This window comes from Ochotona princeps, chromosome 27 (genome assembly GCF_030435755.1).
Source record: "Ochotona princeps isolate mOchPri1 chromosome 27, mOchPri1.hap1, whole genome shotgun sequence".
NCBI classification, from domain to species: domain Eukaryota; kingdom Metazoa; phylum Chordata; class Mammalia; order Lagomorpha; family Ochotonidae; genus Ochotona; species Ochotona princeps.
The window spans coordinates 6,262,005-6,314,615 of NC_080858.1; the positions used below are offsets into that span (position 1 = coordinate 6,262,005).

Below are 52,611 nucleotides of genomic sequence, written 5' to 3' on the forward strand. Positions count from 1 at the left end.
TTATTGCAGACCTTCCTAATTATGACATTCTCAGCTACTGAACTGATTTTATTCTACATTCTATTTGAAGCCATCCTTATTCCCACACTTATTATTACTCGCTGGGGTAATCAAATGGAACGACTAAACGCAGGAACCTATTTTTTATTTGATACCTTAGCAGGATCCCTCCCCCTCCTAGTAGCTCCACTTTATATTCGTAACACCACAGGAACACTAAATTTCCTAATTATTCAAATATTATCCTGCCCCCTAACCAACTCATAATCTAATTCCCTCCTATGACTAGCCTGCATAATACTATTCCAAGTAAAAAATACCCCTATATGGATTACACCTATGTCTCCCCAAATCCCACGTCGAAGCCCGCATTGCAAGCTCCATAGTCCTAGCAGCAATCCTACTAACACTAGGTGGATATGGGATAATACACTTAACCCTCATCCTAAACCCAGCAACAGAGTACATAGCCTACCCCTTTCTCCTCTTATCACTATGAGCAATGATCATAACAAGCTCTATCTGCTTACGACAGACACCCCTGAAGTCCCTACTTGCATACTCATCTGTCCGCCTATACCACTTGTAATCGTTCCAATTCTAATCCAAAGCCCATGAAGCTTTATAGGGGCCACAGATAATAACTGCCCACAGCCTCACTTCATCTATACTATTCTGTCTGGCCAATACTAACTACGAGCGCATTCACAGCTGAACAATAATTCTAGCCCGAAGTCTACAAACTATCCTCCCCCTTATAGCCACATGATGACTATCAGCAAGCCTAGTCAACTTAGCCCTGCCCTCCTCAATTAATCTAATTGGAGAACTATTTGTAATTATCTTATCATTCTCTTGGTCTAACTTTACAATTATCTTAGCGGGAATTAATTACTGCCCTTTTTACTCTTTGCATACTCTCCACTACCCAACAAGGAAAACTTACGTATCACATCAACAACATAACCCCATCCTTCACACGCGAACACTCCCTATTAGGAGTCTACCTAGTCCCCCTCATTCATCTATCAGTCAACCGTAAAATCATTCTCAGCATTCCATACCGTAGATATAGTTTAAACAAAACACTAGATTGTGAGTCTAGTAATAGATGTTAATAGCCTCTTATCTACCGAGAAAGTATATGAGAACTGCTAACTCCTGCCATCATATGTAATAATATGGCTTTCTTAGCTTTTAAAGGATGGTAGTTATCCATTAGTCTTAGGAGCCAAAACAGTGGTGTACATCCAAATAAAAGCAATTGACCTACTCTCAGCTTTATCCACCTTGACTATTTTTATCCTCACTGTACCTATCCTAATTTACCACCCTTTACTTTCACTCTAACTTCCCTATATATGTAAAAAACTTAGTCTCACTTGCCTTTGCAATCAGCTTAATCCCAACAATTATATTTCTACACACAAATCAAGAAATAAGACTATCAAACTGACACCGATTAACCTTTAATACTATTAAACTTTCCATTAGCCTAAACTTAGACTTCTTCTCCATATTCTTCATCCCACTTGCACTATTCGTTACATGGTCCATTATAGAGTTTTCTCTATGATATGTACACTCAGACCCTAATATTAACCGCTTCTTTAAATACCTCCTTATATTCTTAACTACTATAATAATTCTAGTAACAGCTAACAACTTATTCCAACTTTTCCTTGGCTAAGAAGGAGTAGGTATCATATCGTTTCTCTTAATTGGCTGATGGTATAGATGCACAGACGCCAACACCGCGGCCCTACAAGCAATCTTCTATAATCGAATCGGTGACATTGGCTTCATTTTATCTATAGCATGATTCCTTATTCACATAAACACATGAGAAGTTCAACAAATTTTCACACTAGGACAAGATAGCCTAACCCACTCGCTCTTAGGCCTAATCCTAGCAGCTGCAGGAAAATCAGCACAATTTGGCCTCCACCCGTGATTACCAGCAGCAATGGAGGGCCCAACTCCTGTATCAGCCCTACTATGCTCCAGCACCATAGTAGTCGCCGGGGTATTCCTATTAATTCCATTTTACCCGATCATGGAGTCTAACAAACTAGCTCAATCTCTAATTCTATGCTCAGGGGCCGTAACCACCCTATTTATAGCCTTATGTGCCCTAACCCAAATTGATATTAAGAAAATTATCGCATTCTCTACCTCAAGCCAACTAGGTTTAATAATAGTAACAATTGGGATTAATCAACCCCACCTTGCTTTTCTCCATATCTGTACCCACGCATTTTTCAAAGCTATGCTGTTCATGTGCTCTGGATCAATTATTCACAGCCTCAATGATGAGCAAGACATTAAAAAAATAAGTGGCCTATTTAAAACCATACCATCCACATCATCAGCACTAACAATCGGCAGCGTGGCCCTAACAGGCATGCCCTTCCTAACAGGATTTTACTCAAAAGACCTAATTATTGAAGCAGCTAACATGTCGTATACAAACGCCTGGGACCTATTATTAACGCTTATCACCACCTCCCTGACAGCCATCTACAGCCCTCAAGTAATCGTCTTCGCCCTACTTAATCAACCTCACTCCCCACTTGTAATTATTATTTATGAAAATAGCTCCCCCTTATTAAATTCCATTAGACACCTTGCCTTAGGAAGCATCTTCGCAGGCTTTCTTATTTCAAACAATATTCAACCCTTCCCAGTACCCCAAATAACCATACCACTCTGATCATTACCATTCTAGACTTCTTCCTAGCAATAGAACTCACACTCAACCTAAAACTAAACCCCGCTCCAAAACATTTTACTTCTCTAACCTACTCGGCTTCTTTCCCACAACTGTACATCGCCTAATTCCTTATATCAGCTAATTATTCAGCCTTAACACTGCAACCACTACCCTAGACATAACATGAACAATCCCCAAAACAATTGCTAACATCCAAGTAAACATATCCTCCCTAATCTCAACGCAAAAGGGACTAATCAAACTCTACTCCCTAGCATTCTTGATCTCAATTACACTAGCCATCTTCATTCTAATTTAAAACCCCCGTGTAATTTCAATTACAACAAAAATACTAACAACATTCAACCCGCCAACAATTTTAATCACCCACCACTGCTGTATAAAGCAGCTACTCCCATTGAATCCTCTCGAATATAACCACACTCCTCACCCCCAAATACACCTAAACTCTCAGAACCCTTTAACTCAAACCCAGAACCAACAACCCCGTCTCCTATAAGCAAGCCTACTAAGACTAACTCCATCACCAAACCTACAGCCAATGCCCCTAAGACTGCCACATTCGATCCCCAAGACTCATGGTATTCCTCTGTAGCCATTGCAGTAGTATATCCAAATACCACCAACATACCCCCTAAATAAACCAGAAACATTATCAGTCCTAAAAATGATGCCCCATAACTTAAAATAATCCCACAACCCCCACTTACAATTAAGCTCAAGTCCCCATAAATAGGTGACGGCTTAGATGAAAACCCCACAAAACCTGCAACAAATACTATACTTAATAATAACACATAGTATGTCATAATTTTTGCATGGACTTTGACCGTGACTAGTGACATGAAAAATCACCATTGTAGTTCAACTACAAAAACTTAATGACCAACATCCGAAAAACTCACCCTTAATAAAAATTGTAAATCATTCCCTCATTGATCTTCCAGCCCCTTCAAACATTTCTGCGTGATGCAACTTTGGTTCATCACTAGGTCTGTGCCTAGGTATCCAAATTATCACCGGCCTATTCCCAGCTGTATACTACACATCAGATACATTAACCGCATTTTCATCAGTTACCCATATCTGCCGAGACATAACCTATGGCTGAATTATCTGATACCTACATGCCAATGGCGCATCCATATTCTTTATCTGCCTGCCCTCCACAAAGGCCAGGGTATGCTTCCTGCACCTACTCAGAAACATGAAACATTGGCATTCTATTATTATTCGCAGTTATGGCAACTGCTGTTACAGATAGCGTTTTACCAGGAGGCCAAATATCATTTTGAAGAGCAACTGTAATTACCAACCTCCTACGTGTAACCCCCTACATCGGCACTGACCTTGTGCAATGCATCTGAGGAGGTTCTCCGTTGACAAAGCCACCCTAACCCGATTCTTCACCTTCCACTTTATTCTCCCACCCATCATCGCCGCCTTACTAATAGTCCACTTACTATTTCTTCATGAAACAGGCACAAACAACCCTGCAGCCATTATCTCAGACGCAGACAAAATCCCCTTCCATCCCTACTATGCAATCAAAGATGCCCTCGGCTTCCTACTCCTCATCCCTCTCCTCACCCTACTTGTATTCTCCCCAGACCTCTTAGGAGACCCCGACAACTACACCCCTGCTAACCCTCTTAACACACCACCCCACATGAAACCAGAGTGATATTTCCTATTTCCTTACGCCATCCTCTGGTCTATTCCCAATAAACTCGGGGGTGTACTAGCCCTTGTCCTGTCAATTGCAACCCTAGCTGTCATAGCCTTCCTTCACACATCAAAACAACGCAGTGTAATATTCCGACCAGTTACCCAAATCCTGTTCTGAATGCTCGTGGAAGATCTACTCACACTCACATGAATCGGAGGACACCCAGTTGAGCACTCATTTATTATTATCGGTCAGTTAGGATCATTCCTCTATTTCCAATTAATCCTAGTTCTCATGCCAATCTGCATTTAATTGAGAATAAACTACTCAAATGAACGTCCTTGTAGTATAATAATTACCCTGGTCTTGTAAACCACAGATGAGCGTAACTCTTCCCGGGACAGCAAAGAGGGGAACTAAAGTCCCACCATCAGCACCCAAAGCTGGAATTCTTCTTAACTACTCTCAGTAACCCAAAATTCACACAAACCAGAGGCACACATGTGTGCCTCTATGTACTTCGTCCATTACTGCATGTCCACATTAGTAATGGTACAGCACATATAATCCATAACACTACATAGTACATATATGTTTAATTGTACATTAAATTCTTATCCCCATTCATATCTAGTACATCTCATTATTAATCGGACATAGGACATTACCTCTTAAACAACTAACCATCCTCCGTGAAACCAGCAACTCGCCCAATTCGGATCCCTCTGCTTGCTCTGCGCCCATACCACTTGGGGGTCGCTACACTGAAATGATGACTGACACCTGGCTCATACTTCAGGGCCAAAACATCTAAAATCGCCCACACGTTCCCCTTAAATATGACATCTCGATGGACTTATGACTAATCAGCCCATGCTCACACATAACTGTGCTGTCTGGCATTTGGGATCTTTATTTTGAGGGGTATGCTTGGACTTAGAATGGCCATGGTCGGCCATAAATCAGAACTAACATCATAGCCGAGCACCTCGATGTACCTCCTCCACCCTTGTACTTATGAGCTCAGACATTCGTTCCATGTACCCTAGGACATTACAAGTTAGCACTTCAATATTCATTTGCATCTCTCACCATGCCTAAGCTAGTACAGACATTCGAATTAATGGTTACAGGACATTATTATTTAACACCACACACATCCGTGCGTACACGTGTACGGGTACTTCATTACTATAATCCCAATTATCTCAACAAACCCCACTTACCCCACCCATCTAAGTTACGCTAATAAATTCCTATTAACTCATACGAACACCTATATAAGCTTAATGTCTTGCCAAACCCCCAAAACAGATTTATACAATATTAGTAACTCAGGGTATAAAACTAAATCAACTATCATTAAGACTAACACCAATTCTAGCCCAACCCTCAATTAACAACAATGCAAATTACTGCAAAATTGTACCAAAAATTAGGCTAAGTGAACTAAGATTTTTAATTTTTATTTTATGGTTATGAATTGGTCCCCACAATACTGACATACCACTCAAAAAATCATTTCTCTTTTGGCGGTCTAGGCCCCGCCACCCCTCATTTAATTAGGTTATAGGCTAGAAACAATTCTAGCCAGACCCTCAATTAACACCATGTTTCATGTGTAGAAAGCAAGTTGGCCTTACAGGGTTCGACTGTCAATGTGGAAATTTGTTCTGTGGACTTCATTGTTACTCTGACAAGCACTTACGATTACAAAGCAGAAGCTGAGGTGAAAATCAGGAAAGAGAATCCAGTTGTTGTGGCTGAGAAACTTCAGAGAATGTAGAATAACTTGAGAGGACACAAAAAGTTTGTTTTCATTTTAATATATCGTAGGAAAACATTAAAGAACAGATGCATGGCCGTTTTTCAAAAAAAAAAAAAAAGGCAAGGTTAAGCTTAGCTCCTCCTGGCGGTGCGGTCACAACCCACTTTCCCAGCGGCTGGAGTTTTTCTCTCCTATGGGGGGGGGTTGTGTGTGTGTGTGTGTGTATGTGTGTGTGTCCATGAGGGCCACAGGCCTCCTCTTGCCACAACCTCAGTGACATGAGCGTCCAGCGTGGCCTGCCATGCCATCTCCGGGCAGAGGCTCATGAGGACTCCTTTCCCTTCCTCAAGACCTCCTAGGAAACACTTGAGGGGTCAGGCATCCCTGTCGTGTGCATTTGAAGCAGGAAATATGCCCCGAAGCCCCCTGCCAGACGCTGCTGCCCTCGCGTTCACCAGGCAATGCTTTAGCCTCCTCCAGGGGCATCCTGGATTCAAGACACTTTGTCCTGCAGGCCACCTGTGGAACATCGGCTGCCAATGATGTGCCACCTGCCACAAGACACCCCAACAGCTGACGTCTGTTCTCCACAGAGGTCCTTCTCACCAGGACAGGTATAGTAGCAACATGCCTGGATCCCTCCTTTGTGCCTGCCGCTCTCACAGCACGGAACAGCATATGTTGTGCAAGCCACGGGGGCAGGCACCTTCACCAGCCAGGAGAAGGAGTTGGTGAAGAAATCAGCATGGGTGGGGGGCTGGCGGTGTGGCCTAGCAGCTTAAGTCCTTGCCTTGAACGCGCCTCGGGATCCCATATGGGCACTGGTTCTAATCCCGGTAGCTCCACTTCCCATCCAGCTCCCTGCCTGTGGCCTGGGAAAGCAGTCGAGGACGGCCCAAAGCTTTGGGACTCTGCACCCGTGTGGGAGACCCAGAAGAGGTTCCTGGTTCCTGGTTCCTGGTTCCCGGCTTTGGATCGGTGCAGCACCAGCCGTTGCAGTCACGTGGGAGTGAATCATCAGACAGAATATCTTCCTACCTGTCTCTCCTCCTTTCTGTATATCTTTCTAATAAAAATAAATAAATCTAAAAAACAAAAAGAAGAAACCAGCATGGGGTGGCATAGGGTGGTGCAGGGTGGTGTCCCAGTGGGTCAAGCCACAGCCTGCCACGTGGATGCCCTGTATGGTGCTGCTTCAAATCCTGCCTGCTTTCCCTGCAGTCCAGCTCCCTGGCAATACTCCTAAGAGATCAGCAGAGAATGGTCCAGGGCCCCTGTGCCCCTGTGCCCCTGTGGGAGATCTGGAGGAAGTGCCTGGTTCCCGGGCTTGTCCTGAGCCAGCCACAGCTGGCTCTCGTGGTGGTCCTTGCAGAAGTGAGCCAGCAGATGCAAGAAACGTTGCTGTGTCTCCCCCTCTGTTCCTCTGTGTTTCAAAGCAATAGGACAGAGGGAGACAGGCAGGCAGGAAGAGACAGAAAGCTGCCAGCCTCCTGGGAGGGAGTGTGCTGTGGGCTGTGTGCTGTGCTGTGGCTCCAGACTGCTTTTTCCTGCCAATGCAGACCCCGAGGGCGTGTAGGGCTTCCATCATGGAACTCCTGTGCAACCTCTACAGGAGAGTCCTTGAGAAGCACCCCTCTCTGGCCCAGGGTGCTTCCCTTGATTTGGCAGGAGAGCCTGGAGGGGCATCCTGCACTGAGTCCTGGTGGCCACGATAGGGTGTGTGAAGCTGCCCTTTCTACCCCTGGTCAGCTCAGGCCTTCTGATCACTACACAGAAGAGCCTGAGCCATCCTAGGGTCAGGCAGAGGTCCTGGATAGTGTTCCTGCGCATGTCATCAGAAGATCAGGGATCCAAGGCTGAAAGTCCTCACAATAAGGCCCAAGAGGGGGTGGAGCACCCTTGGGGCCTTGCATCAGCCTGGGCCTCTGTGCTAGGAAGTGACATGGTGCCTTTGTCAACAAGGTACCATGTCAGGGCACCCAAAGAACCCTGGGAGATCGAGTCCCACAACAGGATACCCACAGTACTCTGGGAGCTGGAATCCCACGTCAGGGCACCCACAGGCCCTCTGGGAGCTGGAGTCCCACGTCAGCATACCCAAAGCCCTCTGGGAGCTGGAGTCCCACGTCAGCATACCCAAAGCCCTCTGGGAGCTGGAGTCCCACGTCAGCATACCCAAAGCCCTCTGGGAGCTGGAGTCCCACATCAGCATTCCCACATGCCCTCTGGGAGCTAGAGTCTCAGGTCAGCATATCCACACGCCTTCTGGGAGCTGGAGTCCCACGTCAGGGCACCCACAGGTTCTTCAGGAGCTGCAGTCCCACGTCAGCGTACCACAGGCTCTCTGGGAGGTGGACTTGCACATCAGCCGACTAGCATTGAACTTTGGCAGATAAGGTCCCGAGGAACCTTACCACCACCCCCATTCCTCACAGAGCACCCTGAGATGCAGGCCCTGGGCATTCGTTAGCAAATGCAGAGGTTCCGATGGACTGCGGAGAGGGCTTCATCTATTTTGGCATGTCTGGGGTGGCGGTTAGGGAGACACACCACTCGGCACTCCTCTGCCTAGCTGGGTGGTGGCTGGGCATGTGGACTCATAAGCCAGGAGCAGGTGGATGGGCAAATAGGCACCAGAGGTCACCAGCCATCTAGCATAGGAAGTCCAAGGCCTTAGTTGCTATGAGAGCACTCTAGAACATGCAGTACTGCTGCCCAGCAGTATCACGGTGGCCAGGGAGCCACCAAAGCCTGGACAAGGGAGGGCTTTCAGGGCCTGTGCTCCCTGTAGCACAGGCCTGGACCCTTGGACAGTTTCCCTGCAGCCCTTCCTGCATTCTGCCCCAAACCCTTCTTTTGGGGATGCTTCTTTGGGGACATGCCCCCCCGCATCTCAGGCCTCTGCTCAGACACCCCTCGCCCCTTCCCCTCTTGCCCCTGCCTTGGCCATGCACCCCAGTCCCTCCTGCAGGCCCTCACAGGTGCCCGGCATAGCCATGCCCGCTCACTGCTTGATCTCAAGTTGCCCTGATAGGTAACACTCACCTGCTCACATGTTTTTTGCTGGTCTCTGGCAACAGGTCTATTACCCTCCTCCTGCTTTTCAGCAGAAGCCCTGTCCTTCCTTGTGCATGTCTTCAGGCTCCAGGGCATCTCTTGTGGCTTCTCATCAGCTTTCACAGGACACTTTCCCACCTGGTCGCTTGACAGCTCAAGCCCTCATGCATGGATGTGGCCTCCCCACAATGGACTGCTTACTTGCTCCTCCTGGTGGTGCTGTCACGACCTGCTCTCCCAGGTGCTGGAGTCTGTCCCTGCCCTCCTGCCTGCCCGCCCACTGTCTTTATCTCCTATTGGGCCTGTGTGTGTGTGTGTGTGTGTGTGTGTGTGTGTCCATGAGGGGACACAGATCTCCTCTTGCCACAACCTCAGTGACATGGGTGTCCAGCATGGCCTCCCATGCCTCTCCAGGCAGGGACTCACAAGGACCCCTTTCCCTTCCTCAGGGCCTCCTAGGAAACACTTGAGGGGTCAGGCATCCCTGTCGTGTGCATTTGAAGTCCCCAGCCAGATGCCGCTGCCCTCTCGTTCACCAGGCAATGCTTTAGCCTCCTCCAGGGGCATCCTGGATTCGAGACTCTTTCTCCTGCAGGCCACCTGTGGACCATCGGCTGCCAATGATGTGCCACCTGCCACAAGACACCCCAACAGCTGACGTCTGTTCTCCACAGAGGTCCTCCTCACCAGAACAGGTACAGTAGCAACATGCCTGGATCCCTCTCACAGCACGGAAGAGCATATGTTGTGCAAGTCAGGGGGGCAGGCACCTTCACCAGCCTGGTGAAGGAGCTGGTGAAGAAATCAGCACAGAGGGGTGGGGGTGGTGGGGAGGTGCAGGGTGGTGTCCCAGTGGGTCAAGCCGCAGTCTGCCACGTGGATGCCCTGTATGGTGCTGCTTCAAATCCTGCCTGCTTCCCCTGCAGTCCAGCTCCCTGGCAATACTCCTGGGAGAGCAGCAGAGAATGGTCCAGGGCCCCTGTGCCCTTGTGCCCCTGTGGGAGATCTGGAGGAAGTGCCTGGTTCCCGGGCTTGTCCTGGCCCAGCCACAGCTGGCTCTCGTGGTGGTCCTTGCAGAAGTGAGCCAGCAGATGCAAGAAACGTTGCTGTCTCTCCCTCTCTGTTCCTCTGTGTTTCAAAGCAAAAGGACAGAGGGAGGCAGACAGGAAGTCAGGAAGAGACAGAAAGCTGCCAGCCTCCTGGGAGGGAGTGTGCTGTGGGCTGTGTGCTGTGCTGTGGCTCCAGACTGCTTTTTCCTGCCAATACAGACCCCGAGGGCGTGTGTAGGGCTTCCATCATGGAACTCCTGTGCAACCTCTACAGGAGAGTCCTTGAGAAGCACCCCTCTCTGGCCCAGGGTGCTTCCCTTGATTTGGCAGGAGAGCCTGGAGGAGCATCCTGCACTGAATCCTGGTGGCCACGAGAGGGTGTGTGAAGCTGAAAGTCCTCACAATAAGGCCCAAGAGGGGGTGGAGCACCCTTGGGGTCTTGCACCAGCCCGGGCCTCTGTGCTAGGAAGTGACAAGGTACCACATCAGGGCACCCAAAGAACCCTGGGAGATAGAATCCCACGTCAGCATACTCACCGGCACTCTGGGAGGTGGAGTCCCATGTCACGACACCCACAGGTACTCTGGGAACTGGAGACAAGGCTAGGGTTAGTGTTAGGTTTAGGGTTAGAGCAAGGCAAGGGAAGTCTAGGGCAAGTCTAAGCAAGGCTAGGACAAGGCTAGGGCAAGAGGAGGAAAGGAAGAAAAAAAAACTGTGTAACAGAAAGCACTGAACCCTGTAACCTGGACAACTAGTGTCTCCCTGATCCCAGGTACTCCTGGACCCAGAAAAAAGGCTGAGGAGGCAATACTGTGTTTGCAGGCCACACTGTATTCACAGCACAGGGTCACAGGGAGTAATGACGGAGAGCCATGCGCACGGCATTGGAACCTGGGACTGAATCTCCCTGGAGGGCGTGGCACGAGACACACCACACAAAGAATCAGGCACTGAATTGGATCAGTAAAATCGATTGGTAGACTTACACTTAACACAGCTTAAAAACAGCCCTAAAATGATGTTCTTGTTTTCATTGTCATTTCTTCCATCCCTTATGGGTCATGCAGTAGTGTCAATTTCTCCAAGGTTTTTTTATTTATTTATTTTTGGTCACATCAGTGATCCATTGGTAGGTTGTGTAGCATGTTGTTTAACTTCACATTGATGAAAATTTTGTTGGCCTCCCTGCTGTGCACTGTGTTATCTGGCCCTCTATTTAAAGGGATGTATAATAACAGTGTAGTGGAGACTGATGTGTCCAGATGTGGAGACATAGTGCAGTATGTCTATGCACCCAGACCAAAAGTGGACTCCCAGTGAAACAGCTGAAAATATCCTGACACTAGGATGCTGGACTCTCCGACACCGTCCATGCCTACAATGTTACGAGACACATCAATGACAGCATAATGCATTTATGACTGTTCATGTAATACTAGAGGGGTAATCAATGGGCCGGGGGGGTTAGATAGGACTGGAGAAGGAGGATGGGAAATCCCAGCGTCTATGGAATTGGTTCATAAAATAATAGTAGTAATAATTATAATAAGCTATAATGTTTTATTATATATCATCATACATAATTATATCTGATTATATATAATTATATTATGTCTAATATAATTATATAATTAATAATAATAATATATTATTATTATTAACAGTCCTTAGGAGAAAATTTTGCTCATCAAAGTTACCATGACCAAAGAGCAAAAGAAGAAACACACGAAGAATGAATAAGGTTACTGACAGCTCCCCTGCAAAGGAGCAAAAGCCTTTGTCAACTTCAGTTAACTGAGGAAGACGTGTAGACCTGTAGGAACTGCTGGGTAAAGATGGTTAAAAAATACTTAAAGTTTCTTAAAACCAACAAGAAACACATATAGGAGTTCAAGGAACATGTTACAAAGGAAACAGCAATGTTGAAGCAAAATCAAGTAAACTATTAGAAACTAAGTACACAATGCAGCAAATTAAAAACAAAGTAGAAAGTTTCAATAAAAGAATGAGTGAGGAAGAAGAAAACACCTTAGAATCGGAGGACACATTTTGCAATAACTTTGAAACAATAAAAAACCGAAAAGGAACTGAGTCAAGCTAAAAAAATAATCTTGAAAAAGTTGACGGGCACCATTAAAAAGCCAAATCTAACAGTTACGGGAGTGCCTGAAGGTGTGAAGAGAAGTTGGGTTCAAAATACATTCAGTGAAATAATAAATTAGAACTTCCTCAATATGGAGAAAGTTTGGGAAACTAAAGGAAGTCCACACAACTCCCAATAGAGTTGACCCAAAATGATCCTCACCACATGTCATAATCAAGTTCTCATCAATAGAACATAATGAAAACATATTGAAATATGCATGTGAAAAAATTGGATAACTCATTAGCCCCAATGATACTCACAGCTGACCTCTCAGAGAAAATTCTAGGCCAGAAGAGAATAGAGTGACATATTCCAGATCCTAAAGGGAAAAACTGTCAGCCAGAATATCTTACCCAGCACAGCTTTCCTTTCTTTTTGAAAATGAAAGAAAATCTTTCCACAGCCAAGAACAGTGCAGAAAATTCGCCTCTACTATGTCCACCCTGCAAACACTGCTTAAAAATGTCCTACTAAGGCCCAGCGGCGTGGCCTAGCAGCTAAAGTCCTCGCCTTGAGCACGCCGGGATCCCATATGGGCGCCGGTTCTAATCCCGCAGCTCCACTTCCCATCCAGCTCCCTGCTTGTGGCCTGGGAAAGCAGTTGAGGATGGTCCAATGCATTGGGACCCTGCACCCGCGTGGGAGACCTGGAAGAGGTTCCAGGTTCCCGGCTTCGGATCGGCGCGCATCGGCCCGTTGCGGCTCACTTGGGGAGTGAATCATCGGACGGAAGATCTTCCTCTCTGTCTCTCCTCCTCTCTGTATATCTGGCTGTAATAAGATGAATAAATCTTTAAAAAAAAATGTCCTACTGACAGACAAAAGGAATAGCACCAACCAAACCCAAAGGCAAATGTGAGCAACATCCCATTAAAACAGTAACTCCCTGCTAAAATGCCAGGACCAAATTACTTCCTATCTGTAGTAATGCTACATGTAAATGACTTACACTCAATCAAATGTAACAGATTAACAGATTGTACCAAAACCAAAACCCATTCATCTGTGACCTACAAGAGACGCACTCACCAACAAAGATCAGTGGAAACTGAAAGTGAAAGGATGGAAAACAATATTCCAAGCTAATGGTAAGGAAAAACAAGTGGGTATAGACATTCTTACGTCAGATGGTACAGACTTTAGCATGAAAAACAATTGAAAGACATGAAGGCCACTACCTCAGGATCAAGCGATCCAGTCACCAAGAAAAAAATCACCAAAACAAACATATACACACCAAATGCCAGGGCACCTAGCTATGTGAAACTAATATTAATGGATTTATCGAGAGCATGACTCCTGTACAATGATAGTGAGAAATTTAAAACCATGGACAGACTGACGACACTAAAACTCAGCAAGAAACAACAGAGTTCACCTAAATACTATAGCAAATAGACTTAATCACTACTTACAAAACTCTTCATCCTACAGAAAATACACTTTTATTTCATCAGTACATGTAACTTTCTCCAAGATGAATTCCATTATAGGCCATGAAACAAGCCTCAGTAAATTTTAAACAGTTGAAAATTTTACCATGCATCTGCCCAGATAACCATGAAATGAAACTAAAGACCAACAAGTCAAAATACTCCAAAAGATATTCAGACACATGGAGACTGAATAATATGCTGCTAAATGAACAGTGAAACTGAAAGTGAATAAACCAAAGGGGATAAATAAATTTATAGAATAAATCAAAGGGGAATTTTATAAAATGCTTGAAATAAATGAGGGCACCAACGTAACAGATTGAAACCAATGGGACAAGAGCAAAGCAATGTTAACAAGAAAGTTCATTTCATTGACATTTTGTGTCAATGAAAATAAAAGAATGAGTGAGGAAGAAGAAAACACCTTAGAATCGGAAGACACATTTTGCAATAACTTTGAAACAATAAAAAACCGGAAAATGAATTAATACAAGAGATTAGAAAAGTACCAAGTAAATGAGCTAACCATTCATCTGAAGGTACTGGAAAAACAACAACAAAGTAATCACAAAATTAGCATGAAACAAGAAATAAGAGAGACCAAAACAACAATACGTAAAATCAATGAATCAAAGACCTGGTTCTTAACAGACTAGACTCCCCACTAGCTCAATTAATTAAAAAAAGGAGGGAGAAGATATAAGACAAAGAAAATACAACAGTGGAACCTTGGACATATATAAAATAATCAGGAACTATACAAGCAACTATACACCAACAATTCAGAAGACTTAGAAGAAAAGCATACATTTTTAGATACATACATTCTACCAAAATTGAACCATAAGGGAATTAATAATCTAAATAAATAATCTAATTAATAAACTCAAGGACTGCAATTGAATCGATAATTAAATCTCTCAAGACCAAAAAAGCTCTGGCCCAGATAGCTTAACTACTGCATTATACCAAAGATTTCTCAAACTTACCCCAATCCCCCACAAGCTATTCCAAACAGTAGAAAGGGAGGCAATCCTTCCAGAAGCCATTATCACCTGAATAGCAAAGCCAGATAGAGACACAACAGGAAAAGAGAACTATAGACAGATATCCTCAACAAGATACTAGCCAACAGGATCCAACAATACACCAGACAGATCATTCACCCAGATCAGGTGGGATTTATCCATGTCATGCAGGGGTAGTTTAATATAAGCAAATAGTTTAGCATATGCAAATCAATAAGTGTAATACAATAATCAATAATCAATAAACTGGAAAAAAACACATGACCTTCTCAATAGACATGGAGATGGTATTTCATAAAATCCAACACCACTTCATGGTAAAAACCCTAAGCAACAGACACAGAAGGAACATTCCACAGCACAACCAAAGCAATTTACAAAAAAACCAATGCCAGCATCATACTGAATGAAAAAAGACAAGAAGCTTTTCCACGAAGATCTGAAATTACACAATGCCGTCCTCTTTCAACACTGGTATTCAATATACTATTGGAAGTATTTGCCAGAGCTATTAGACAAAAAAAAAATATTAAAGGAATTCAAAGCTCAAATGAGGAATTAAAAAGTATCCCTGCTTGCAGATGATATAATTCTCTATAAGAGCTAAAAGACTACATCAAGAGACTATTGGAACTCCTAAGAGAATTTGGCAGTGTAGTAAGATGCAAAATTACCTGAACATAAATCAATGGCACTAGCATACACAAGTAACTCCGTGACTGAGAAAGATCTTGTAAGTGACCTGAAAAGTGATGTGCCATATGACCCTAAGCTATCTCACTTTTGGGCATATATCCAAAGGAAATGGAATCTGCTTATGAAGAAGTGACATGTAATTCTGTGTTTACAGCAGCACAATCTATAATAGCAACGGCATGGAAACAACGCAGATGCCTGTCAAAAGAGGAGTGGATACAGAAACTGGTGCATCTGCTCTATGTAATACCACTCTCACCGTTAGAATGAATGAACTTCTACCATTCGCAATCAAGGGTCCCAACTGGAAACTATTATGCTCAGTGAAATAAGCCAATCCGAAAAGGATAAGTATCTATCATGTTCTCTCTGATAAGGCAACCTTCATGCAAAATACAAAATCAACAAATACAGAGGGAAATACGCAAATGCATATGTTTCTCTGGAAGATCTGCACAACGGAGGTAAGTATACAGTCAAGCAGAGATGCAATGCTGTATGCGTCTCTACTTCTGAATCAAAGATGGACTCCCAAGCAAACTGTTAAATATGTATTGACAATAGGCTGCTGCACTTTATACCGTTCTCTACACCTACAATGTCAGGACACACTTAAATAGAAGGATGATGGACTTGTGACTGCTCTTGAGGGAGTAAACTATTATTACGGCACAAAAAGAGCATAACTATATTCCCCATTTTATATGGTTATACCTTCCTTCCCTCATTAATGACCTTCCTTTTTTTTTTCATTTTTACAATCACAGATGTTCAACTTATAATCATAAGCTTGACCTTCCACTAAATAAAGAATTCAACACCATAAAAAATAAACTGATGGGGCTCAGTGGCGTGGCCTAGTGGCTAAGGTCCTCGCCTTGATCCCATATGGCCGCTGGTTCTGATCCCAGCAGCTCCGCTTCCTCTCTAACTCTCCTGTCAGTATATCTGACTTTGTAATAAAAATAAAATAAATCTTTAAAATAAATAAATAATAAACTGATGGAAGATAGCTTCACATGAAAGAAAAAAAAATAGACTCAAAACAAGACGGAGGACCCAGCGCAACAGCATAGTGGCTAAAGTCCTCCCCTTGCACATACCAGGATCCCATATGCACGCTGGTTCTAATCCCGGCAGCCCTGCTTCCCATCCAACTCCCTGCTTGTGGCCTGGGAAGGCAGTTAGGGACGGCCCTAAGCCTTGGAGCCGTGCAACCGCTTGGGAGCCTGCAATAAGCTCCAGGCTCCTGGGTTCAGATTGGCTCAGCTGCAGCCGTTGCGGCCACTTGTGGAGTGAACCACAGAATGGAAGATCTTCTTCTCTGTCTCTCCTCCTCTCTATTTATCTGCCTTTCCAATAAAAATAAATTTAAAAAAGCAAGAAGAAAAAGGAGATATTACAATTGATAGAGAAATATAAAGAATCATTAAGGATTATGAAACACAAAAGTATGCCAATAATTTGAAAACCTAGAAGAAAAGAATAAATTTCTGGACACAACAACTTACCAGGGAAATGCTGAACAGGTCAATCATGATGAATGGAACTGAACAATTAGAGGTCTTCAACAAAGCAAACTAAGGACCAGATGACCTGGCGACACATTTCTACCAGACTTTAGAAAGAAAAAAATTAGATTATAGCCAAAAAATTCAAAGCTGGGAACCTTTATAACCCCATTCTGTACATCAACATTACTGCAACATTAAAACAAGACAAAGACACCAAAGCCACAAAGAAACTAAAATCCAAGCACACTATAGAGCAATCTCCCTGTTGAACAGGTTCAGGTATCCTCAACAAGGCACCAGCAAATAAAAGCCAACAGAACATCCAAGGTAAACAACTGTCCTGGTGCCAGGAGGTGAGGCAGAGGCAGGAGTGGAACCTGCCCATTCAATACGGGGCCTAAGTATGTAAACCAGCATCTCCACAGAGGCCAATGCCTTCCCCAAAGTTCTAGAAGAGCAGATAATTCTCCAAGAAAACATGTGATAACATAACTACATTTTATACGGCTCTATCTTTAATACCAATGCTCAATTCTTAGAAAAATCTTAGAAATAATTATGAGATCAAGCCTCTGCCTTGAGGGTTTGTACAGCACTCATATCCTGGACAGAAAGTAACTACCACCTGCCTGTCACCCCAAACTCACTGACGCCCACTTTTCCACTGTCAAAAGTCCCCAGAAGACGCTGCCAACAATAAAAGGATGGAGAAGCAAGCAAGCAAGCAACCAAGGACTGAGAGCTGTACTAAATCAGACTGCATGTCTCAACCCCACATTCAAGCTGTACTATTCCTTACCCTTAACCTCTTTGCAAAGAAAACCTAAAAAAGAAAGAAAAAAAAAAAGCTTGCTTTGTAAAATACCGCTGAAAGGAGAGGCTTGTGATTGAGATAACCATCTCTATCTGCCCCCTCAGACTTCATCTTCCAGGTGTCCAGAGAGAACCGCCTCCGTTAGGGGGAGTTTCTACACAGATGTAAATTCTCTTCACTAAAGACAGGTTTCAAAATGATTAAACCCAGACAGCTGCCCAGCACAGCCTGTCTCCTCCATGCAGTTACTGTGCTCAGGCTGGAGGCCATTACGGAGCAAGCTAACCGCTCCTTCCAAGCTGGACTAGCTGACCTTAGGTTGTGTTCAAAGTTTACAACGAATCAAGGCACAAAGGTGGCTGGCCAAGCAGGCCTCACCGGTTGAACAGCTCGACTTTCAAGATTTCTCCACTTTTGTCCTTTAAAAGCTTCTGTGACTTTTAACAGATATCTCCTATCATGTCTGTCATTTTTAAGCCTTCCTTTTCCAGTGTACCTCACAAATCCACTATTTTATTCAAACTAAGATTTTCTCATTGTGAGTACTGCATTTCCCAATTTTTCCACATCCTTAAGAAATGCAGCATCTGAATGCTTCTCCTTGACATTGCTGACTTTGAGTCACAGCGCTCTACACTCAACTTGCCTGCCCAAGGCAGCCACCACAAGCTCCCAAAGGTCAGATGCCCTCTCGTAGCCCAAAGTGACCCTTGGTAAACACCAAGGTCTGCTAGCATACAGTAATCCTGCTGGCCCGCACCACATAGGGCTCCAGGCACTCTGGAGTACCCGAGGGCGCTCTCCCGGAGCCACCCCTGTTCCTACTGAACCAAGTTCGGTGTTTACCTAGCCTTCCCTCCAGGCCCCATCTGGCTTCTGTCTGGACAAAAAAAACAGTCAACCTCAGGAAGCCCAAAGCACAAAACTGTGGGAGGAACAGCTCACAAGCACCAGAAAGAACTAGAAAACAGTGAGCACAACCAGTCCAACATTACCAAGCAGTCCAACAAGTACCGGCATTTCCTTACCTGAAGATGGTGCCGGGTGGGGAAGGCAGGAAAGGGCTGTCAAGGGCACTTCAGTTTCCTTACTGCTGACTACTGTAGAATGAAGGAAATTCCTTTAGACGGACAAAGCAATTAATCCTTAGAACTTACCAGAACAACAACAATGACAAAAAGTAGTACTTACTAGAACAAGCTAAAATATAAACGGCTTGTGAACGAGGAAGCTACAAGAACCTTGAACAACTCCGACCAACGTGATCTCACAGCTTTTACAGAAACCCAGCAGTGAAGCCCAGCAAACAATTCCACTGGCTACAGCCTAGTCAATCAGTCAATTGGTTTCAGCTTAACCATTCAGCTGAATCAGTTAATTGGTTTCCAGGCATTCTAAAGCCAAGCTCTAAGGTTGGGATGAACTTCCGTGCTTGTTTGGTCTCTTGGGCACCGTGCAGCGCTCAGTCAGGGGCCATGGCCTTCCACAGGGGTTCACTTACCACCATTTTACAGATAAGGAAATGTGGACGCAAAGAGAACGTACACGATGCTAGGCCAAACACACATGAGGCTGCTGAGCTGTGACTGTAACCCGCAGCATCCACGAGCTCACCACTGCACTGAGCGCCTCAGATGCGTGAAGGAAGTAGTAACGCTGCTTTTGATGGTCGTGTATTTATGTGGGAGAGAGGAGAAGGAAGTGCGTGTAGGAAAGAGATTTCCCTTGGAGTGGGCAACATCCATGGCTGGACCACGTTTAAGCAAGCACTCTATCAGGGTCTCTGACAGGGTTAGCAGGGACCCTGCTACCTGAGCCATTACGGGCTTCTTCCCAATTGTGCGCGTCAACAGCAAGCCAGCGTCTGGGCAGAGCCGGGATTGGAACCCAGGCTGACCCACTGCGTGTTGAACTTGGTGTCCTCCACTACACCAAGTACCCACCCCAGGATGGGGGATTGTAACTCGGTTTAACTGGACAGCCATGGACATCTGGAAATGAAGTTACATCAGTGAAAACTCGATCTGCCCTCATTTTGGAGGACAGTTTCAATTTAATAATTTTTAATTATTAATATCACTAGCAGGGTTTTCCTGTCTTTTCCAGATTTTGTGTGAGATGCCCAATGTCACACAGCTGCCACATATTACCTACCCCTTAAGTCTTATTCCTTTTTAAACTGGTTATTACAAAATGAAATCATGAGGAAATTGGAAGGTAGAGAATACATTGAAATACAGTGCTGACTGTATAAGCATCAGTCACAACTATACTTTTGTCAGACTTTTATGGTCAATAATAGTTTCACTCTCAATGTTTGTAAAGTTTGATCACAGATGGGGGTCATGGTGGGCTTACTCTCCAGCAACTCTGAGATCCCAGCCCTTCTGCCCACCTCCTACGCTAAGGATGCAACGAGAAAAGATGAAGTATTCCTGCTCTTTGTCAGCTTCTAAAGGGATAGTGTGTACTGGCAAAGCGAGGTGGGAAAAACAGAAGCCTGGATGATGTTGACAAGTTCCATTAGTCTAAACAACAAGGCAATTGTGATGAAAAGGACACCTAACAAAAGATTCCAAGGAAGCTAGCGTCGAAGATGTGAGTTCTGAGGGGGGAAGTGGAGGACAAAGGAACTGGTAAGAAGGGACCAGTGTGACCAGGGTGGGGAGGAGGGACCTGGGGGGCGTCATGGCATGACAAGTGAGTGGGGCAGGTGAGAACCTGGGAGACCCAGAGTGAGCAGTGGGGTGCAGGTGAGAACTGGGGGGACAAGGTGGGGTAGCTGAGAACCTGGGAGAAACCAAGCCCCGCAAGTGTAGGAATCTTGACTTGAGTTCCAGAGAAACACAGTGTTAGACGCGCTTTCTTACGGATGAGTGTCCTGGAAGACTACAGAAACATTCGATAACTATGGCAACCGTTACTTATGCCTGGAAAAGGAAGTTTCGAGGTTCTAGTCGGGAGCGTGTGACCCTCACCGTCAGTGACACGCTGCCGGGGGCTCGAGGCTGGCCGGGGGGCTCCCGGGTCCCCACGAGGAGGATTCGGCTCCTCTCTGATCTGAAGGGCTCAGCGTGGACACGCCCCTTTGCCACTGACCACGCCCCGCAGGATGGGGACTGCCAGCCCTCCAGAAGCCACGGGGATCTCGCGAGAACTCTCCTCGGGCTCCCTTCTGACGTTTCCAGAGGTGATAGTAGCTCTTGGTTCTCGCGATAGTTCTGGCAACACCGGAGTCCGGCGACCCGGGCTTGTGTGAAATATGGCGATCGGCTGGGACCGTAGCACAAGGTAAAAGCCCGGAGCCGCCGCTGGGTGCGGATCCCGCGGTTGTCCCAGGACGGCGGCGGGGACGCGGAGCCGGAGGCTGAGCGCCTGGTATGCACCGAGCGTCCGCATCTCAGGGCTCCCCCACCCCCGAGGGAGGCGCCCTGGGCATCCCCTGGCCGGGGGCGTTGCTGGCAGGACCCTGGGCAGCGCTGCTCGTGTCCACTCCGCCTCGCTGGCCGCTGGCCTGACACGCGAAGGCGTGGCGGGGAGTCCTCCGGGGGTGCGGGGGCAGCAGCTGGGAGCCCTGGCTTCCCCAGGTCCCCCTGATCGGGGGTCGGACTTGGCTCAGCTAACGCTCTCTAGGAAAGAAGAAGGGCTCGGCCTGGCTCCGAGTTGGACTTTGTGACTTGGGGAGCGGTCCATCGGGGCAGGGTGCTGGCCGCCGGACCCGGGTGTTCCTGGGCCTGGACGAAAACTTTGGTGTTTAGGAGTCCCCGTGAGGTGTTAACGGTGTTGCGAGGCTGGGCTTTTAGAAACAGTGGGAGATACAATTAAAAACAACCATAGTTCATGCTTAAAGTTGTAATCAAGTGTTTCAGCCCCTTAGCCTGAAACGTTGAGCTCTTACCTATGCAAGCTTTGGAAAGGTGGGTCTGATTTGTTCTGTAAGGATTTATGATTCTTTAAGAAATTGACTTATCGGTCTTCCGGTTCTCTTAGAGGAAAAACACGAGGCCGTTCCAGGGCTAGGAAGAGTGGGGGGAGTTTTGTTCCTTTTGATGGTAAACTTTATTTCAAAACCGAGACGTATTATGACTCCTGTGGAACATAGCAAGTAAAACCTATGACGTGAGAAAGAGTTGTCAGAGGAAGTCAGGTGCTGTCCGCAACAGTCACAAAGATGTAACGAACCTTACCACATCTCCTCTCTGAGTGTTAGTGACTTGACTCAAGAAAAATGGAGAAGGTGATCTGCGGTAGAAGTTACTTTGCGGCGATGCGTACCTTCTGCGAACCCTGCGGAACAGTTTCCGTGTGTTTACGCTGACTCTTTGAATAGCATAGTGACTAAATACTTTCACCTTTTCCATGCCTTAGTGTCTTCGTTTGTAAAATGAGAAAAGCGATAATTCTGTAATCCCCACCCCAGGGCCCTCCGTGCGGTTCACACATGCCCCAGCAAGGCACACACTTGGAGCAGTGTCTCGCACCAGGGCTGCCTTTTAGCTCCATTTCCTTTTTTCAAAAATTTTCATTTTCCAATTTTTGTGTTTCCAAAAGTTGCTTCGGTGCTCAGTCAGAATATAAACTGGAGAAAATACACTTAAAAATCACTTTGGTCTGACCTCATTGCGTTGAAACCTTGCTTGGCGCATATGAACATTCTTAAATTCCATCTTCCAGTTGCTTGCTTTCTTAAGCTGCTGTCTTAATTTCCAAGACCCGCACTCCTTGCCCTTTTTGTCCATTCGGTCATTTGTCAGCTTGAGCTCCTTTTCCGATGTCCATTCTGTTGAACGTGTATTGCCTGTTTGCTTCATTTTTTCCCCACGTGTTTCTTATGTTTCTGCTGAGTAGCTACTGCACAGGACTCTTCTCGAGGGAGGACACGCTTTCCTTTGCCGGGCCTCAAACTGTGGTCAGGAACTTCCAGGTGGCTGGTATCCACACTCAGTTTATTTCATCCCTGCTCTACGAGCTGCTCCATTTTCCTTTAAGAGATCAGCAACTGGGCCCGGCTACGTGGCCTAGCAGCTAAAGCCCTTGCCTTGAACACGCTAGGGTCCTAATGGGCGCTGGTTCTAATCCCGGCAGCCCCACTTGCCATCCAGCTCCCTGCTTGTGGCCTGGGAAAGCAGTCAAGGACGGCCCAAAACCTTGGGACCCTGCACCCGTGTGGGAGACCTGAAGGCCTCGGGCTCCTGGCTTCTGATAGACTCTACTCCTGCTGATGTGGCCACTTTGGGTGTGAATCATCGGATGGAAGATATTTCTTTCTGTCTCTCCTTCTCTCTGTATGTCTGACTGTCAAATAAAAATAAATCTTTTTTTAAAAAGAGATTATCAACTGCATCTCAAATATCCTGTGAATCTTTGTATTTCTTCAGAGAATTAGCAACTTTTATGCCTGACTTTTATCTTGATTAAAAGCTATGAGATGGACACCTGTGTTATGGCACAATGGGCAACTTAGTACTTGCAAATACCTGAATCCCATATTGAAATGTTGACTCAGGCAAGTCCTGGTTACGCTGCTTCCCTTGCAGCTCCCTGCTCAGGGCCCTGGGAGGCAGTGGTATATGAACCTATGCTGGCCATGTGGGAAACCAAGATGGATTTCCTGGCTTTGTCCTGGCCCAACTCTGTGGCCATCACTGGGGAGTCACTGTTTCTCTCTTTTGAAAAACATAAAGCTTTTTTTTTTTTTAAAGATTTTATTGTTATTGGAAAGCCGGATATACAGAGAGGAGGAGAGACAGAGAGGAAGATCTTCCATCCGATGTTTCACTCCCCAAGTGAGCCGCAACGGGCTGCTATGCACCAATCCCATGCCGGGACCAGGAACCTCTTCCGGGTCTCCCACACGGGTGCAGGGTCCCAAAGCTTTGGGCCGTCCTCGACTGCTTTCCCAGGCCACAAGCAGGGAGCTGGATGGGAAGTGGAGCTGCCGGGATTAGAACCGGCCTTAGCATCTCATTTGGACACCAGTTGGAGTTCTGGCCTCTCTGCTTCTGAAGTGGCTACTTGGGAGAGCATTGCCGGGAGACTCTGTCTCCTGCGGGAGCCCCATCCGCTCTGCCCTGAGCGCAGGGGTTCAGGTGTGTGGGTGTCTCCGCTGCTTCTCCCAAGCCATTACCTGAGAGGCCTCCGAGGTGGAGTGGTAAGGGCTTGCAGTGGTGGAAGCTTAAACTACTTGGCAGCCCAGTTGAGGTGCCAGCATTGCAAGTAGCAGCTTTACCCACTATGCCATAATGCCAGCCCCTGTAATTTTTTTTAAAGATTTATTTATTTTAAGTGGAAAGGTAGATTTACAGAGAGGAAAGACAGAGAAAGATCTTCTGTCTGTTGGTGCACTCCCCAAGCGGCCACAGAAGCCAAAGCTGAGCTAATCTGAAACCGAGAGCCAGAAGCTTGTGGGTTCCCCACGCAGGTGTATGCTCCCTAGGCTTTGGGCCGTCCTTGGCTGCTTTTCAGGCCACAAGCAGGGAGCTAGGTGGAAAGTGGAACAGCCGCGTCAGGAACCAGCACCCAGGTGTGATTCCTGCACTTGCTGGGTAACAGTTTAGCCACTGAGCCATCACTTTGGGCCCAACCCCTGTATTTTAATACAATATAATTATTTTTACACAGGTTATGTTGGGCCTTGGTGTGGTAGCCTAGCAGCGGGAGTCCTCATCTTTCATGAGCCAGGATCCCATATGGGTTCTAATCCCGGCGGCCCCGCTTCCCATCCAACTCCTTGGTTGTGGCCTGGGAAAGCAGTCGAGGACAGCCCAAAGTGTTGGGACCCTGCACCCGTGTGGAAGACGCAGCAGAGGCTCCTGACTCCTGGCTACAGATAAGCTCAGCTCCCATTGCGGCTGCTTGGAGAGTGAATCATTGGACATAGGATCTTCCTCTCTGTATACCTGACTTTCCAATAAAAATAAATAAATCTTTCTCTAAAAATGGGTATGTTGTAGCTTTACTTTTTACTTTGAAGTTTCGAATATTTGCTTTGTTTCTCTCTGATTATTATTAAATACTACCATTAGTTTCCTGAGCCTGCCATACCAAGCCACCATAGCCTGGAAGGTGTTGAAATAATTGAAATTGGTCTGCAGGCTCATGTCCAAGCACAAGCATGTTGGCAGAGTTCTGGACCCTCTGCAGGCTCTAGCAGGGAATGGCTTACCCTCTGTAATGTCTCAGGAGATGCTTGCCCCTGTGTGTGGCTCCCTCTCTTGAGCAACAGCCTTTAGAAAGCCCTCTTTTTAAGCAACATACTGACTTTAGTTTTACCCCAAACCAGTGAAGTTTATGGAATTTCATCTGTAAAGTCCTAAATATTTCCAATAAACCTCATTCACAGTTAGGAGGAGATCTGGCTTTCTAGTGTTTGAGGGGACAGGGCATAGATCATAGCACAGTGTGGCCGCATGCATGAACCAGTCCAGTGTTTCTTATATTGCCAACTACATGTTAAAAGTAGAGTTTAACTCATAAATTTGAGTCACAAGACATAAAGTTTGTTGCTATTTTTGGTGGAAGAAGTAATTCAACTAAACTGCCTGGATATAAAGTTTCATGCATTCTGGATTTTAATTTGTGCAAACCATCTGGTGTTCTCATTATATTCAGCTCAGTACAGCGGTGACGTGCAGGCTGTATGGGAGTACTTACATGGAGTGTTAGTAAGGGCCATCTGTGTTGCAGTGTGGAAGAAGTGCTTCTTACACAGATTTTCACAGTATTGTTTTAGTAGTAACTGTCATCAGTGACTCTTTGGAATTTCTTTTTCTTCTTTTTTTTAATACATGGCCGAGCTTACATCGAGGAAAGCAGCTGTGGCACAGCAGGTTGTGACGGTATGAATAGTAGCACCAACAAGTGGGCGGAGGAGTGCAGTGGTTCCTAAAGTTTTGAACTTCATGGATCAGTATGAAAAAGATACCTGCAGGAGAAGAAGGGGAGAAAAATGAGGAAAGGGGCAGGCTCGGATGCTGAAATACACCTACAGTTTTGATGTTGGCTACATAACGGCATCCAAAAGTAGACCCCGTTCTTTTTGGAAAGGAATTTTATGTAAAGGACACGTTAACTCACATAAAGAAAGGAGGTAATCCCAAATAAAGGACATATCATGCAATTGAGGAAGTGTAGCTTTTAAAAGTGTCTTTCTTTCCTCTCCGTCCCTCCCCAACCCATTTAGTTAGGGGCTGTCCCATGATATTCAGTTGAGTACAGAGGGCAAACAGGTGGCCCTGTGGTTGAGATGTGTGGGAGTGCCTTAGCAAGCACCCAGCTCCAACTCCTGACCCCTGCTGCCTGCTGATGCAGACCCTGGGAGGCGGCAGCAGTGACCTCAATGGTTGGATCTCAGCCGGGCACATGGAGACTGGGTTGTGTTCCAGACTCCCCACATGGGGATGTTTGTGGAGGTGTTCTGTTTCTCAGCCTTTGAAATAAATAACACCACAAATTAAATTGACATTGATTTCTTGCAAGCATTGATCTTTTACAAGACATATTAAATTTGAGAAACGAACAGATCATTCTCAGCTGCAGAGTCACTCTCTAAATAAAGTTCAATTCACTGCTTCCAGTGAAGTGGCCGGGACTCCAGTCGGAGCGAGCGCCGTCGCCTGCTGCCTCCCCACGTGTTCAGAAAGCTGAAAACAGGAGTACGGCAAAGATTGGAAACCAGACACTTGAAATAGGTCCCGGGTGTGTCAGAAGCATCTGATTTTACACCCACGTTAGACCTAGGGTGTTTCTACGTGCTTTCTTGAAAACGACTCACCAAGCTGGAGAGAATGGCAAACAGACCGTGAAGCAGGTGGCAGAGAAGAGTGCAAGGGCGTGAGAACATCCTTGAGAAAAGATGCCAACAGCTGTCTTAGCACGTTGAGGAGCTTCATGGGCAGGGCCCTGCACTCAGAAAACATGAAAAGCTGGAACGGTTCCAGGGATGAGGCCAGGCGAAGCCTGACTTTGCTGCCTTGTGGGTTTGTAGGATAGGCTTGCCTAGAATTAACACGGAGGTCACTGCGACAGAAGAATTTAAACGCTTATGTAGCAAATGGCTTTGGGTGAGGGGCTTTGAATGAATGCCGTCGGATCATGAATTCTGAAGGACTGCAGTGAAATGTGGAAGAAGTGAAACCCTGGTGATCCTGTGCCGAAGTATTTCAGGAAGGTGTAGATCTGTCTAGATGCTGGTGGAGGATGGCAACAAGTATCGAGTGAGCCGCTGCTCACTGCGGGTGCAGCAGACCGAGCCAAGCTGCCTGGGATTCGCTCCAACTTCCGCCACCTGCCTTGTGTCACTGCAACAGTTATTTATTTTGTGCCTCATTTCCTCCTCTATAAAGTGGAAAATTGTCTGTGCTTCAAAATCAGAGCATTAAAAGTTAATTTGTATGAAGTATGAACTTGCGCTACAGTTCTGTGTATATATGTATGTGTTCACTGTTACTTGGAGAGGGAATAGATTTTAATAGGACAAAGAAGTCGGGCAATATGATCAGACATGATCCTATTTTATCCTGAAACTCTGAGCAATATGAACATTGGAAGGGAACTGAAACAGGAACAGGTACGCTTGCTTTCAGAGAAGCTGTGCTTTTGGATAAATTCTTCATGTCAAAGCAGTGACTTCACAGAGTCACACAGCAAGTACTAGAGGTGCAATGGATTTCTGGGAGGTAAAATGGTTCTGCTCTTAAAGGCAGGAGGTGGGAGGAACAGCAGAGTGATGGTCAAGGAAAACGGAGAAGGAGGGAGGAAATGAGAGGGGGGGTAGTTGCCTAGTGATGTATTTGGGTTGCACATGTAGGGGGTCAATACTATCCTTATGTGTTGCTTAAAGTATTTATAAAGCTTATTATAAAAATATCGCCAGTTCTGGAAGTTGAATTCGCTCTTTGTTCATGAACTCAACAATGTTTGCTCTTGAATACTTGCTATGCCAGGCATTAGGGATGCACAGATCAAGTTAGACAAGGTGCCTGTCTTAACTCTGCAGTGGAGCAAGCCGAAAATGGTGAGGGGGGGAGGACAGTGAACAGTCAGATAAAGCTTTGATGTTTTAAGAACCCAGATTTTGAGAGCACAAGTGAAAGGCAGGTAGACTGGGATTGAAAAACAGAAGGGAGAAAGGGGAGAAAGAATATTTCTGAGAGGGAAACATATTCGAGGTGATGTGATTTGGACTTAGACTACTAGAGAACTGGGTTTGGAGAGAGGTTAAGCAGGACTGGTTTTTTGATGGAGTGCAGACTTAGTGCGGCCTCGCTATTCAGAGTGTAAGGAATGCCATGAGAGTGCACGCTGCTGAAGGCAGTGACATCAGGGTTGAGGGAGCAGAGGTTGCAGAAACAATGTGAGTACATGATGTGGCATTGAGACCAGGATCCTGGAAGCAGTGCAGGAGAGATTGGTGTTTGGATCAGGAGCGCCAGTGAGGAACTTACTGATGGACTCAAACAGGAGATGACAGATTTTTAAGGAAATCGAGGAAGAGTTTAAGGTTGTAAAGCATGTTTCTGGTCTGTAAATTTGAGTGCATAGTGTTAATAACCAAGATTAGGGTGTAGCACAAAGAATAGTTTTGATAGGCTGAAATAGTCTACTTTTAGGGCTTGTCGAGTCTATCCACGGAATGTCCAAATGAAAAGCTTAAAAGCAAGCTAGGGCAGATGCATATGTTTGCAGAAGCATTTGGCAAGAATCAATGTTCAAATAAAACTTGAAGGATAGGGGATCACTTCAGGGAAAGGGTAGATTTGGGAAGAGCTCCTAGAGCAGAAACAGTGAAATATTTACTGAAAATTAGGCAAGAGATTCTTAAAAATCCAGTACAAATCAGGACTGTGATACCATTGGCACTAAGTGAGAAGTGATCCTGCTTTCTCCATGATGAAATAGCCACGGAGCAGGAGCCGTTGGATTTAGCGCTGAGGTTATTAATGAGTTTCTGAGCATCAAGGAAGCTGTGTACATGATAGGCAGAATCGTATCTGCAGATCACTTTGAAACCATGGAGTCAGCCAGAGAGGCTGCATGTTGTAATAGCTGTGAAATCAGGCTGTTGACAGGTTCAGCTCTGCTTCAGAGCAGTGACTCCCTGGTGGACTGATTAGCAGGTCCCTGGCCAGGGCCGCCCCTGCACAGGACTGTGGTCAGCACCAGGTTTCGTTCCTCTGATGCTTCCAACCTCCCTGCCTTTTCCATGGCGAGCCTGTCCAGTAGATTTTGGACTAATGATCTGTGTGCTTTCTTACAATCTGTTCCCTGTAGGGATTTCTGCTGTTGCGTGTTTGCTTTATTAACACACTTTTGTTTTGGGGAATTCTTCATAGTATCATCTCCAGTCTTATGAGTTCGTTTTGCGGAAATATACACCTATTGGAGAATTTCATCACCATCTGTTGTTTTTATATGTTTTAAATGTTATTATGAGACTGATAAAAGTCAAAATAGCTATAGATTTCTAAAATATTTTATTATAAAACATATAATTATGGAATTAAAATTACATTGGAACACTGTTAAAATCCTGTGATCTACTTTTCCAGCATTAAAAGTCTCATTTTTTCTTGAAATTATTTCCCCATTTCTCATAAAATTTAGCTCCTAAAGGTTTCTGATCTTAACAGATCATGAATTTTTAAGTTATGCATGAAATATTTTCTTTCATAAGATTTTCAGTAGTTAGATTAAGACCTGTTAAATTACCATGTGTTTGGTTTTTTTCTTTCAGTATTTAAAAAAGAAGTGAGAACTATCCAAGGAAGCTAATGTTTGTTCATAATCCAAATTGTTGCCTTAGGATACATTTCTCAAGAAGAATTTACATAGTCAAAAGGAGAGGCGTGAATATTTATGTTCTTGTTAGCAATATATGAGTATGCTATTGTACTTTATTACCGTTATTGGATATATATACATATATATATATATTCATACACTATTTCCTAATGTAATAGGAGATAGTTATTTCTAAATGTAATTTGTGTTTCAATATTGTGAATATGATTGAGTTGCTTTTCCCTTTTCTGTGGCTCTTTCGTGTTGGTGTGTGTAAGCTGCCGGTCACTGGTGGCTTTTGCTAGCATGCGGGGGGAGGAATGGTAAGAGCAAGTCTTAGATTTTTTTTTCCCCCTTCAAGGAGAGTTGAGAATGAGAAGTTGTTTAAGGACATTTATCTTAAGATAAAAGAAACCCTTGACCTGTTTAGGGGATTGATCTATTCCTAACCTGTTTCTTAGCATGACTTTATGAAAGAAAAGGAAGGTGTTTCTGAAGATGAGGCGCCTGAATCGAAAGAAAACCTTAAGTTTGGTCAAGGAGTTGGATGCCTTTCCCAAGGTTCCTGACAGCTATGTGGAGACCTCAGCCAGCGGGGGCACAGGTGAGCCCAGCTCTGGGGGGCCTCCTTGGGGCAGTGCAGCTCTGAGGGGCCGAGCCAGCCCCGCAGAGGAGCCAGGGAGGAGCTCAGCGGGAAGTGGCAGAGGGACCCTGGCACTGCGCTGTGTTCGCCTGTCACGCAGTGTTCTTGTTTTGCTTTAATTTTCTGTAATATTCAAACTGGAGCCACTGTGCTTTTAGCATTATTTATTAAGATGTCAGTGAACAAATTGTCTTATTGCCTCAGGGCTCTTCGGTTGTATAAACTGACGTAACTTTTGTCGTACCACTCATTCAGCATGTAGATGGGGGTGATACATTTAGGAGATTTCAAAACACTGTTACGGAGTTTATTAAATTATTCAATCTGCTGGCACCAAGTTTGCTCTGGCTTCTTAAGATCCAAGAACTTAGCTCATTTGTGTGTTTGAAATTTGGTGACAGACATGGATACATTTTTAATAATGAAGGGAATATTCGCACATTTGGCCTGTAAATACACACATCATTTATTCTATATCTCCCATTACTGTCTACTCCTGTAACAAAGTGGGAATTCTGTGCTTTGTAAAATTTTGGCCAGTAGAATTTAGTGAAAGGTCACTTTAAAGAAACGTTTTATTCTTGGTATTATAAATATCATCAAATATCATTTGTATTAGATGCTTCTAAAATTAATTGTCATCATACTGCATTTCCTGTGATTTGCTTTGGTTTTGAATTGTTTTTCTCCTCTGTTGCATTTCTCAGTTTCTCTTATAGCATTCACCACCATGGCTTTATTAACAATAATGGAATTCTCAGTGTATCAGGATACATGGATGAAGTATGAATACGAAGTAGACAAGGACTTTTCTAGGTAACTGCTTTTCATTTTTTTCTTAAAATGCTTGCGGTCCAGTTGTTTAACAGCAAGCCGTTTAGCCTATTTTAGTTCTGTGGAAATAGTCCTGAATAATTTTTTAGTAGTTCAATCTCAGAAGAAATGTTTTTAAATTATTTAAAATTCTGGCTAAATCCTTTTTGTAAGAGAAGAGATATATATATATTTTTAATTTGAAATGCAGATTTACAAAGAGAAGGAGAGTTAGAGGAAGAAATTCTTGCATTCACTGGTTCGCTCCTGAAATGGCCACTGTTGTCAGAGCTGAGCTGATCTGAAACCTGGAGCCGAAAGCCTCATTGGGTCTCCTTAATGGGCCGCCATCTGCTGCCTTCCCAGGCCGTCAGCACAGAACTGGACTGAAAGTGAAGCAGATGGCACGCAAAGCAGCACCCAGTTGTGTTACTTTTACCACAGGGTGGAGGATTAGCCTGTTGAGCCATGGCACTGGCCACAGTTCTAGTTAAATTCTAAAGCAGATATTCCCTGATGTAATCTACAATTACTTGAAAAGATTAGGATAACCATGGCAGAAATTACTGTTCAGACTTGGAAATATCTTACTGCTCTGTGTGCACCAATAAGTTCATCGTCTCAAGTTACATTGCATACACTTATAACCTGATTTACATGGATTAAAGGTGAATTTTGTATGTGAGTAGTGTGACTTTTAACCTTTAATCTTGAACTGTTTGATGGTTGCAGGTGAAGGGTCACAGTATCAGGATTGCACTAGATAAGGAGTTCTCTGTTCTAATACTTTCACTACCATTTATTTACTGGCTTTATGCTCTGGATGGATATTTTTATCATAGTGCCCTCCTCATGGGGCTTTGGCTAATTAAATAAATCAGCACCGGTAAATTGCTGTGCAGCCTTTGGCAAGTTGCAGAGCTTCCTTGGTTTGGGCCTCAGATGCTCGTCTTGAACATGGTTGTTCCTTTAAATGCAGTTGATTTTCAAAGAATCCTTGTAGCGTTTCAGCTTTTAGCACCAGTGAAACATTTCTCATTTTCTCCAAAGAAGCCTCGGTGTTGCCCCTGTCCCCTTAGCTTCTTTGATTCTTAGATCTAACATCACTGTTGAAATGAGATGAAAAATAGCAGTGTGTATGCCTTATTTTTTAAAAAATATGTAATTTAATGTATTTTAGAAGGTAGACTGACAGGAAACGAAGGAGAGCAAAAGAGGAGGAGAGAAGAGAACTTCCACCTGCTGGTTCACTCGCAGATGCCTGCACCAGCCAGGGCTGAGCCAGCCAGAAGCCAGGAGCCAGGAACTTCATCTGGGTCTCTCCTGTGCGTGGCAGGGATCTGAGTCTAATCGTCTGTTACTTGAAAACCAGGAATTTGAACTGTCACCTGCAGAATGTACCTTAGCGGCCATCAGAGCCAGGACATGGCCTGAGGGGTCCCAAGGGGCATCTGAAACACTATGTCAAATGCCTGCTCTACAGGCCAAGTTCTAATTGTCATGTTCTATTCTGTTCGAAACCCAACGTTTTATAGATCTATTGATTTGTTTGTGCTTCGTTGACTAATTGGTTGGTATTCATGTTTAGTTTTTTTGTCTTGTAGCAAATTAAGGATCAATATAGATATTACTGTGGCCATGAAGTGTCAATGTAAGTATACCTTCAACTGGATGAATCTATATGTTGTTTGTGATTTAAATTGACATTAAAAGTATAAAAGCATTGGCTGTATTTTAGCATCATTTTCTCCTTTATATTATTTAAAACTTTATTTCTGTTTCGTTGATTTATTCCTCTCGTTAAATTAGTATAATTAATATGAATTTTGTTTTTTTCAAAATAAAATTATTGGTGATTTTTTTAAAGGTTTTAATTCATCTTAAGATTTCAGTAAGCCTCCCAAGAATACTTGTATTCTTGTAACTAATTTTGCTCAACTGCCTTTAGTACTGATCCTTACATATTCACAAATTGCCACAAAGCCATTAAATTCCCTGAATTTTATGCTTTTTTACGCTGCAATTCTGAGTTGTCTTACTTACTGAATAAGAAATAGAAAAAAAAAACTTTGCTAAATTTTTGTATAGTCTTGAGCCAACCTTATGTTTTTGTTTAAATTTTAGGGAAAAAATATTGGACAGTGACATACTGCATACTTTGTCAGCTTTCTGCTAATGCCCTTGATTCTATTAGATGTGGCTGTGTGGTGTATGAAGCTTCATTGTGTTTTTGTGCAGATGTTGGAGCAGATGTGTTGGATTTAGCAGAAACAATGGTTGCGTCTGCAGATGGCCTAGTGTATGAGCCGGTAAGTTTGATTCATCTGGTTTCAGAAGTTTACACCCTGAGGACTTGTATGTGCCCTTGAAGACAGTGTGCATATTTGCTCTTAGTTTTGGTCTGGACTGATGTGTGTACAGGTTTTATTTTGGAAGTAATCCATAGTCTTTGAGAACAAGTCAGGCAGGGGCTAGGGAGGCAGTGACGAAAAGCCCCGACAGAACACCTCATTGAGCCTGTAAGTCTGTTTTGCGACTTACTTTCTATTTTCTGTTAATGCTTGCTGATAAGCTCTGTGTTTCTTTTGAACGCTGTTTTGATAAATGTTTCTCCTTCTCTTGTAATGATATAGAGACTTGTGTCCTGTTTGTCTGCTTTCTCCCACATTTAAATCAGGAAGAATAACCAGCTGTAGTTCTTACCAGCAAGAGTGAAAGCAGTGTCCTCCTCCGAGAGCTCCGACTCGGTTCGGCTGCTTGTTCTCTCGGTGCTGCCTTGACCCTCCACAGCTTGTTAGATGCTGATGGTCGTGTGTTGGCTTCACGTCCTAGGTCAGACCTGACGGAGAATGTTAGCATTCCAGGGACAGGCAGAGGGAGTCAGCACATCATGATCAGAACTAACCTAACAGAAACTTCGGGGAGCGAGCATGGCTACTTTGATTGCCCGATGCTCTGTTGGTATTGTGGAACTCAAGTTTATACATGCGTGGCTGAGTTGTTTTGTTCATTGTTGACCATTGTCAACTTTCCTAGTAGCAGAATTCCAAAGTAAAGACCACCTAGGATGGGGGAAGAGTAACAGTGGGTAAAGTTGAAGAAGGAAGGAAGAAAAACTGGCCAGTTTTGATTACTGTTTTTTTTTTTTTAATTTACTTTTATTGGAAAGTCAGATCTACATAGAGGAGATACAGACAAGATGGTTCCATCAGATGGTTCACTCCGTGGCTTTTAATTTGTAACAATATAAGAGCACTTTTTGATGTACACATTTTTATAACAAAATATTTTTTTATATTTGAAAGACACATTGACAGAGACAGAGAGGAAGGGATCTTTTGTGTGCTGGTCTACTGCTCAAATCACCACAATGACTGCAGCTGGGATAGTCCAAAACCTAGAGCTGGGAGCTTCTTCCAGGTTTCCAGTGGAAGTTCAGGGACCCAAAGACTTGGGTCGTCCTCCACTGCCTTCTTAGACACAGAGAGCTGGATTGGAAGTGGAGTGACCAAGGATAGAACTGGCATCTGTTTGGGATTGTGGTGCTGTAGGCAGAGGCGAGCGACCTCGCTGCCCACTGAAGATACTGGTTTTACAGGCTTTATTCAGGAGATTTGATCATTTGTAAATTTGGACGCCATGTTATGGTGTATTAAGCTATCACATACACAGTTTGAGAATATGATACTTCATTTTGTTGTCTTTCTTTCCTATTCTTCATGCGATTTAATAGATGGCTTTCTTTTTTTTGCCGTTCCTTCAGCAAGAATGTGTTGTGTGACTGCTTGTGTCTCACCGTTGTGCACTCGTGGCGATGTAAGGTTGGCTGAGGATTCAAGTCTGTTTTATAGTGTTTCAAACTAAAATCTTACAGGCATTCCTTGCTTGTCTTCAGACCCAATTATAGCCTTTCCTTTGTAGGTAATATAATTCATGCTTTTTCTTTTATTTTTGAAATTCAGATTTTCATCCTAAAGTGCCATTTGTGGGTCTCTTTTAGTTTTTGCTGGTTTTGATAATGTAGATTTTTTTTTCCTTGGTGTTTTTTGCCTGCTTTAATGTTCAAAGCAGTACTTTAAATCTGTCCTTTTGAAGGTCTTATAAGATGTTGAATATCATAGAGTTCTCAATCTCATTATTATTTCTTACATTATATGTGCATTTTGAACTTTACCAGATTACATTGACTTAATAGGATGTTTTTAATAGCCCTAGATGCAAGGAGAGAATATATAGTTTAGTCCAACTGTGTTTCTTTAAGTCAGATTGTGCTTCTGATGCTTTGGAAGAGATCAAGTCAAACGCAGCCTGGGATGGTAGTGTGGCCCACCATGGCAGCCCAGCAGTTCTTACTGCGTTTCTTCGGACAGACTAGACTCCGGTAGGGAGGTTCTGTTCTGAGTGAGAGGCCTAACTGTGCAGGTCGCCTGTGGTGTGCTCTCATTATGGACAGGCCCGTCCTGGGTGCTGCTGAGCAGCTGGTTGAACCCGCACCCGCGATGTACCTCTGGTGGCAGGTGTCCGGAGGGTGCCCTGCTGCCGTCCTGTGCCCACGTCCTGTGTGCCTGTGCGCTCGGACGCTCTCTTCATTTTCTGCCCTCGTAACTTTTTCTGTCCTGTGAAATACAATTGTGTTGGCCTTCTAAATTTGGACTCTGTAGTGTGTTGCCTTGCATATATTCTTTAAAGTTTCCACCCTGGGATTAGGAGTTAAAATTATAATGCAGATTGTATCCTCACTTTTAGTCTTCTTTGAACTTTCCTATGTAGCGGACTGCAAAGTCTATGTGGTACCAATATACGTTTACCTTGTCAAATGTGTTTATATTGTTTCTCTAGCTTCCTCTCCGTTCTGACTGGTGTATGTCCTCTTTTTTTTTCACACTTACTACATCCCTAATACATTTTAAAAAAGATTTATCTATTTTTTGTTGGAAAGTCAGATTTACAGAGAGAAGAGACAAAGATATTTATCCGCTGGTTTACTCCCCAAGTGGATGCAATGGCTGGAACTGAGCCGATCCAAAATCAGGAGCCAGGAGCTTCTTCCCAGTTTCCCATGTGGGTGCAGGGTCCCAAGACTTTGGGTCATTCTCTACTGCTTTCCCAGGCCACAAGCAGGGAGCTGGAAGGGAAGTGGGGAAGCTGGGATATGAACCAGTGATCATATGGGTTCCTGGCACGTGCAAGGCAAGGATTTTAGCCACTAGGCTACCACTCCATGCCACCTAATTTGAATTCTTTTTTTCTGCATTTCATACCTCCAGGTGATTTGTAATCTCCTGAGATGCATCCATTATCTTTCTTCAATCTTTAGGATTCCAAGTTGCAGGCAAAAGGGACTAATGACTGTGTTCGTGTTACACAATTGTGACAGGATAAATAGCTATTTTCAAAATGTGATGTTTCTGCCATCTATTCCAGTTGTTAGTCAAATTAAAAGGACTTCTGTAAAAGAGTGATATTTTAGGCAGAAAATTATGATTTCGAAATACTTATATATTTGTATCCATATACTTTTCATAAACCATTTAACAGTGTTAGTAAGTATTGATTCTCTTGTCCTTAGTGTACAAAGTACTTAAGAATTTTTTTTTAATTTGAGAAAGCAAATTCAAGTTTACTTTAAAATAATCTTCTCTTTAAACACTGAATATTAAAGTCTTAACCCTATTAACTTTACTGGTTTCCAAACCATGATCGTGCAATATGCTGTTGTAATTTCAATTTTGCTATTTATTTTTACATTTAGTTACTATTTAATGATGTTTTTAAAGGTGAGACAGTGAGAAACCTGATGGACCTGTGGTTTTTTTTTTTTTTTTTTAAGATTTATTTATTTTTCCGAAGTCAGATATACAGAGAGGGGGAGAGACAGAGAGGAAGATCTTCCTTCCGATGATTCACTCCCCAAGGTTGGCTTTAAAAGACTAACTGTATATCATAATCTTTGTTTTTAACAACAGTATACGTTTGGTTTTGTTCAAAGGAAGTAAGAGCCAAGAAGACTATTTGACAATGACGGTGATTCTGTTTTGGTTTATTTCAGGCAATATTTGATCTTTCACCACAGCAAAGAGAGTGGCAAAGGTAATAAATGAACAAAGCATTATGTCCCATAGACCTCTAAATCACATTTTGTGTATTTTGTTTATGGTAAGCTCTTTGTAGATGAACATTTTTCTCTGAATGACTTATTAGCATAATTTTATTTGTAACAGTTTCAAAAATGGTCAGATTTTAAGAAAGTCAATGAAATCTTTGGTACATACTGAATGATTCTAGCTTTTCTTTACATTTTTGTTTAAAAATTTCTATTTATAATATTTACATGTCATAGTTGTTCAAAATTCAGCTAGAATCTGAGTGACAAAAAAGAAAAAGCTAGCTATGTCCTCCTCCTGTAGGCGCGCCCTTGCCTCTCATGGCCAGGCCTGCCTCTGCCCTGTGGCCTTCTGGGCAGTTTCTGTGGATGTATGATTTTCTGTAGACTTACATATAAGCTTACATGTTTTTCGTAAAAATGGGGTCACTCCATAAGTTTGTTGTATAAGCTGTTTTTTTTCTATCTGACATGATGTATTAGCCATCTTCCCCTTTCCTTATTCATAACAGTTCATTTAATACACAGACTATCATTTGTTTTCGTAGATCCTTATTGATGAGCATTTAGGGCACTTCTTGAATTGCAGTATGGGAAGCACATTTAGGGGGCGTCCTTGAGCCACTCCGTGTGCTTGTGCTGCGTGTGCCTCGTGTGTGTCTGCCTGCCTACATGAGACACAAGTGCTTGGAATGTTTCTAGAAACAGAATGTAGCTTTTAGAGGATGATTTTTACTTTTTAAATGAATTAATTGAAAGCCTTTGTGGGTTTTTCTCCCTCTTTTTGTTGTTGTTGTTGGAGTTGTTGAGACTGCTTGGTAATACTTCTGTCCCTTTTCCTGGGTTGTTGTTTCACTCTTAATAACCACTTGTCTGTTAAAGAAATCAGTCTTTCATTGTGTTTCCGCAACCATGCTCACTCTGCTTTTTTTTTTCTTTCTTACTTTCTGGTTACTAGACTTTACCTAATAAAATTATTATCAAAAGCTTTTACTCATGTTTCCCATAATCCCTAAGTATATTTCAAAGATCTTTCTCTCACAATTGCCAATTTTGCCATTTGGGAGAAATTTTAATATAGGAATTTCAATTGAATATGAGTCAATGTCTTTGGGCTTAAGCAAGCATCCAGAGATGAAATACCTTACTTTGATCCAAAAATACTAAAAGAAGATGTCTCTTTTCACTTGGACTTTATTGAAGACTGATAATAAGTGATGCAGATTGTTTTCACTATGGAAATATTAGACATTTTCCATCATAGTGGAATGTTCTACATTGCTTCACATAGTAAGAGGGCAAGAAGTCTACTTCTTGCACACAGTTTGGATTCCTGAAGCGCTAACCATTGTCCAGTATCAACAGGTAAACCGTGGTGATACAGGACACACAAAAAAAGTGTGAAACACTCGATTTCTGCTGGCATTGGATCCACAAATTTCAAGTGCTCAAGTATAATCTGAAGATGGGATCTGGCTCTCTGAAACTCTCGAATGTATTGTGTTGTCCTTCTAAACAAGCCCTGAAGATACCACTCTGCTGACTTAGAGATCCCTGGGGCCTCTCAGCTCCTGGAACAGTGTGCATGCCAATATCATCTTTGCCTTTCTCTACCTTTAATGAAAGATTTAAATTTTCTCTCCATCCCTATTCTACTTTAAAATATTTAGGATCTCAAACCTCTTTGTTATGTTCAAACCTGGATAACCTTTCAGCTTCTGCTTTTTGTATCTAATTTCCTATTTATTCCACACTAAAGTTACATTGTAAGGGAGATGTGTTGCTTTAAATAGCCATGTCTAACCAATTTTCTAGTTGGGTAGCGCACAATTATCGTGTGACCTACCTCAGTTTGGAAAAAAATACCTACTTTATTGTTTCAGTGGGATGCAAGCACTTTCATATTTATTTTACTTTTGTTTTTAAAAGTTCTTGTGTTTGTGTATTCTGTAGACTTTAGTTTTCGGTTCACAGCACCACTACAGGAATCAGAGGCCAGGGCGACCTAGTTCATGGGCTTGGGCTACCTTTCCTCATTTTTCCTGCTTGCAAGGCCGGAGTCAACGGAAACTTGAATCTTCGTTTTGGAATAAAATCCAGTGATGGCTGAGTGCGTGTTCGCTCACCATTGCTTTTTGAAAATGTACTGCTAGCTTTTTGAGACTCCTTTTCTGTTTCACGAAGCTCTTGCTTGTGTCTGTTGCCCTTAGGATGTTGCAGCTGATTCAGAGTAGGCTGCAGGAGGAGCATTCACTTCAAGATGTGATCTTCAAAAGTGCTTTTAAAAGCCCATCGACGGCACTGCCACCCAGGTGAGAGCTGTGCTTCAAACGCACAATTGCTTATATGATTTCACTCGGATACCAACGTGCGATGCCTCATCTTCCAGATCTTATTATTTTTTGTACAAAGAGAAAGCAGGAATCATTCTATACCGAACAGATGTCTTTTAAGTTAATAATATGATTTTGATGAGGATTATCATGAATGTTTCATTTTCATTGAATTAACTTGCTGGGTCATCTATGGGGTGTACATCTGTAGAAAATTGAAATAAGTTTTAAGAGCAAACTGGTTCCACGTACTGCTGCCAAGATCCATACTTTTGGAATAGACATTTGGGGTTTGTTTTCACTTTTTCTCTTTTGTAATTAGAGTAGCTGCTAATTCAGAAATGTTACAACCAAGAAAATGATCATTTAAATGTAGACTTCCCTACGTCACGCTTGCTCCCTTCCCATTACCGTGCCAGGAGTTGATGAAAAAATGTATCTTTATAGGATTAATCTTTTTATTTTAATCTTTGTTCTGTCACTAGCTTTAGGCTTCTGACTAGATTTAAAAAACCGTGGGACTTTGGATTTGTATAAAACAAATATGTAATAGGTATATAATTCCATTTTATAGATAGGTGATTTTTAAAATACTGTGTAGACTTCAGGAAGCTGATCTTCTGTTTTAGATATTAGAACATTATTTGAAAAATCGATCTTCATGGTTTTTCCTCTGTGTGCAATTTTTTCACTCCAACATGATAGTGATAAATTATAACTCATCTCTGTGCCATATCCAACAGGGAGGATGGCTCATTGAGGTCTCCAGATGCATGCAGAATTCATGGTCACCTCTATGTCAACAAAGTCGCTGGGAATTTTCACATAACCGTGGGCAAGTATGTTCTTTTCACTCACCGAAGATACTGGAAACAAGCTGCATCTTGGTTAAAAATAAATTCCTTGTTAATCAGATAATACACAGCTAACTATTAAAGCAGTGCTTAAAGTGTTATCTGTCTGTTTAATGTACGAGTTTGGTGTTGGAGCATAAATCCCGGCACAGAGAACATGACTAACTTTAAAAGCCATTCTAAAGCATTAACGCACTCATGTCTTGTTTTTCATATCTAACTAAATGACGTGTAGGTAGGTGTACATGGAGTGAAATCTACTTGTCAAGTTTTAGTAGCCAGGGAATGGTTGCTATGACAGTCCATGAAATTGTTCCTTGTGGTAGTTTTATGATTTTATTTGCCTCAAAGCTTTTGGTGGTCCTAATTCCAAGTGTGTTCCTTGGCTAATTCTAGATAAGAGTTTGATACAGTTGGAACTTAGCCATACCTGAAATAAAGGTTAAGCAGAGCACCTGTTTTCAAAACAACATTCACTACAGAAGGTGTCAAGTAAGAAAAGCTTGGTAATAAAGTTCTAAATGAATAAATGGGTTCCATCCCCCCTTCTTCGTTCTGTATTGTAATTGAACAAAATAGCACTAGGTTGTCGAAGATTTTTTTAAATAATTACCATGTTTAAAATACCACACTAGATACTAAGGGTACAACTCAAAAAAAACCCAAAAAAACCAGAAACAAATTTTGTCCTCCTGGTGCTAACATTCTGAACATTCTGAAAAGAGTCTAAACTTTGATCACTGAATTCACTAATAATGATGTCATTATAGTGGTGTTGAAATTGTGAAGGAAATAGATTATAGTCTGGGTGCAAGTCAGCAGAGAACCTTGGAGCACGAGTAGGGCCTTAGAAATGTCCAGTGTGAGGGCGGGAGAGAGCAGAGAGCAGGGAAGAGCGTGCCTGCGGACTTTGACATCAGCCTTATCTCTCAGTGCCCACAACGATCAGATCAGTCAAGCTTTTGTGTTTTTCTTGCATGTCATTCTCTCCTTAAAACTTACCTTTCATTGTTTTGGTTATGTTGCCAAGACCCGTTACAGCCATCCCTGTTCTGTTCCTGCTAGGATCTTGTTTGGTGGTGGTTGTTGTTTGTTTGTTTTAACATTACAGAGGCAACAAGTCCTACTAACCTCAAAGAAATTCAGAAAAGTTTATTTTGCTTTTGGCTCTGAGTAGCATCCTAGCTCAAAGAGGGAAACATTGACACATTGGGTGAACTGCTGTATTGGTTGCCTTTTTTTGTGCATAGGGGGCCTTTTCTCAATTTTACCTCTTTACCTGGATCCAGTCATGTTTTGGGGAGGTCCTGTGAGCCTGCTTTTTTTGGCAATAAGTTCATTGGTTTCAATACTGACCTTTGGAAAGATCTTATGTTACCTCTTAAATACAAAATAGTGAACAACTGACTCTTTGTAATGCTGCAAACAAGGTGTGGATTGAAACGGGCACTTTGTATAACTAAGTGGAGTTTAATGCCAGGCTTGGATTATTTCACATTGCGCGAATGTCTCCTACAGCGCTCAAGGCCCAAGGCTCAAACCCCCAAGGCCCTGGACAGTTGCATTTGTGTGTGTCGCTGTGGATTGCTTTGGTAGGATGCCTTGTTTCCCTGGATGTCATCCTCTAGAGGCCAGTGCGTCCCCCCTGCAGTGACTGTGACAACCAAAAATGCCTCCCATCACCAGTTCTCAGAGCAGTTTCTCCACTGAACCTTTACCCTGGCGTCCTTCTAGCTCCCAGCTTCTTAACAGCCCGGCCCTGGCCGTTGTAGTCCTGTACAGCGTGAACCAGCACATGGGCTGTTGTTGTATCTTTTGAACTAGTAGGTGTCAGTGGTGACTTTACCGTCATGTATGAAAATACTGTCATTTTTCTTGAAATTTTTCAGAACATCAAGGCTGGATAATCTGCCTTTCCCTACTGCACAGCAGTTTGATAACTTAGTGGCCAAATTTCATTGCAATGCTTTTGAGTTCAAGGCCAATTTGGAGATTCTTAAGTGGGAAACTTGGTACCAACCACTGTTTTCAGCCTGCGTCTTGGGAAAAAACAAAAAAACAAACACAAAAAGCCTAAACTTCCCATCGTGGCGCCGGCTGCCCTGCCGAGCTGAGCGGGCTGGTCTGCCTGGTCACAGGGACTATGTTGTTCTGTGAGTTTACACCAAGAAGAACCGTAGGGCATTGCAAAGAGCCACCTTCTGGAACGCGTGACGTAGTTCAATGCTGTTACTATAATACTTCTCCCCCCTTCTTTCAGGGCAATCCCACACCCTCGAGGCCATGCACATTTGGCAGCACTTGTCAATCATGACTGTAAGTAGTTCTTCAGCTCCTCTTCAGCAAGGGTGTCTTTGAGAAAAGCATCGTTTTTCAAGTGCAGGTATAGGGCAGGGCCCCGAGGGTGAGCTCTCCTGAAGACAGATGCAGTGAGAGGAGGTGATGAAGGTACTGACTTGGACCCCTGCAGTTCTCAGAAGCTGCTTGTTACTGGGATGAAGCACCCCAGGCCGGCTGTGTTACTGTGAGCCATGCTTAGGGGTGCTAGGCCTGTAGACCTGCTCTGGGGGAGGCCCTCTTTCACAAGTCTCCAGGACTGAGCCTGGAAGTGGGGGTCTGGGGGACCACTGTGAGGTTGTATGCCCATTCTCCAAAAATTACTTTGCAAGGACACAACTCAGGTTGCTTGAGCAGCTCTCATTTGGCCACACCTCCTGAAGGTTCCACCCCCTTTTACTAGAGCCACCTAGAAGTTAACACGCGGTCATTGGAACAGTCAGCACCCAAGCCACTGTGGCAGGAAGCGTTCTTTGTGACACTTGCAACAAATTTCTGCCAGTTTGTATGGCTAGTGAGACTCTGGAATTTGTTCAAATTTACAATATCTAAATTTGAACATACTCTTATATATAAAATATTCCACTCAATTTGGTAGAATGATTCTTCTAAAACATTTGTAAGTCTGTTGTAGAGAACAACGCAAGTAATTCTATGGAAAAGTGAGTTTGGTCACAGTTAGCAATAGTATGTATTAAAACTGTTGGTGATCAGTTTTGTTATTTGGCATATGGACACCATCCCAGTTCTAACAACAAAATCTTATTGTTATATTATGACCAGAATCAGTAAAGACATTTTTCATGGCTATCAGAATTAGCTGTAATGTTATTTCTCAGAAGCTAATTTGTATGTAATTATAAAATTTAAGATACAAAAATTGATCAGAATTTGCCTATTGTAGATTAAATTTCTGTATGCTAAATGTGTATTATTGTAATTGCAAATTTTGGGTATTTTCATTTGAGAACAGATAAGAATACAAAGCAATCATTAAGATACAGTTTTTATACTGATTTCTCTACTTAGTTGCTTTTGTTTTTTTTTTGCTTCTTAGCTTACAACTTTTCTCACAGAATAGATCATTTGTCTTTTGGAGAACTTGTTCCAGGGATTATTAATCCTTTAGATGGAACTGAAAAAATTGCTGTAGATCGTAAGTATAGAATAATTTGTCTTGGAATTTATATGTAGAAAATAGTTTTTACAACTCTAATGCTAGAACATTTTCAGTAATCTTCCAACTTGGCTTGTGAAGGGGATTGTTCTATGGCTGATGAATGAGATACACATGGAGAGAATTTGTTCAGTAAGTAAGTAAGATGAAGTAACCCCCTAAACATAAAGTGCAAATAAATAATAGGTTGGGGAAAGGACCAAATTTAAAATTTGTATATGAAAACTTAATAAATCATAACTGCACTTTTCCACATTCACCAAAGAAAGAATAAATATAGAAGGCTCGAACTTTGTAAGACTTTTTCTTCTCTAAGTTCAAAGTTTGGAAATACATGTTTGCTCTTTTGCAAATCTCTAGAATTGTACCTAAGAAACCTAGACTTACTTCAGAATGTATTACACGATTAAAAAGTAGCACATTATAGCATAGTTATCTTTTCTATATGTTTTCTTATAATCCACTCCACTTAACGTAATAGTTTTTTGTAAGAATTGGAAGTATGATTTTCTCGATTTTGTGACAAGCAGTATGTTTTCATTTCTTCTGAAGATTCTGTCTTCTCTCTATGTAAGAATTCATTTTGTCTGGTGTCTTATCTGTTGGACGTTTTGAGAACTTCTAAAGTTTTCTCAACCACCAGGAATTTTAAGTTCATACAAGTATAATTAAAAGCTTAATATTTCCTTAAATTCAGTATATTTATTAATGTTCTTTACTCTTAGTGTAGTGTTGTACATTAAAGATATGTAACTTGGGCCTGGTACGGTAGCCTACTGGCTGGGGTCCTCACCTTGTGCATGCCAGGATCCCATATCAGTGCCTGTTTGTGTCCTGGCGGCCCCATTTCCCATCCGACTCCCTGCTTGTGGCCTGGGAGCGCAGTCGAGGACGGCCCAAAGCCTTGGGACTCTCAACTGCATGGGAGAGCTGGAGGAGGCTCCTGGCTCCTGGCGTCAGGTTGGCTCAGCTTCAGCCATTGCGACTGCTTGGGGAGTAAGTCAGCGGATCTTCTCTGTTTCTCTCCCTCTCTGTATATCTGGCTTTCCAATGAAAATTAAAAATATATATATCAGTAAATTAGAAAAGATATGTGACTTACAGTGCTAATTTACATTCATGAGTATTTTGTCTTCTGGGAATGCTTCACTTAAGGAAACGATGTACTAAGTTTAGAAATGTGTGAAAAGGAACAATTGTGAGAATTATAAACCTCATCCAGTGAAATCTTACTTGTAATCAATAAGTATATACCCATTTGACACTAGCGCATTGCATATTAGCTAAGAGATGCTCATTTGAAAAAAAGTTTTTGAACAAGAACTCTTGTAAGTATGGGTGAGTTATTCCAAACATTGTTGAGTCTAGAAAATTCTAAATTGATAGAGACTGAGAGATATTTAGAATTCTGTATATGAGGTGTCAGTAGGTTAGTGAAAGATGTAAAATGGCATACTGCTGTTGTTCCTAACACCTGTTCTATTGGATCTCTGGTTCCAAAAAGAAAAAAAAAATGGTGTAATGAATCTGTATGTGCAGTTGCTGTTCCCTCTGGAAGCTCTGCTGAAATACTGCAGGGATTACTGAGCAATTAGATGCCTGATTTACTCATTGAGATCTTCAAACTTGGGCCTGGTGCGGCAGCCTAGTGGCTAAATCTTTACCTTGCCTGTGCTGGGATCCCATATGGCTACTGTTCCTGGCTGCTCCACTTCCCATCCAGCTCCCTGCTTTTAGCCTGGGAAAGCAGTGGAGGATGGCCCAAAACCTTGGGACCACTGCACTCTTGTGGGAGAACCCAGAAGAAGCTCCTGGCTCCTGGCTTTGGATCAGCTCAGTTCCCGCCACTGCAGCCACTTGGGGAGTTTAACCAGTGGTTGGAAAATCTTTCTCTCTGTGTCTCTTTCTCTCTCAATCTGCCTTTCCAATAAAGATAAATAAATCTTTAAAAAAAAGAGAGAGAGAGAGAAGGAAAAGATCTTCAAGCTTAGTTATACTCCAAATCTTGCAGAAAAATCCCACCCAGCAGCATTTGTACTCTGGCCATGAGAGTGGCGGGGGCCAAATGCATGGAGCATCTTGTGCTGTGTTCCTATAGTGTTGGTAGGACCTGGACTAAAGAGGAGCTGAAATCAGTGCATACGCGTGGTTGTCAAGGAGTCCTGAAAACTGCATATTGTGTAAAGACTAAACAGATCGCAAAATTCTTATAAGAAACAACCTTTGAATATCATGAACTTTTTATGTACCTTTGTATATTACATGTGCTGGTTGTTGTTTCTTAGACCATTAAGTAACGTGAAATGGTATAATTTCAGTTAAATTTACTTGAGAAGGAACTTTCTGGCAGTTTTGCTGCTGTGCTCATGAAAAAATACATTTTGTTTTCGTTCTAGACAACCAGATGTTCCAATATTTTATTACAGTTGTGCCAACGAAACTACATACGTACAAGATTTCAGCAGACACCCATCAGTTTTCTGTAACAGAAAGGGTAAGTTGAATCCAACTGTTGAAATTATTTGAAATCTTTTAGAGATTTAAAATTCCCCTAACCACAAGATGGGTGGTTCAGTTGGTGTCCTTATTTTAAAACTTATTTTTATGTTAAGCTAATAATTTCGTAGAAATAGTTTATTACTATAATTAATACATTTTAGAGCAAGAAAAGTAGATTTTTCTAGCAAGGAAATCTAAAATGTTTTCTATAGAATTAGGACTCAAAACTGTTCAACTTAATGAAGATACTATGTTGATTTTAGTATCTGAAGTTCAGAACATGCTTCCTCATCTATTACTATGAACAGGTTTTAGCCCGGCAGCAGGGGTTTTAATTTCCTGTTGTCTTCTAGCATATGTGCCTGTGCTGGGACATGCCTGTATTGCCTCTTAAGTTAATGCTTCGTGGTCACGTGACATAGAGTATTCTGTAACCTCAGGACACGGTGGCCTCATAAATGCCGAAACGAGGAACAGACGTTAGGAGTTGGACAATTTCACAGATTCTACATCTACTCTAGCGTCATGATTTCTTTTTGTGTGTGCAACAATGATGAATATTCACATTTTAAGTGCTTTTTAAATTTATTTATTTGAAAAGCAGAGAAATGCTTACAACAGCTTGTCCTGGGCAAGGTCAAAGTCAGAAGCCCAGAACTCGGGCAGGGCCTCTCAGGTGCTCAGCAGAGGACCAGGCACTTCAGCCCTGCCTGCACTTCTTTGGGTGCATGTCAGCGGGGAGCTGCAGTGGGAGGGAGGCAGGGAGACAGCCACCCTGCCTGGTGTCTTAAGCATTGTACCAAGTGCCCGACCCTGAAGATGTTTTTGAGAGTCTTATAATTCACGACCATCTCATAGTCAGAATTTTCCTTATTCTTCTGAAATTTGGTGTTCTTTTTTAGAGGGAATGTGTTACATTTCTATAGCCTTTCAAATGTTTCAGTGGAAAACCCTCAGTACCTGTAATTTTGTACATGTGTGTATATATGTGTGTGTGTACACATGTATACATAGACACCAGGTAAAATACATACAGGTACTGATTGTGCTTTTCAGAATTCCTGTAGGGCTGGGGAGCTACCATTTCTCACCTGGAAGTTTGGCAAACACCTGACAAGCAGCACACACAGCTGCCTAGGCCTTGGGGAAAGCAGGCATACTCCCATTGCCATGGGGACGCCAATGCCACAGTGTGTGTGGAATAGAGGTAAATAGTGGCTGCAAAATGGCCCGAGTATTTGCCCTTTGGCCCAGTGGTCCCACTTCTAGAATGGATTCCGGAAGCACAGCGGGGCAAATGTCAAGTGATGTATGAGAATAGTGCATGCTTTGACATTTCTAGTGGTAGAAGACTGGGACGTCAAGCTGCAGGAGTAAAGATGAGGGGGCAGAAAGTGGGGCTGACCTTCAGAGGTCAACAGCACAGTCACTGTTGCTCTTTGGCTGTATGCGGTGCCCCACTCTCCACAGCAGCGTCATCTTCAGCATGATACTGAGCAACCCACAGGTTGAAGTAACTTTGTTGGAAACCATCGATAGTTTATGGAGCCCTATTGTGATAATAACAGGAGCAAGAATTTTGAAATGCTGTATATTTAAAAAAATGTTTAATGTAACATAATAAGATCATAAATGATAGTGTAGTATAAGTGTACTGTGATAATACAGTTTGAAGTTAAAATAATTATTATAAAGTTTGCAGAGTTGATTTTTGAGGTATAAATTAGCTAGAATGAAGTAAGTGAAATAGAATATTTGATGTGCATTATTTGGTAAATTTACAATATTAGTTTTACGCCCTTAAAAAGTCCTTTTAAGTCTGAACCAGTAGTTCAAACATTGATATTTTTTAAATCAATGGAAACATTTTCTTTCTGTATTGTATCATATAGTTCAAATTTAACAACAGGAATTGAAATAGTTTTGAAATCTGGTAATTTCAATAACAGTAGTGAATTCAGTTGTTTTTGAATTCTTGACGAAGAGATTTGGCCAGTAAGGAACACACAAATGTGGCCTTATGCTCTAGAACATTCAGGAGATTGGTATGTAGAGTAAGCCTTTTGAGAAAGTAGGAAAGAATAGTTTTGCTCTTTGGGTAGTTTCAAAAGCAAATCACAGGAGAAATGTAGAATCGTTGCAGAGTAGAATGGAGCAGGATCGGGTCGGAGGTTGGCCTGTGACCTTCACGTGGTCGAGGGCCTTCTCCCGCGGTGGCGCTGGGGCGTTGTGCTGAGTGTTGCCGTCTGACCTGCTCCTTTCGCTTCCCGCAGGAACGCATCATTAACCATGCTGCCGGCAGCCACGGGGTCTCTGGAATATTCATGAAATATGATCTCAGCTCTCTCATGGTGACGGTCACGGAGGAGCACATGCCTTTCTGGCAGTTCTTCGTGAGACTCTGTGGGATTGTTGGAGGAATCTTTTCAACAACAGGTCAACAGGAATTCCTTTCTGTTTTTCATCTGTAAAAGTGTTAGAGACTCTTCAAAAGGCCAAAAAAAAAAAAAAATGCATGTTCTTCTGGCTTGGTGTTAGAGACATGTTTTTGTTGTTGTTAATTCCAAAGTTCCAAAAATTTCTTGATGCACCACTACACATGACTAATTTGGCTGCATTTATTGATTTGAAGGTGATTATATGGTGAGCTGCAAAGGTTGTTTGCTCTTATCAAGCAGAAATATCACTACAGCTAATTTCTGCCAGTCGCTTGGTACCCACCTTAGATGGGTCTCCATACTCTTCACAAAATTCTTCACTCCTCTGTAGAAATGAAATAGTAGCGGTGTTGCATACACAGCATGCACAGGTGTACAGGATTAAGAAAACAAACCGCCTGGACACATGAATGCAAACTTAGCTTTGTATTTAATGTACTTTAAAATGAATAATAAGTAAAATGATGTCTTACAATACATTGAATATGTGCAGACAGATTTTTCAGCCAGTAACGTTTGTCCCAGGAGCCTAGGATCCCCTCCGAGCTCACTTGTAGAACTGTGTTCAGAAAGTGTGAGGTGCTCCTAACTGGGAGAGTTAAATCCAGCAGCGCCTTCAACTCCAGGTCCTCATCGGTGTTACACAGTGCCGGGTGCTTGGCACACCTGGCATCACATTTTTTTAAACAAATGAATAATTTCCTTGTGTAATTATTTTAAAGTGGTTTGTTTAAATCTGCTTCAATGTCCGTTGCTGATTCACATATGTGGATGTGTGAAGAAAACTGAAAATACTGGGCAAAAGAGCATGAACCATACGGACTCATGATCTGGAAGAGAACTGCCATTTGTTTTCGAATTTAACTGAATTATTTTAACCATGGAAGTAAAAACGGCAAATTGCTTCTGTTCTCTGCTTTTATTTATTCCTTCTTATTGGGTTTTTTTTTTATCCTTACATAGTAATTGAGAAAATAATTCCATTAAAAGCATATAAACTTATTGTTTATACAGGTATGTTACATGGATTTGGGAAATTTATAGTTGAAATAATTTGCTGCCGTTTCCGACTTGGCTCCTCTAAGCCCGTCAATTCTGTAAGTAGCAGGGGCTGCATGGTACCAATCTCTGGCCACAATGCCACTCTCTAGTACCCTTCGTAGTGCTTGGTGCCCAGAAAGATTTGTCCAAAATAATTCTTTTGCGTTCGGAGGATCTGCAATGAGGACTGATACTAATGCTTTGGTCGTTTTCTGTCCTTTGTCTCAGGTTCCCTTTGAGGACGGCCACACAGACAACCACTTACCTCTTTTAGAAAATAATACGCATTAACACCTCCTGGGTGAAGGAGAGAAACTTTCTGCCTGAGACACAAAACCTTTTTTTAATAATAAAATATTGTGCAATATATTCAAAGGAAAGAAAATATGAACGAGAAGCAAGAAACAGTTATATAAAAAAGAAAAAAAACCCTTGAGACCCTCCGTGTGTTGTATCTGTTACATTTGTCCTAGAAGAAATGTTGTCAGTGGATCAAGGCCAGTGGAGAAGCGCTCTGAAGATGCCCCTTTGTCACAGCACATGCGCAGTACTGAAATCAGACTTTACTTTCTGATGGCAAGAAGCCGGAAGGCAAGAAGCGAAACCACGTCTCAAGAAAAAGTGCAAATGTTTGCGTCCTCTTGTTTTTCACAGATTTGATGTCGAAATAAAAAAAAAAAAATGTAAAACACATGGAGAACTAGTCTAGACTTTCAACATTATAATCAGGTCACATTGTTAATAAAGAAAAACAGGGACTAGTTCGTATAATTTAGCCATATTAATGTTAAGCCATATGGTCAAGACCATTTATCTCCTAATTTGGTCTTATGAAAACGGTTTTTGGGGACTTTTGTTAATGATTTTTCTGAGTGTTCAGCCTGGTGTTTTAGAAGGCGGAGGTGCACGCCCCGGGTGAGGCTGTGAAGGCGCCATGATTTGTGACGGAGGGAGCCTCCACAGATTGTCTTAGAGACTTTACGGGGAGAGGAAAGCACATCTTCAAAAAAAAAAAAGTTTCCTAATCTGATCCTTTTCCTCTTGCTATACTTCGGAGGGACAGGGTGAATAAAAAGACCCACTGCTGATTGTGAAAATTAGCAACCTGTACCGTATTAAAACAAAAAGCCAAATATTTTACACTTGCAGTGAGTGGGGAACAAGGTAACTTTAATCTTGAACTTTAATCTTGAAGTAACGCAGGAGTCGAGGCAAGTTTGTTAAGTACAAGCGAGGTTCCATATTAGACAATGCCCAGTGAGCTGTAAAGCTGACTTAGGGAGAAGTGTTGAGGTCAGGCTATCCTGAGTGTGACTAACTGTGTATTACATTGTGTGGTTCTAACTTGCTGCCTTTTTAAGAGTTAGTTTAGAGTTTCTAGAGTATATAGGATTTAAAAAATGAGAGGGTGCTATTTCGCAGGTGCCGTTGAAAACTGTATTTGAACATATGTGTGCCAACATCAGTTTTCCTTTTATGATCCCTTAACGACCATAGGATACAAGAATCATCGACTGGTATGCAACACTTCCATCATTTACAGACTCAACTTTAATGACGGTTTTAAAGAATAACATGTCACAAGATACAACTTTTCAAACGGATTTGTTTTTAAGGATAAAATAATGCTTTCTTGAAAATAAAATACAGAGAATAAAAGTGACAGAACTATTTGCAGTAAAGTTTGTTTAGAATAGTACTTTTCGTAAAGTAACAGAGGTGTCATTGTGTAGAATATGTGGTATCATAGAGCCACCAAATGAACAGAACAGTTACATGGCAAAACGTGCTTTGAAAGATTCAAATCCAGAAATTCTCAAATGATGAGTTGGCCACCTCTGGGTTTTGTATTTCTTTTCTTAAACAAAAGTGGGCTCAGAACTTTTAACGGAAAGAAATTGACTGTCATAGATTGAATCTTGGTCTTACTAGTCCGCTTGTTAGAAAATTGAGTTACATTTTCAGAGTTTTATTTTTGGCTGGAAAAGAGTGATTTGGGATTTCTTTTTTTTTTAAATTTAGAATTGTAAAAGTTAAGTATCTTTTAAAAGAACTTAAATTTGTTTCTATATGATACTTTAATTGCTCCTATCTTCTTCAAATATATTAAAATTTAAATGAAGTTAATCTGTCCCATTGAGAGTAACTCTGAAAGGAATGTCTTTCAAGCCTAGTCGTGCTGTTGGCACCGAGTTCCAGTGTGAACATTAAGAAGGGCTCCATGAGAAGCCCCTCAGATGGGCACAGTCAGATGTGTGGCCTCCCCAAGCACTTTTTTTGCTGTTATAGAATGTTCTCTATTGGGGAGTCCTTTCTGACAGTCTCTCTTTGTTACTCAGTCCAATCCCCATGCTCATTTTGAGTACTTAGTGTTTATATTTGTATGAATTCTACAGATATTTTAGATCTGTCTGAAGCCTCAAATTAGGCGGAACAGACTCCTAAGTGCTATGTTTGCACATATCTGTGGAAAGGTTGAAATATTTAAGTGAATCATTTCACTGGTGCACTGTTTGTATACTTCACACTACCTTTAGGATCGTCTTTGGAAATGATGTCTCTTCCAGTCTGTTAGATAATTCCTATAGCACTATACTGTACCTTATTATGTCTTAGGCTAATAATTCAGTTATCAGAAAGTAAATTGATAAGCAACTCCTTTGCTTCAAAATTGGAGGTC

General features: G+C 42.7%; 1 protein-coding gene across 3 annotated transcripts; it reads left to right on the forward strand.

Annotated features, from left to right (window-relative positions):
- Positions 1-20,978: 20,978 nt before the first annotated feature.
- On the forward strand, positions 20,979-51,765 carry ERGIC2 (ERGIC and golgi 2). 3 transcript variants are annotated; one of them, XM_004592642.3, is made up of 14 exons: positions 20,979-21,203; positions 30,155-30,297; positions 31,044-31,152; positions 32,754-32,800; positions 33,388-33,458; positions 37,199-37,239; positions 39,463-39,564; positions 40,329-40,424; positions 42,700-42,755; positions 43,834-43,932; positions 46,350-46,447; positions 48,726-48,888; positions 49,905-49,987; positions 50,160-50,316. In XM_004592642.3, the coding sequence occupies exons 2-14, from the start codon at positions 30,192-30,194 to the stop codon at positions 50,220-50,222; spliced, it is 1,134 nt and encodes a 377-aa protein (XP_004592699.1). In that variant the 5' UTR covers positions 20,979-21,203; positions 30,155-30,191; the 3' UTR covers positions 50,223-50,316. The 3 variants fall into 3 exon arrangements, with proteins under 3 accessions (XP_004592699.1, XP_058511725.1, XP_058511726.1); XM_058655742.1 differs by lacking the exons at positions 49,905-49,987; positions 50,160-50,316 and adding an exon at positions 51,354-51,765; XM_058655743.1 differs by lacking the exon at positions 49,905-49,987.
- The last annotated feature ends 846 nt before the right edge of the window (positions 51,766-52,611 follow it).

What these genes read in the sequence shown, in the direction of transcription:
- ERGIC2 (XM_004592642.3), top strand. Translation starts at nt 30,192, where the DNA reads ATGAGGCGCCTGAATCGAAAGAAAACCTTAAGTTTGGTCAAGGAGTTG. An exon ending in TGTGGCCATGAAGTGTCAAT is followed by an intron (nt 32,801 to 33,387) that starts GTAAGTATACCT and finishes GTTTTTGTGCAG; the next exon opens with ATGTTGGAGCAGATGTGTTG. An exon ending in CAGCAAAGAGAGTGGCAAAG is followed by an intron (nt 37,240 to 39,462) that starts GTAATAAATGAA and finishes TGTTGCCCTTAG; the next exon opens with GATGTTGCAGCTGATTCAGA.